Source organism: Rousettus aegyptiacus, unplaced genomic scaffold (assembly GCF_014176215.1).
Source record: "Rousettus aegyptiacus isolate mRouAeg1 unplaced genomic scaffold, mRouAeg1.p scaffold_m13_p_2, whole genome shotgun sequence".
Lineage (NCBI taxonomy): Eukaryota > Metazoa > Chordata > Mammalia > Chiroptera > Pteropodidae > Rousettus > Rousettus aegyptiacus.
The window spans coordinates 97,374,600-97,446,688 of record NW_023416295.1 but is presented as its reverse complement, the minus strand read 5'-3'; the positions used below and the strand labels follow the sequence as shown (position 1 = coordinate 97,446,688).

Genomic DNA, 72,089 nt, shown 5'->3' with positions numbered 1-72,089 from the left:
TGTTCACTGCAGGAGAGGATGTGGACTTAGTTTGACAATGCACCTTGAATTTCATAAAGTTAATTTCAGATCCCTGGTTCCTTTATTGTGAGCCTTTTCATACTCTTTACGTAGGGTTACCAGATTTAGCAAATAGTAATAAAGGATCTCCAGTTAAAATTGAATTTCAGATAAACAACAAATAATCTTATAGTTTAAGTATGCCTCTATGCAATTTTTATACTAGAAAATTAATCATTCTTTATCTGAAATTCTAGCCTAACTGTGCATCTTGTATTTGGCCTGGCAATTCAGTCCTAACGCCTCTCCATACCCTCGGGAAAGCCCTTGCCTTCTTATACTTCCCTCATCATATCAGTCATTTGTAACTACTACGAATGTAAGCAGCATAAATATAAGTGAAAAGAAAAGAAAATTTCTACTTAGAAGATTTAATTTGAACCTTGGTTCCACCTCCAGCTGGTCAAAAATCAATTGGTCTCTCTGAGCTTCATTTACCTCATTGGAAATGAAGATGGTAAGGCCAACTGCACAGTGAGGGTTCAAGAATCAAATGATGTATGTGAATATTCTTCACGCATCTTATTTACTTCTTTGCTCTATGGAATGACAGATTCTGCTCACTCACACTTCACCTCCTTTTATAAGAGTTATCTGCCAAAGTGATTGGTAAAAGAACGTATGGGCATGGAGTAAGTGAAGGCTTTTCTAGAGCCTCAGAAGTCATCATCACTCACCATCAGGCAGCCCCTACTTCTGTGTGCATTGTCCATAGCTGTCTCAGAAGTATTGGCAAGGAGAGGTCTCAGAGGAGAGCCAAGTGCACAACTGAAATGCTCCTGCCCCCCTCCCCGTGCTCAGAATATTAGGGCCCAAAAGCTCTGCTTGTCCATCAGACAGGACTGAGAAGTCCCCCTAACTTTTTCCTCTGCTACACTGACCACGTCCTAAGCACTCTGAACCCCCAGCCTGCCAGCTCATCCAAGGCCCTGGTGGCAGGAGGTGCAGTAGGAGTCTTGCCTTGTCACCTTAATACCGAGTTGCTTTCTGAAGGTAGCTTTAGGGTGGGGCTCTTGACATCTCTGCTGAGCTCTGACCCATGGAAAGTAATTTGTTCCAAGCAAAAGACCCATGGGAAGGGCTGGAGCTCTGGAAGGGATGCTCAGCTACAGAGGGTGGGGACATCTCTGCGTGAGGAATGGGTTTCTCACTGGAGCCTGCGCTTGAGTACTTCCCAAGAGAATGGACCCATGGCGGCCGCCTGTGGCTCTCCTGGAACTCGCATTCTTGGAACGTAGTCATCATGTTGCAGAAAAGTCCGGGTTACATGAAGAGGCCACTGCAGATACTCTGGCCAACCCCTGGGGTCGACCACCAGGAACGTGAGTGAGGACACCTTTGGGATGTCTCCAGCTCCAGCCATTTTCTGACTTCATCCACATGACAGACCCCGAGCAACAGCCAATTCACTGAGCCTGGTCAACCCCAGAACTTTAAAATGTAATAATAAAATGATTGTGTCTTTTTTAAGCTATTAAGTTTGGGGGTAATGTGTTTGTAGCAGTAGTTACTGGAACAAGCGAGCATCTATAAATAGCCAGTCATATTAGATCTTATGCCCAACCTAAAATCCTTGCCCTTCTCTATATCTTTCTTCTAAACCCTCTTGCATATTCTCTTCTTGCTAATGATAGCACCTCCCACTCACCTGATGAAGCCAGTCATCTGTGAATTCTCTTTCTTTCCTTAACAATAAGAGCTGAGCTGGATAAAGCACCCACTGTGTGAGAGGATTTATGCATATATAGCCTCACTTAATTCTCACAGCATCTCTCCAAGGCGGGCACTCTGATCATTTCCCGTTTGACAGATGATGGTCCTGAGGGACAGAGATGTTGAGGAACTTGCCTAGGGTCAGACAAGAAAGGGGCAGAACCAGGATGCAAACTCGGAATGTTTGACTCTAAGCTGTGACCCTTCCTTACTGTGCACTACTGGTCACCAAACTTATAAATTCACAGTGCCATTGCTATGCTTCATCACACCTCACTGTGGGTGTTCAGAATGCCGGCAATCATTGTCTAACTTGTCTCTCAGCCTTTTCCCTGCCCCTCTGCAGTGCATCTTCATGTTGCCCCTGGGGTGAGATTTTTTTGGCCCACATCTCCTATGGAATAAGATCTAAACTCCCTGGCACAATTAAACTCCCTTTGCAAGCACTTCATGGTCTAACTCTTGGAAACTTTCAACAGCCACCCCCATGCACCACTCACAGTGTCACACGGAACTCACCGTCCCCCAACATTCTGCTACTTCTGAGTTTACCTTTTGCATGAGCTGCTCCGCCTCCTGGAATGCCCTTTCCCGCCCCATGCAATCTTCATGACCAGCTCAAATGTCACCCCCAGTGGAAGTCTCCAGTCTAGCTCCCTTCATTCTCTGCACACATTTCTCACACTACATCATCACTGCCTGAGTGCTTACCAGCTTCCCCCACTTGCCGGTTGCTCCTTGAGGGCAGAGATGAATGTTATTCGTCTTTGTACCCCAACCCCAACCCCACCTGCTGGCACATGATAGGTGTTCACTGAAATATTTGCATTAAAAGAATAAATGAGTGCATGGATATACCCGGGAGTTTATGGAATGGGCTGGGAAAGTAGTTAGCAAGTAAGAGGCATTGATGAGTGCATAGGGTGAGCCTGTTTTGTTTGTTCTAAGAAGAGTAAAACAATCATTGAATGAGGTGAATGAATGGCATGTGTCACTAAGCAAGCTCTGGGTTCTGGACCATGGGAAGGCGGGCCCCAGAGATTTCTAGTCCAGCCAGCAAGAAGACCAGCACTTCGAGCTCCCTTCGGCCTCCGGCCGTGATGGCAGTCAGGACAGGGACGCTTCCCCACGCGTCCTCATTTCCTCCCCTGCTCTTACAGAGCTTATGAGTAATTGGAAAGGAAGCTGATAGAGAAAGCCCTGCAACAGCTGATGAAATGCTAGTAAATGTTTGCCTATAGCTGGCTGGCTCACAGGATACACATCAGGCCAAATGCGTGATTCCTGTCACCTTTGGTCCCATGTTGTGGTTTATCGTAAGCATTTCTCTTTCAGCCAACAGTTCTAGGAATCAGGCAGAACACTGCTTGGACTGGAGGAACCTACGGGTGCCAACAAGTCCATATCTCTCCTCGAGACTGAGCATACCCAAAGTATTCGCTCACTTCTTAGATGTCTTCAGAACATGACCATAGCTGCCTGTGGTGCTTATTATGGAACTCTTTTAAGTAAGAAATAGTTTACCAACGAGCACCATTCTTTCTATTCAGCTCAGTCACTGCCAGGTCATTTTCTGATTCTGTGCTACTCTGTGCCTAAGCACCATCTGGCTCCATGAGAGGACACCGGAAGAGTGCAATATACAATCCTTGCCTCAAGGAAAGGCAGGAGTGTGGGGCCGAGGGCACAGCCTCCAAGACAGACCACTCGGGCCAAATTCTGGCTTTACCACTTCCTAGCTACATTGTCTCGGGCAACTGACTCCACCTCTCTCAAACACAGTCATACTGTCTATAAAGTGAATGTGATCATTACTATCTTCCTTAGAGGGTTGGTCTCTGAATTAAACTAGTAAGTACACATAAAGTGCTTAACACAATGCCTGAGACAGAATAAAAGAGTCAAGGCATGTCAGCTATTGTTACAACCCTTTGGGGAATTCACATGTGCACATACAAGCCATTACTAAAATAAGCAGCATAATGATGTCTTTTTATATATATTCTACACTATAACATATGTTTACAGTTTATCTCATTCTATAAAGTAAAAGACTGAGAAATGACAAAAGACAATTATTTGCTATAGAATGAAAATTATGGAGCTGAGAGTAACCTTAGAATCTATTTAATAAGATCTATCATTTTGCAGAGAAGAAAAATGAGATTTAAGTAATTTTTGCATACCACACATCTCACTAACAGCAAGTTTGGACTAGATTCCCCATATAATGTCCATTCCCCTACCTCATTAGCGTACATACACAACAACGGCAAAGCTGAAAAGATGGAGAAATGCCATTGGAAGGAATCTGTCTGCTTGCTCTTTTCTTGGTGAGGGTAGGAACACAGGGTGAGGTGCTCTCTGAGTTGAAATAAGGTAAGTCAGGCCAGAAACCTAGCAAAATCCTCAAGTCAAAAGACCTGTTCTACCCTCAGAGCGGAGCCATTTTTCCACCAACCTTCATCGTACAGAGGGAAAAGGCTTGTACTCTGTTAGGAGGCTCAAATTCCTGTCCTGGCCCTGTCACTTAATGGCCATGTGACTCTGGACAATTTGTTTCACTTCTGTGGGCCTCAGTTTCTACATTTGTCTATTCAGATTTACTGAGATTTCATTTGTGATAGAAACCACAACTTCCAGAAAACGAAGACTGCATTTAACCATTTCTTTGATTTTGTAGGATAGGAAAGTACATTTTGAAGCCACCTAAAAACGATTGGTAAGGAGAACTCCTAATCACTTCTGGTTTGGGCGCTACCCTATTCAAATTGATTTTTGCTCAAATTAACGCCTAAAAAATGGTGACATTGAATGCTTGGAGAGCTCTCATCTGGGCATAAGTGTTCAACCAACATGTCTAACGAATCAACAGTGAGGGAAAACTTGGTGTTTAATTCTGTCTCTGGAATCGAATACTTAGAATATTTAGCAAACTATTCACTCTTTCATTAATCACAAAGATGATGATGATGATGATGATGATGATGATGATGATGATTATATTACAACCCTCAGGTGATATAATATACAACTTGGGCAGAGACTGAATAATCCCAGCTAGCTCTCTCATTTTGCTGATGACAAAAATGGGGGCCGGAAAAGTTAAATAATTTGAGGTCACTTCTAACTCTAACTACGTGGTCACAGCACTGCTTTTCAAACCTCATAAGAACTACATCTGGTTGCCATATGTGAGCCTCTGAGGCAGTGGTTGGCACTGCCCCCAATATTTCCTATAATTATATTATAATGAGCATAGTCTTCCTCTTTGAACTCAAGGGAGTGCTGGCTCTGTCCTCCCCCTCACTACTTTCCCCTCCATTCAGCCTCAAGGCAAATGACACCCTTAATTTTCTCAAGTGGAAGGGAGGAAAGAATTAGCACCAGCCATAATTTTATAAATACAAATAAGTCAAAGATCTCAACACGTTCTATCTCGATCAATACATCAAATTCTGTCCCAAGTACCATATTTTGCAGCTAAGTGTGGTCTACCTTAGATTAGTTCAACATTTGAGGCTTTCTTAAGAATTAGTCATTCTTCTCTGATGTCTATGTTCAATTGCCCTTCTTAAGATGAGCAGGATGACCAAATCTCTCAGGAAATAGTCACATGGATAGCATATACACAGAAGACAACTTATTGAATAATCAGAACTAAACCTGACATCCAGTGTTAACCAAACACCAACAAAAGGACTCTTTCTTACCCTCAGGCCTCACTAAATTGAATAAATGGGTTCTCTTCGTTGGTCTCTTGTATACAGCCTCCATCAAATTTATTTCTGTGGAAAATTTCACATTGGTGGATGTGTGCTCCAAAGAGTATCTGCTAAGATTTTCCTCAAGCACTCCCAAAGTTTCATACACATGATTTCTGAAGTTTCCACTTCTCTAGATGATCCATATCAGCCTCTCTTTATTCACAAGAAAATGAGAAATTCATAACTTGTTAAGCTCCACACTGAGCCATTCAAGGCCTCTGGATATTGCCTCTCTTTCTTTCTTTCCTAATGACTCGGGCCCTTCCCGAGTTCTAAAGATTCTTGGAATTCAAACCACACTCTGGAGTACACTGCTGTCCAGTAGGTGTGGGAAGAGAAATAGAAGGTTGGGGCCATGGAAGGGGAGGGTAGGCAGCAGGACCCCTGGCCTCTGCACTTTTGCACGGTTTTGTTTCCCAGGGCAATTGCATCCGTGTCTGGACAAAAACATTTTCTGAGAAATGAACGTGATTGCTGTCCTCTTTCCTGGACCAACTTTGGCAGATGTTAGCTGAAAACAAGTCTTTTCTATTCTTTACTGGAATGGTATTCTTGTTGCTGTTTCTGGAATTAGTATGTTTTTTATGCCTTGCCCCTCCTTACCATAAAGAAAGGAGAGTCTCACCCACCGGTTTGCATCCCTTTGTTTGATCCATTCATTCGGTAAACATTCATTAAGTGCCCTCTGTGTGCTCAGACCACTATTAGTACTACAGAATTAGAATTATTAGAAATACGCCCCATTCTCTACCAGTGATCAGTCTCACCAGGAAGACAACACAAGTGGGGGAGATAATAGGACCATTTCCAGAAGACAACTATAGTGCAGATTAATGTCACCATTATAGTAACTTTCTTCATGTAAACTGTATTCAATACAATTTTTGTACAAAATTTGTATTATAGGTATACTAAGTAAACTTTCTCTTGTAAAATTTATGAGAAAGGACATGTACCCAATACTAGAGAACAGTGGTATCAAGTCTCGAAGACCCTTTCTGCCTTTAAAATGAATTATGCTTTGAGATTAGCCCAGGTCTTGCTCTAAGTTTAAAAAGACAAAAAAAAAAAAAAAAAAAAAAAAAAAGTTCATACTAGGACAAAGGTAGAGACATGGTATTATCAAAATTTGCAAGATACTGAAGTGTAAATCAGGTAAATATAAACTTTATTCAGCAAATTTCAAAATATTAAAATGTAAGCTCCCTTCTCAAAACTTACAAAAGTTCTGAAAATTTTTTAAATGAATAAATGTTACCCATTTTTAACCATAAAGTGATAAAGTTATAAACCTCATTATAGCCAAAGTTAATATAACTTGATAATATGGTTAGGGTTGGAAAAATTTTACGTAAGTAAATTAAATTAATGAATTGCAATAATTGGCATGTTTAGGGTTCCTGTGAGGCTAATAGCCAAAAGAATATGTCTATGTCCTAACCTGGGTTTCATTCTTTGGTATAAAAAGTCAGACAAGTCATTTCCCCACTCCGGGCCTCACCTGAATGTGAGGGTTTGGACTAGATGATCTCCAAGTTCCTTCCTTCTCTACCATTCTGAGAAACCATTATTTAGAGCTGCTGGAGGAAACAGGATATAGGGCTAAATGCCCATGGGTCAGATGCAATAGCATAGTTCTGGCACTCTAAAAAGAAATTTATGATAAATTGTAAGAAATGTATTTTCTGTATGCTTGTTCATAATTACTTTTACATATACAGTAGTCTCTCCTTATCAGAGGGGGTTACTTAGGTTCCAAGGCCCCAGTGGATACCTGAAAGCATAGATAGTACTGATCCCTATATATACTATGTTTTTTTCTATACATACATACCTATGATAAAGTTTAATTTATAAATTAGGCACAATAAGAGATTAACAGCAATAACTAATAATAAAATAGGACAACTATAGTAACTGCACTATAATAAAAATGTTGTGAATGTGGTCTCTCTCTCTTTGTCTCTCAGAATAGCTTCCTGTACTGTTCTTACCCTTCTTAGGGCAATATGAGATGATACAAGGCCTACGGTATAATGAGGTGAAGGGAGGTGAATGACTGACATAGGCATTGTGATGTAGCCTTAGGCTACTATAGGGGCTACTTGAACACAAGCACCGAGATACCATGGCAGTCGATCTGATAACCTAGATGGTTATTAAGTGACTAGCAGGTGCAGAGCATACACAGTATGGAGACTCTGGACAAAGGGATAATTCACGTCCCAGGCTGGACAGAGCTGGACAGTGTGAGAGTTCATCATGCTTCTCAGAATGGCACATAATTTAAAATTTATGAATTGTTTCTTTCTGGAATTTTTCATTCAGTGTTTTCAGACCATAGTTGACTGCAGGTACCTGAACTCATGAAAAGTGACACTGCAGGGAAGGGGGGACTACTGTAGAAGCACTGGTTAGAGGTTAGAGAGTTACGAGCAGGTATGGAGAGGTTAGAGGGCCTCAGGTTAATCAGAGGTTTTTTGGAGATGAATCCTCCCTGGGTTTTGAAGGGTAGGCCAGCTGATGGAAATAGAGACCAGCAACAGGTGCCCACAGTTATGAAGAACGCTGGCCGTAGTCATGAATGCCAGCATCTCCCTGGACTAGCCAGCACACACAGCAACTTATATGATGTGATTCAAGGAGGGTCCGAAATTACTCTGGACTTCCTCCAACCAAAAACATCCCTCCCGCCTACTTGCCTGAAAACTGCCCCACCTGTGGACTTTCTGTTATGAGATAAAAAATTTCATATTTGTTTAAGAAAATCAGAATCAATGTTTTATGTTATCATACATTAAATTTCATTTACTTCAGAAAGGGCGATATCATTTCCAGGCTCTGTGGGATCAGAAGACTTTGTTTCTGCCCCCATTGTTCCCAGAGTCTTTGGTAGGCCCTCTGCACCATTGGCACTAAGATGAGTAAATACAGACAAAGATGCTAGCAGCTGGCAGCGTGGTGGAGTAAATCAACCAGGTTCTGAAGGCAGAAATAATCCCATGAGTTCATTAAATTGTCAGTTTCCTCAGCTGCAAAGCAGGAATCATGATTTCAATTTTGTAGGGTTATTGTGAGTATTCGATGTGATAATGTGTGTAAAATATCTGGTACATTAATTAATTAACGTATTATTGTTGTCATATGTTGGGAAGTATTCACATTTTCAAAGAGATCTGCTGGAGATAGAGCCTTGGCATGAAAAAAAATGAATCTTTGATACCATCGGAGAAGGTGCAAAGCTTCAGCAACTACAGGTTCAGAGATGTGAGGACTTCCTTATGGATTTAAAAAAAAAAAAACATGGCTCTACTTGGCCAAGACCAGGATTTCTCTGGCAATTTGGTTCTCTTAAAATTTAGTAAACCTCCATCAGTTTACTTCTGGTCAGTTCCATGGGATATTAACATGGGTCAAAGACTTTTTCTGGATATAATCCCTGAGTCACCTGATGGCTTTTGTGCTCTCCCATTCCCCTGGACGTAGTTTACAGACCTCTGTCCAGAGGCAATCCATGTAATATTCTCAGGCAGGAGATCCTCACCACAAAGCTGGTTTTGCCCACATGCTGTCCAAAGTGTCAGGTGGAGAAGCTTAAAGGAAATGGTTTGAGAGAGTACTAGCCAGTAAGGCTTTTCTGGGCTTTGGTATCTCCTTAATATAAGATTCCTGCTTGCTTCTCTGCTTTTGTATGAGAATAAGCTTCTCTCTTTCTTAGAGGACTTTACTAAAGGCCACAAAGGTAGCCGAAACACACCTATACATCAATATCCTTAATTTTCCATCCTTTCCACTGATACTAAGCCCTCAATGAGCTTCCACTTGCTGTACTTTCCCAAGGTTACACTGAAAATTGCTGGATCACTTAATTGACAGCCACAAGCAGCATCTTCACTTGGCAGCCCTGAGCAGCAGAACTCGATCCTCACTGCCTGCTGCCACACCTCCTCAGCTCACCCATTCCTCATTTGAGGGTGCCTCCACTTCCTCACACCCAATTCTATGGTTAATATGCCTTCTTGGGCTCCATGTTTATCTCCCACAGTGAGTGCAGATTCTAAGACACACACTTGGCCTCACAAGACACCAGCTTAGCCGGCCTGCCATCCTTGGCTCAGCCTTCCCTCATGTGCTAGTTTCATCTTCAGGCTGGCAGGAAACCGGCCATGGCATTTCCTAATGGCACATGCAGACATGAACACATCTTTCCTATGTTTTTCTTTGAGAGCAGGAATTTTCCCGGAGCCTGCTGGCAGTTTCTCCTAATACCTCATGGGTCAAAAGGTTATGTGCCTACCCCTGGACCAGTCATTGTCACTGTAGGGGCAATAGCATCACCATGTCAGTTTTTGAACTGTGGTTTGGGGCTCCTGGAGTCCCTGATATCCTTTCAAAAGGTCCATGAGGCCAAAGCTATTTCATAACCACATCGCCTTTTTCTCTCTCAATCACTCACAATGGAATTCTACAGAGACTACATGCCATGTGAAATCACAGCAGACCGAATGCAGAAGCCGATATGAGAATCCAGCTAGCTTCTACTGAGCCAGACATTAAAAAGAGATTTTCAAAAATGTAAGATAATGCCACTCAACATACTAAGTTTTTTTAGTTTGGGAAAACATAGTCATTTTCATTAAAATATGCAATTTAGGTTAACATATACTGGCCTTATTATTATCTTTAATTCAAAGTAGTTTAAAAATTCCTCAGTTTTATGTCAAATACGATAAATACAAATAGATATAACTCACATAAAAAGGGAGCTCTTTGGGTTTCTCAATAATTTTTAAGAGTGTGAAGAACTCCAAAAACCAAAAAGCTTGAGAACCACTGCTTAAGTTAATCAGCTTCTACTGCCCAGTTTGGGATGCAGTCAGCATCCTCTAAAACCCTAGGGTTATACAGAGGAGGGTGCTATCTGGACAAATCAGGATTCTGTTAGAAAGGAGTAAAGGGGAAATAATTACTAGACAAGTAACCAGCAATGTCTACTATAGTACACAATGTTTTTTGAACTAAACCAGGAAGTGCAGTGACTTGCCCAAGGTCACACACAAGTCCTGGTGGAGTCAGAACTTATAACCAAGACTTCTGACTGCTAGTCAGAATTAGTCAAACCTCTGCCTGCCATGTTTTCTGCTAGACCACATTGCTTTCTTGCAAAAAGGCTGAAAGTGGTTCAGAAATGCTGCTGAGGTTGGAGTAAGTTGAGCATGCTCATAAAATGCTGGTTAGAGTATAAATGGTACAGTCCTTCCAGAAAGCCATTTGGCAATTTGCATCAGGAGTTTTTAAAATGTTTATACCCTTTAACCCAGTAATTCCACTTCTAGGAATCTACACAGAGGAAATAGTCAGAAATGTGAATAGAATCCATGTACAAGGATATTTGTCAAAATGTTATCTTTGATAATAGAAACAACCTAAATGTTCAACAACACGGGAATTGTCGAGCAAATTCTGAGAAAGCTGCTAGCTGTTTGCAGTGGTTTTCTCTTGAGGTGAGACTATAGGGAATATTCATAAGCATCAGTATTTTTTTTTAGAAGAGCTTGTGATACTTTGGTGATCAAAAAATAATAATATAAAAAATAATTATGACTGTATATGTGCTGCCGAAGTGAGCACAAAAAATAATTATGACTGAAAATTTTTAATGGCATGGGAAAATATAATAAGCTGGTGAGTAAAAAAAAAAGCTTGGTACAATACTTAATATATAATATGATATCATTTATATATGTGTGGGAAATTTACAAGAAAGAAGCATTCTAAAATGTTTAACATTTGTCATCTCTGGGGTATAAGATTATTGACAATTGTGCTCTCTATTCTTTTCTGAATTTTTCAAGGCTCTAGAATGAGCATTTTCTTCTTTTGTAATCATGGGAGAAATTAAGGTTATTATACAAATACAGTTGGCCCTTGCTTGAACAATGTGCGGGTTAGGGATGCCAACTGCCAGCAAAGTTGAAAATCCACATGTAATTTAAATCATCCCTCCCATACATGGATTTCCAACCACCAACTGACCATCAAAAAATGCAGGTTTGAACTGCACGGGTCAATTGACAAAAATTTATGTATTAGTTGACCTGCATAGTTTACACCCTTGTTGCTCAAAGGTCAACTGTAGATTAGTGCAGAAAGAGGAGAAAAGCCAAACTTCACTGCTTGTCAGACAGGGAGAGGAAAGGAGCGGCCCGTGGCCCAGCTGATGGCTGGCACTGTTGGTTGCCTTGGTAATGGAACCCAGTTTTGCTTGGGTTAGCAATGTGCGAAGCTCCAGGCAAAATGCTCCTTTGCTCAAGCTTTCCATAGCCAGAGGTGGCCATGTGAAACACTTCCAGCCAATGAGACATGAGCAGAATTCTCCCCGGGGCTGTGGGAAGCTATGCCTTCTCTGTTTCCCTTTTATTTCTGCCTTGAAAATGTATATGATGGCTGATGCTAGAGCAGCCATCATTCAACCACAGGGTGAAGGCTGAAGAATCACGATTATGTCAGCCCTGATGCTGAGCTACTGAACCATCACCAGCAAACAGCTTACTATGTGAGAAAAATATTCCTCTTTGTGTTTGAGCTGTTGCGGTTGAGTTTTCTGTTAACTATGGCCAGATGCATTTCTGATACATCGACATGCAGGAATGTCCAAAGGGTTAAGTGAGACCATGTACTTGAAAGTGTTTTGTAAACTTTAAAATACGATCACATCCCAGAGATAATGACAACCATTAAAAACAACTAATGAAAAACAGAAAACATTTCTCAAGAGAGTTGTGTGCACTCTGCTGGTAGAACCTAAACATCTTGCTAACCATGACTGTAGACAAGACATATCCTTGGGGCTGCACATTTTCCATCTAAAAAATGGACTAGGTAACATGAAGGCCCCATTAGCCCTCAGGTGTTGGGTTTTAGTGGTGGCTGCCAAATCCCCATACAGGCAACCAAGGGTGCAACAGGGACAAGGGGAACTGCTGTCCTCCATGGGGACAATGAGCACAAGCTCTAGGTCTTCCAGGACAGTCCCAACCTCAGATATCCTGCACTACTATCATGCATTTCGGACAACGTGTCTTGATTTTAGGTTTCGAATGTTGTCGTGAACATAGGACATCTCTATAGCAAGATATGATCATATGTATAACTAAAATATTATGTGTACCTATGGGTCTATTAAAAATGCTCTCATTAAAGTCAGACAAAAACACTCCCTTGCTTTGGATTCTCCTTAGCATTCTGAGATAAACTGACATTTTCAAACAGGTTTCTTAAACACTAACGAAGAAGAAGCTCAGGCTTTCGGTTCTACCAGTACTCACTGGCTCCAGGCCTCAGGACTCCTGGGGCTTCTTCTATTCTACATCCTGTCTGAGACAGTCACATGAGAGCTTCAAAAGCTGGAATGACTCCATAGTCAGCTTCCTGGGTCCCTACCTCATAGCTCCTGGTTGTCTCCATGGGAATGATGTCATCTTACAGTACACTTTTAGGGGATCCCATCTAAACATCCCGCCATCACCAGGACAATTTCAAGGACAACTGTAACGATCTACATAAGCAAAATTAGCTTCCTGCTCCTTGTTTCCACATTATGTAAAAATGACCAAAGAACATCTTTTAAACCAAATTTAGAGGAATGTTTTAGGATGGCCTGACTTACTAATATAGGACTTGGGACTTTTCCTGTTGTCCTTGAATTGTGACTAACATGCAAACTGGAAAATGAGAGGCACCAAGAATCCTCATGCTTGACAGAAAGCTGCTGGTGATTTGGGAACAAACTCTCTCAGCCCTCACCACAAGGCAAGCGAAACAAACAGTCTTACCTCCAGCATCACTATCCCTTCACCTCTTCTCTTGTCAATGTGGCATAAAAGACAACTGAGGAAGAAGGCAATGCTGGCCACAAGCCCTTCAGGGAAGGTAAGGTACACAAAGATGGTTCAGAGGAGCTTCATCTGCTCCTGAGGCTTCATGGAAGGAGCTCATGGGTCAGTGAGGTGCAGGAAGCATGGGGCAGCTGTTGGGCTGAGAGATGGGATGTTTTCCCCAGAGAAAATGCTGTTGGATGGACCAAAAAGAGACCCAATTTCTCCTCAGAGGGTAGGTGCTCGTGGACAAAGTTGAAGTTGACCACCACTCCAAGAACCAAAAGCACTCCATGAAGATCATCAAGTAAGACACCAAGTTCCCTGGCAACAGACAAACCCAGAGCAAACCAGAGGAAGGTCAGGGATACCCAGCTACTATCTATATGTGACAGAGCACTCAAGGAGACCTCTGCTTCCAGGAGCTAAGGGGGCAGAGAGTGAGGAAAAGACCCCGAGCTGCAAGCCTACGATTCTGGTGGAGCAAGAGCAGTGTTAGTGATTGGCTGATATTAAAGTTTTATACTGTATTTCCTTGTCCGTTTTTACTGTCTCCATAGGGTTTTCTCCCCACTATTGCCACTAAGTCCCTCCTTTTGGCAAACCAACCGTCATCCCACAGAAACCTTCTCTTGGACCCCCTGAGGGGGGGCTTAGATAGGTTGATGTTTCTCAAAGAAACATTACTAAGTCTTCAGGTGAAACAGAAAAGAAGTAATGACAGAAGTAAGAAAATAAAAAGGGCATAAAGGAAGTGACTCTTTCAAAAGAAAAGTATCCAGATTCACGAATCTTAGGGAAAGCAGTGAATAGTTTGACTTGTCCTGAACCCCCTGTTCCTGAGGTAATTTTTGTCCTCTGTTGCCCATGTCCTGAGGTAACTGGCTCTACCTCACTCCTTCTTTTCCAGCTTCCTGGCCTGCTCTCAACGCTTTAAGGAGCTCTCTGTTTCTCAGGACCCAGTGGCCCTTTACCCTCTCAGATGGCCCATACCCTTCAAAGGAAAGGCCTTCAGCTCCCACTTTCACTTCACTGAATAGCAGCTGATCCCAAGGAAGTGGAGATTGACACCACAGAGAGCCAATGAACAATTGATTCCAGCTGCTCAGTCCACCTATCCAGACGGGTCTAGAGTGAGGCAATAGAGCCTTCCTTTTTGGGCAGAGGATTGTGTTCCAATGTAAGCTTCTATGGAACAGAGTGCAGGGCCAAAACGGCCCTTCAAAAATCGCTCTAGAAGGTACCATATTGGAGATCAACATGTAGTCTCTCATCAAGTCCACCTCTGCCAGTTCTTCTTCCAGAACAGTTTTTGGGAGGGTTGAGTATCAGATGAAGTTTGCTTGTGTTTAGGGATCATGTTATTTAAAATAAGTGTATTCTGTAATAGCAGAAGGTGAACAAAAACTGATGGAGTTCTCAGCAAATTTTTATTTTCTATCTTTTATAGACTCTGGAGCACTTATTCATGGTAGACAAAAGCAAATAATTCTGTTCTGCTAAGCTGAATGCCTGCTGCTGAGGTACACATCTGGGGCCCTAATGATGTAGTAACCAAAACATAAACACAAATAATTACAGAAAGGACTTTATTTAACAGAACCTTTCAGAAGAAAAATACTAGATAAACTCAAGTTGTTAATAGTTATTTGCTTAATTACTTCAGGCATCTGCTCATGCATTGATGGCCAGATCTCCTTGGTTCATTGCCAAGGCTGTCACTGACCTGGTTATTGCTGGGAAAGGTCCAAGTACAGTGCAAAATTCAGACAAACCTATGTTTGAATTTCTGCTCTGTACTTACTAGCCATGTTTGACCTTGAGCTACTCAGGTTTCTCTCTGAGCCTCAGTTTTCTCATCTGAAACATGAATATAATAATTAAAAGGATTAAATGAGGCAATGAGATTAAGCATAAAAAAAACTCTTGCACATGAATTAAAAAAAATGGTGTAGATGATAGAGGCTCTGTCAAAGTTATAACAGAAACAAGGAGCAAGCAGTAAGGAAAAATCACCTAGGATCTAGATGAATAAGCCATATGACTAGGGAGAAATCTAAGAGACCACCCTGCAACGGCAGAAGGTAGGACGGGGTGAGGACGTGGGGCTGCCCAGTCTGGAGCAGCTGAGATCAGGCTGCAGCAGCAGCAGCAGTAGGAGATGCCTCTTAAAGGGGCCGCGAATGTGAGCGGATTTTCCCGGTGACCGACCTGCTCACTCTGAGCACGAGTGCCAATTTGGCTGTGCGCAAGGGCACCAGAGACTTACAGGGAGACATTAACGGAGTGAGGACCAAAGTGAGACTTGCTCTGTACAGAAATGCCAGCGGTATCCATTGTTCCCTGTTGAGCCCTCCCCCATGCCAATGCACAGGACACGGCACTGCCATAGCCATGACATCATCGAACTGGATAACAGAGATTGCTCCACCCAGAGAATTCCCTGAAATCCTGCCTCCCCCAACTCACAGACTCACCTGAGCCACATCCAGGTGTAGCCTCAGCAAGTGAAGTTCTTCTTTCTGAGCAGTGCCTAGACTCACACTGGAGGCAGCTGGCCTCAGTTTCTGGTGTGGCCTTTTGAGGCAACTATAAGCATAGCATCTGTGGATTGCTTGAGGAATCTTAACAGGTGGCCTCAGAGGGGTAGAGGCTTCAGCTAAATTTGACCTGCAACTAAACCCCTCTCAGGGCTGTGCCACTGGACACCTACTTCACAAATCCACACTAATGAGACCGGGAGACTTAGGAGCTTTGCTTAGTACACGGAAACAGACACAGAAAGGCAGCCAAAATGGGAAGACAAAGAAGCAGAAACCACATGAGAGAACAGAACAGAGATCCAGATATAATGGAGTCAAGTAATCTAACACATGCAGAGTTCGAAACACTAGTTATAAAGATGCTCAATGAACTTTTGGGAACTATAGAGAACTCCAACAAAGAGATAAAAAACATGAAAATGGAAATGGAAATTATAAAAGGGACCAGTCTGAAATGGAGAACACATTATCTGAGATGAGAAGTATATTAAATGGAATAAACAAAGGAATAAATAAAGTGAAAAAAGAAAAGGTTAAAATGCTCTATCTAGAGGATGGGAAAGCCAAGGATGCACAATCAGAATGGCAAGAGATGAGATGCCAAGACTATAAAAATAATTTAAGGAGCATCCGGGACACGATTAAGGGTCCAAATATTCATCTGATCGGCATAACTGAAGAAAATCAAGATGTTGAACAGCTGTTTGAAGAAATAATGATGGAAAACTTCCCTGACCTGGTGAAGGATATGGACATACAACCCAAGAAAGCTCAGAGAATCTCAAAAATCAAGGATCCAAAGAGGCTCACACCAAGACACATCGTAATTACAATACCAAAAGTTAAATACAAAGAAAGAATATTAAAGGCAGCAAGAGGAAAACAGATAGTTACTTATAAGGGAACACCCATAAGACTGGCAGCTGATTTCTCAAAAGAAACTATGCAGGACAGAAGGGCTTGGCACAAAATATTTGACAGGGTGAAGACCCAGGATCTACAAGCAAGAATACTTTATCCAACAAAGCTATCATTTAGAGTTGAAGTACAGATAAAGAGCTTCCCAGACAAAAATAAACTAAAGGAATTTATCACCACCAAGCCAGTATTACAGGAAATGTTGGAGAGACTTAAGGAGAAAAAAAAAATGTATCAAAAACAGGAATAAAGAATGGTAACAACTACATTCCTATCAATAAGTACTTCAGATGGAAAAGAATTAATTGCTCCAACTAAAAGATAGAGTGGGTGAATGGAAAGGAAAACAAAACACCTACATGTTGCCTCTAAGAGACTCACTTCAGATTAAAAACACACACATACTAAAAGGAGGGGGATCCAAAAGATATTGCTTTGATGGACCTAGAAGGTATTTAAGTCAGACGGAGAAAGATAAACACTGTGTGATTTCATTTACATGTGGAATCTAAGGAATAAAAATAACAAAGTAATCAAAAATAGACTCACAAATATAGTGGACAATTTGGTGACAGAGAGAGGGGTGGGGGTTTGCGGGATTGGGAGAATGCGGTGAAAGGTTAAAAAAGTACAATTTAGTAGCTGATGGATGGTTACAGGATGGGAGCGTGGTATAGGGAATACAATTAGCATTAATATGTTGGCTAGGTGGAGGGTCAGGGGAGGGAGGGAGCAATTGAGGTGATCATTTTACGAGCTATATAGATATCTAACCAATGTACTGTATACTTGAAATTAATTAAAATTAAATTAAATTTTTAAAAAATCTGTAATTCCATGGTCAGAGGGCTAGTATTTATGATACTTCATTGTTCCAGATAGGCACCCCATTTCATCAGGGTTTTGGGCTACCCCTGTTTTGGGTGCCTGTACCATGTGCATAACCAGCCTTTGCTAGGATAAGTGATATGCACCTGCACTTTGTCCATACCAGTCAGCTGCTAACTGCTTCTTTATTAGGGAGTCCCAGCTCTCTGCACCTTTCTATAGTTGGGACCAAAAAACCCACTGGGGTCCTAGTTTGTTACGAACATTGCCATAGGCCCAGCCATATCCTTCAACTGTTACACACACGTCCAATTCAAAGAATTTACCTGGCTCTATTACCTGTAAGGCATGGGCTTGCTGCACCGCCTGCTGAGTGGTGGTAAAGGCCTTCTCTACAGTTTCATCCCAATCCCAAGCAGCTCCCTTTTTGATCAGGCTATACAATGGCCATGTCAGCTGTGCTAGGTGGGGCACGCTCTCCAGTACCCCAAAAGGCCCACATAATTCTGCAATTCTTTAACTGTAGTGGGTCATGGATACGCTTGTATTTTATCAATTATAGCATCAGGGATGACTTTCGTCTTACCCGACCAGACAACACCCAAGACTCTGACAGATAAGCCAGGTCCCTGAACCCTGGTTGCATTTACCACCACATGTTTTCAGGAGCACGGGAGAAACATACACTTTATACAGATGTGGGGGCAAAAGTCCTATTCTAAGAGGCAAAGTCACAGCTTTTGTCTTAATATATTGTCTCCTTAATAACCATCTACATAGGTGGATGGTCCAGGGAATCCTGGTCTTTCAGTGGAAGGTTTCTGCCCACGCTTGAACTGCTTGCTGTTCATGTTTCAACTGTGGCAGCAGTTCTAATAACAGTGCATTAGGCTGGTGGTCTATCTTGTCTGGATCGACTCCTTCAGCTAGCAAATCAGTCCATATTTGCGTTTGGGTCCTGCAAACAGGACCCTGCCCAAGGCCTTTTCCTTCTCACCCCTCTGGAGTCTGAGCGTTACCATATGGACACTTCTGTGCACTGCCCCTGCACACACACACACACACACACGGTTCTAAGGTAAGGGGTACGACGCTCAGGCAGTTGGACGAAAACACAGGGAGCCATAGGTAACTGCAGCACAGCTCTTTATTCCAGCAAGGGCACAGCCCTCCTCACATGGTTGTGGCGCCTTTTATACACAGGTTGAACAACAGTGCACAATGTCAGTAATAGAAGCTTGCGCATGCGTCCCCAGCACCCCGCCCCATGGCGCCTCCCCTCTACATCCCCCAGATTAGCCATTGCTGTACTCACTTCATGTATACGTTTCTCCACATAGGGAGACAGGATAGCAACCAATAAGGTAAAAACTTTAGAGGGGGCAGTCCCTAATACTAGGTTCCACATGCCAATCATAAACCGTTCATCATCTAGTCCCTGTGTATTCAAATTAAACATAGCTTGTCACGCACCCAGTTCATGAATGATCTGCATTAATTCAGCCTATATTTGCCATTTATTCACATGCTCTAAGAGTTCTCTGGCATTCCAAACTGTCTGCACAGCAGCAGGAAGCCATTCCTTCGGGATGTGCTTCCCCTGGCCTTGAGCCGAGTGGCAGCTCCAAGGTAAAACTTCTTCGGAGATCAGCTTCCAGTTGTTGCACCCTTGCATCCAAGGCATCTGCCTTTTGCCAAAGCTTCTGTACCCACACAGGCTCTGTGAGAGCTTTATCCATATTCTGCTTCAAAGCCATTAAAAGCACCCACCCCGCTCTGCTGGCCTCAGCTCAAGCTTTCTCTGGCAGCTGCACCTCCAAGCATTCTCAATACTTATCAAGAGCCATCAATTGCCTCCCATGGCTCAGGTAGAGTCTCAGTCATCAATACAACCACCACAGGATACCACATACTCTGTGGGGAACACAGGTCCTTCCTGTCCTTCCCGTCCTCCGACGGGGCAGATGGCTCCCTTATCTGGGAATCCCGCCTATGACTACACCAAGTGTGTTACTGAGATTCGTGGTTCTGAGGTAAGGGGTACGAGGCTCAGGCAGTTAGACGAAAACACAGGGAGCCATAGGTAACTGTGCCACAGCTCTTTATTCCAGCAAGGGCACAGCCCTCCTCACATCGTTGTGGGGCCTTTTATATACAGGTTGAACAACAGTGCACAATGTCAGTAATAGAAGCCTGCGCATGCGTCCCCAGCACCTGGTTCCATAAGGGGAGAAGTGCTAAGTTTCTTCCACGCAGAAGTTAGCTACGGGTGTGGGAGGGAGCCTGACTATGGCCATCTTTCTTTCTCTGCACAACCTGTATGAAAACTACTCCCATTTCTCTATCACCAGGCCTGATCTTTCTTCCAAGAGCTACACACGTCCAAATGCTCCACAGGCACAACAAAACTGAACCCATCATCTCTCCAACTAAACCTATTTTTTTCTGGTGTCCTCCAGCCTCGCGATAGTGTCATGGGCCCCTGGAAGCACCCATCGTGGAAGCTTGGAATCATCCTTGACAACTCCACTCTGACCTCCCTGTACAATCTATCATTTATTCCTATGAGTTCTTCTTTCTAAATATTTCTCATAATGCTATTTTTTCTAGCCCCAAATGCCCCTGCCTTAATTCAGCCTACTACCTTCTCTCACCTAGAATATTTAAAATGTTTTTCTAACTGGTCTTCCTATATGTAGTCCTGTTCCTCCCCAAATTCATTCACTGCACTGCTACCAGAGTGATTACAAGTTTAATCATATGATTCCCTGCTCAGAATTTCCAGGGTATCCCCAAAGGCTGAGGTTATTACCTAAATTCCCTAATATGCCATTCAAGTTCATCTGTAATCCTACTCTGCCCATCTTTCCCCCCTAATTTTCCAATACTTTACCCTTCCTTTTATACTGTGGTTATTTGAAATTCTTACAGGTTTCCAAAAGAGCCATGTTCTTTCATCACTCTATATTTCCACTTGTGATCACCACTTTTAAAATAATCTACCCTACAGGGATTAAGAAGTACAAATGGGTAGTTATAAAATAGTCATGGAGATATAAAGTATACCATAAGAAATGTTAATATTATTGTATAGGATGAAGTTAGTTTATGTAGTGTTTAAAGTAGAATCCCAGATTTTGTGGAATGGAAATAGTCCATGTGGGAGGACAGCACATTCTTGTCCTTAAGGTCAAATGGTCATCTTCAGTGAGTGAAGATTACTTTTATCTGAAATCACAGATAAAATATTTTTAGCTTTTACAGGTACTCCTGAAATTGTAACAAGAACTAATTTTTCACTGAGGCATGTATCTACCTCATCTTACAGTCTGCAATAAGTAACTTTTTGGCATTCCTTCATCAATCAGGGCCTTTATCCTAAATGTTTCAAATCTCTCCACTTCTCCCTCAGTGCCTGGACCAAAAGCATGTGCTACAGAAACTTCCTGAAACATTTCCATTTGCCCAGATCCACAGGACTGTGAAATATCTGAAATCTGCTGCTGTTTATGTCTAACAAAATCTTCTTCATTGATTGATGAAACGTGCTTTGACTTTTCAACTTGTGAGATATCTGGGCTGGTTTCATGTTTACTGCAGTTTTGTTTGAAATACTGTTGCCATGGGGTTATCACTTTGATCTCTAATCACTATGCTGTATGACTGAAACAAATATATTATTGTCTGTCAACTATAATTGAAAAAAATCATTAAATTGTACACTGTAAATATGAGCAACTAATTGTCTGTTATATTTGAATAAAGCTTTAAAAAAATGCAGGAAAAAAAAAACCTGCCCTATATCACACTTTACTCATGTGGCTAACTCTTACTTCTTCAAAACTCTGCTTAGCTGTCAACCCTTCTGTGAAGCCCAATTTGACTTCCTCCAGCCAGTTAGAGGCTCTTCCTGCTGGTTCCCAGAGCCCTTTGAACACAGAGTCTTCATGGCACAAATCACACTCAGAGTAGTCTTCTCTCCAGCAGGTGCCTTTCCTCACTATGCTATAAGCTTCTTGAAGGCAAGAATAATGTCTTTTCATTCATTTATCTTTGAATCTAGTACAATGTCTGGTATATACTAGATCCTTAATGTATATTTATTGAATAGGATAAATACTCAGTGTATCTCACCTTGAGAGATCATTATGGGAGTAGGAATGGAAATATAATGTACACACACTTTCAGAGGCTGGTGGGTGCTTTGAGGAAACATAAAGAATGGAAAGGAGTCCTGGGTACCTACTATGGGTCAAGTATCTGTATATGAGGAAGATAGTATATCCCCATTTTACATACATGCTCAGGGATTCCAAGTAACTTGTTCAAAATGACAGCCAGTAGAGAGCAAGGAAAGATTGGAAACTCCAGGTCTACTAGACAGGAAGTCAGAGCTCCCAGGCCATGAGATCCATCGGGAGAACCTTAGTTATACCACCTCGCCTTCAGGATTCTCCAGCTACAACACAAAGAAGAATGAAGAACTGGATATATAACTCATTAGCTGTGAGACTTTGAGTCAGTAAATAACTTTTTTAGCTTTCAATTTCTCACTTATAAAATAAGGGCAATAACCTGACTCACCCCTCACAGAGCTGAGACCTGAGGTGAAATTCAAGTGAGATAATGTGACCTTGTTTTGAAAGATGTCTTGAGATAAAATCATGGTGAATGGATGGATTCCTCAAAAATACGAGAACACTCCCAAAGGAAAAGACTATTGCAGGGAACGTTGGAGGGTTGGGTTGAATGGAGACCTTGGGTTTGGGTGAGGCTGATGGGGATGGTTTTCTTTATGAAGTGAGGTTCGCTCAGTTCCGAAGGAAGCGAGTTCCATGCTTTGAGGGAGGGGAGAGAAGGGAAAAGGAAGGAAGAGACTGTGGCATAGCTAAAGCTAACCTTAGCACTGAAAACATGGAAAGGGAACTAAACAGAACAGATCTGTCTTCCTAGAGTAAGAACTCTGAAATAATTGGAGGTAAAGAATAATCTGCCTAGAACTGTGCCATCACAGTTTCTGAGGCAGTGTCAGACCCATTGCCTATTTGTTCCTGCAATCATGGGAAAAGATTGAGCAGAAGCCATTATCTCTACTAGGCAGTTAGGGGACTGGAGGATGCTGTGAATGAATGCCCAAGCTCACTTGCTCAGGTCACGACACCAGCCATGGGGTGCAGCTGGGATTTGAACCCAGGTTTTTTGTTTTGTTTTTGCTTTCATTCCAAGTCCCGTATTTCTTCATCACATCAAGCTAAGGGAAAAATTCATTTCTTCATTCCGTAAAAACTTATTAAACACCTAAAATGTGCCAGGCAACAATAACCCTAAAAGTCACTTACAAGGAGTTCTGATAGGTGAGAGTCATGTTGGAACTACCTGAAGCTGTGGTAGGAGGCTGGGGTTTGAAAGAGACAGTAACAACAACAATAAACACGTACCAGGTGCCAAGTGACGCTACATGACCACTTTACATGAGATGAAGTATTACGTGTGTCATATTGTTAGATCCTGTCAACAGTCTAAGGAGGCAGGTGTGGACAACAAAGGGGCCGCACATCAAACCTGACAAGCTCAGGAGAGACCAGCATGGCTGGCCCTACCAACTCAGAGACTGAATGTAACCACATTGGATGGTCTGAACAGAAAAATTCCTAACTAAGAGTGGGTCATAGTGGGTAGTCACGTCTTAGGCCTGTAGCTTCCTTGACAAAGGTCAACCTTTACCTTATGTAAGCCCATCTGTTGCCTTTTTGTATCTAAGATAACATACCTTTGAAATGTCAGCATTATCTTTTTTTTCCCACAGGGCACAGCCACCTGCACCAGAGCAAGAGATAACAGGAGCCCTCATTGTCTTCTCTTCCTCAAAAACCATCACGGTGTACTGTCAATATTAATCAACTATCTCTTATCCACCAAAGTAAGAGAACTATGTCTCTCCATTTTACTTTTTATTCAGAGCTTTTCCTGCTTCATTTTCTCCCACTCCCTTAATCTGCCACTAGTGAATTTCATATAACCCTCTTTACTTCTCCTTTGATTCAAATGTATAAAATAAGCTGTGAAACTGTCATTCTCTGAAGCATTTTCTCAATCCATTGGGATTTTGCTTCCCGGCAACTGTCATCAATTTGGCTCAAATAAACTCATAGAAATTCTCTACAGATTTGGACATGTCTTACATCAATTATTTTCTTCTTTTTTACAGATGAGGAAACTAAGGGTCAAAGAGGTGAGGTAACTTGACAAAGATGGCATAGCTGGTATGGGTCATAACTTAGTTTCTGAACCAGTCTGTCTACCCCAGGGCCTGAATTTAACTACTGAACCATGTGAACTCTGAGCTATGCTAAAGAAAAATGATTTGGGAAAGGGCTACACTGGTTTAGAGTACAGGGAACTGCTGGAGGTATGAAGAGGCTGAGTTTTCACCTCTCCCCTTAGAGAACCCAGCTCCTCCCAATCATGTGGCAGGAGCATCCTGTCTGCCCCCCCCACCCCCACATCTCAGTAACCATGACCTCCAGCAGGCTGGGGGGATGCCTGCCTCCGGAAGCCCCAACATCCTGCACTCTGCTGAACCCACAACGTGTCAGGCCGCCCATTCCAGCTGCAGCACTCAGCCCGCCTGACCTGACAGGCTGGCTGAATTACTGGCCCCTCAGCTAGAAATAGCCCTCCGAGAAGTATGTGGTGGCTACGTGTCCACAGGGAGGAGAGGAGGCCAGGGAGCCAAGGAGTCCCAGGATCCTGAGATAACATGGTCCGGATGTACAGAGCCCCAAACATGGTGGGCTGGCCTGGGTCACAGGCTCCAAGGAGGTGAGTGGGAACCAGGATGTCTGCTCCCTGACGTGGGCTGCGTGACAAGCCCCAGGCATCCTGAGAGGGTGGGCTGGGTTCCTACGGGCAGCCTTGGAGCACCAATCAAATCAGGCAAATTATGTGTGTCCAAAGTGTCTATTGTTCCTTCCCTGGGCAGAATCCAACTTTGGAAGCATCACTGCCTTCCCTCTGGCTTTGGTCAAAGGCATAGAGTGGGATAATAGGGGAAGCAGCATAGCAAAGCCCTGCAGGCAGAGTAACCAAGGGCTCTAGAAATTGCTCCTTCTTCCCATCACCTGGAAAAGAGCAAACACCTTCTAGTTGAATCCCTTTCTTTAACACAGAACAGAAATGAGATCTATACAAGTGAGGATAAGATTGGTGGAGGTGGCTTCCAGGACTCCTGCCTCAAGGATTTGCTCTTCCACTACACAGTATGAGTTGGTAAGGGTAAGGTCCAGGAGAAAGACAAAATAATTGTGCAAGGAATGAAGCCAGCACCTTCACTGTAGGTACTAAGAGGAATTAACATCCCTGAGGTAGGGGAAAAGCCTCACCTTTTTACCCCTGGGCTCATGCTAGGACAAGGGAGGCAAAGAAGGATCTATTTGCAAAGAACTCGTCCAACACCCAAATGTCATTTCCACATTCAAAGTGGCACAGATGAGGCATGAGCTAACTCTGCAAAGCAGATGAAAAGAATCACCCAGCAGCTAGTCACAAGATAGGCTCAGAATATAGGTGGCCTGATTCCCTTTCAATGAATTTATTCCAGTGAATAGATGTAATTATGCTGTTGTAGAAGGGACTCTTGCTAATGGACAGAAGCCTGATTCTGATATTAAATTCTGCCACTAACATGGCTGTGTGACCTTGGCTAAGTCACCTCTGGGCCTCAGTTTTCCTCAGTGTAAAAACAGGCAATAATGAAGATGTCCAAGCTTCCTAACATTCAACTATGAGGGTCTATGCTTCTATGACTCACACAGAGAGGAAAGAAAGGGATGAAGAGACCCCTTGAGTGCCCTGGTTAGAGGAGTTAATGGGGAAGAAGGGGAAGAAAAAGAAGAGGAAAGGGAAGCAACTCAGAATTCACAAGTCTCCCAAGCTCAGAAACTCCAGGTGGGGTTCCAATTCAGAAAAACACAAATAGGAGACAGGGTGAGGGGGTGCTGGGTGGAGAAAGCTGGGGAACTCAGTCACCCCAGCAAGGGCCGTGAAGTGCCCAGGCTATGAGGTTTGGCCAACCAAAGGGATACTTATAGGAATAACAGTTTGAAGGAAGTCCCTCAAAAAGTAGACCATTTCTGTGAGGAACAAGTGAGATAATCATTATGAAAGCATTTTGAACAAGTTAAAAAGCCCTATCTCTATGAAGTTAAAAAAAAAAAATTCTTGGTGGGTCGAGAGTATTGACAAGAAACAAAGGAGAGTTGAGGCGGCCTCTGGAAGTGTGACTGTGTATAGAGTTTGGAAAAGGGGCTACAGATTGATAAACTTTACACTGAGAATCCTTAATTCAAAAGCTCAAGTGTGACCTAACTCTGGCTTTGTTCTGAGTGAAACAAGCATAACCCTGTTCTTATCACCCAAAGTGACCTTTTGTGAAATCATTCATAGGGGCCTGGCCTCCCCCAGCGTGGGACACACGTTGCCTTATCTCCCACAAGCCGCAGAGGTGGAGGCCAAGAGAGGGTTTCCAGTAAGAAGGATGTTAGCGGAGAAGAGGAGGGGTGCAGAGTGAAGAGGGAAGGAAAGAGGACTGAGGCTGCAGCCACAATCAATCAGCTGGACCTCTCCTATGTCCTCTGCCCTCCAGCTCCTCTATGACCTTCAGTTTACTAGGGTTCCCCAGCGAAGGCACCTGCAGTGCTCTAACCCCTTTGTCCTGCAAAATAGGCTTCTGGTTATGGCACTGAAGGCAAGATAGGTGTGGCATGGATCCCATAATGTTACAGAAGTCATTCATATTTCATTTTGGAATGCATAATGACGGTTCTATTTATGTATTTAGATTTACTTTTGATTATATATGTTGGACTGAGATTGATATTATAGTGACCTATAATATTAAATTATAAAATATATAAAATCATACATATGATATTAAATATCAGATTAAAGATATTTCCCTTACTTGAGTTTAACCCTAATCCAGTGTGGACATTATGAGCAAGTCAGGGAAGGAGAAACAAACCAACCAGAAGAGAATTTAAATACTTCCAGTCACCATCCACAGGTGGGTAACTTCCAGGTAGATGATCAAGTGTAGCAGGTGACAAAGCAAAAAATTTGGGGGAGGGATTGGAAGAAAAGACAGTGTTCCACCCCTAGAACCATTCTATGAACATCGTTAAAGAAGACTGTCTTATATATAAGCATTTAAATGTCCTAAATCTTCTATTTAACCTGGGAAGACAACACCCAGTCTCTTAGAGACACATCCTAGGTAAAGGCCTGGCTTTCCTAGAGAAAAACTAAAGACTAGTATGCCTCATTGCTACATGCATTTTCTTATCAAGCCCCTAGCTCTCTAGCTTTTGTTCTAATATGGTGCGGGGTTTGTGCATCTAGCAAAGTACTTAGCAGGCCTAGAGTCAAACTGCCCAGATTCCAATCTAACTTCTTCCACATATTAGCTGTACATTTTGGGGCATGTTACTTAAACTATGTGCATCAGTTTCCTCATCTCTACAAAGGAAATAACAGCATATCTTCAAAGAGTTGTTATGAAAAGTTACTACAAGTAAAGCCCTTACTAAGCACTCGATAAGCATTAGGAACATTAATAACATGCCAGCATGTTGTTATTGGAGAAGCAGAAGACCTTGTCCTAGCTCTTCCATTTATTGGATTGGCCTCTTTGGACATATGAACCCCAGGATCTCCATCTCTTCATGTATGAATTTAAAATACTGATAATGCCTGGTGTGCCTAGCTCACAAAGTTGCAGTGAGATTCAAATGAGCTAACACATGTGAAAATGCTTTATAAACTAAAAAAACTTGCACAATTGTAAGATAACAAAAGGGCACCTCTTTTTACCTGCATCTATATGATTGCACATCCCATTACGTTTTGTATGATGGTTACTTATTTTTATCCACCCTTTCTATTGGCCTGTGAGTTCCTTGAAGCAAGATGATCTCATCTTGCTCTTTCTTCTATTAATCATGATATCTAGCCTGATTCTACACATTGTATATACTTGGAAAATGAGAAATTAGAAGAGTAGCAGCCTGCTTGTGTTTATTTTTCCAATATGCATTCCAGTAGTTTTCTCCCTGCTGGACTGTCTGTGCCAGGACTATCCCCTCCCACATCAGGAGTAGTTTCCTAAAAGCCACAATTGTGAGTAGCATCTGTGAGAAAGAGTCCAGTCCCAGGAGCCAGGCACCCAGTAGACACTAACTGTGGGGACCTCTGGCCTGCTTCTGCGCTCTTGGGACTTTCCTGGGCTCTGACCTCCGTGTTCAGCCAGCAGTCTTCCAATCTTCAGGAGATATCTGAATTAGTCTTCATACTATCGGAGAGATCATAATACCAGTTTAATTGCCCTGGACAATCCAGACCAGGGAAGATGAGAAATCAAACTTTGGCATTTTTAGAGTAGCAGTGACCTCAAGGCTTTGTTTCTTTCTTCCCATTTGAACTCTTCCCAAAATGGCAACGTTGGTTTTTGCAACTCTGCTCCTAGCTCCCATATCTTCAGAAGGAGGTGGGTTTCAGAGGGTGCCATTTACCTGATGGTTCCCTGTATTATTTATGTATTCTTCACAACACCCTCCTAGTACTGTGCACAGAAAAAGCGCTGGACACATACTTTTTGACTGAAATTAAAAGGACCGAGAATAAACTCAATGGGAGGTGAATTGCACAGAAGTCTGTTGACTGCATGGCTGAAGCTGGATGTTTTTTCGGAACCACTGACTGCCTTCACATTTCCTGCTGGAAGTGGGACAGGTCAACAGAGAACCCAGAGTTGTAGATAACTTTTGCCCACACATCATTCACTTTTTGAAGCGTTGGCTTGAAATTGAGGGTGTGTGTGTGTGTGTGTGTGTGTGTGTGCGCGCGCACGCGCATGCACATGTGCATGTGTGTGTGTGTCTGGAGTCAACATGCCTTCCGTGAGCCTCCGTGAGGTCTGTGCATTTTCTTCAGATGGGCTGATTACAACACAGAGGATGTGGACAGTGGAGGTTTTCCTGTTTGATGTCACACTGCTACCCTTTAAAAGGCTGAGGGAAAAAAGGAGGGAATCCAGCCTGGGACCCACATGCCAGATTCCCACCAGGAAGAAGAGGAGAAAAAGGCTAGAGAGGCCACCAGAGTTGGGGAGGCAGTGTCAGATTTCAAATTCTGTGCCAGCCATTCAGAGAGCAGTGATGCCAAGGGCCGGCCTAGGGCTTCTGGTCTGCATCTTGTGCAGTGCAGTCAGAGCCTATCCCGATGCCTCCCCACTGCTTAACTCCAACTTGGGGGGCCTGATCCACCTCTACACAGCCACAGCCAGGAATGGCTACCACCTGCAGATCCACAAGGACGGCCATGTGGATGGCACACCCCATCAGACCATCTATAGTGAGTAGGGGCTTTATTTTGGCTGGGGAGAAGTGGGGCTCTTCTGTCCATGACATCTAAAAAGGACTTGGGGAGAACCTGGGATAGGAGGGCTAACCCAGCCTCATAGCTTCTTGACCCAGAATCTACTTATTGTGTGTACCTGTGAGTGGGTGTGTGCTTGTGTGTGTGTGTGTGTGTGTGTGTGTGTGTGTTTAAACCTTGAGAGAAGATTCTGTCACCTCTCTAATTGGCGTTTACTCATTTCTCCCACAATGAATAATTTCTGTCTTAACGAAAATCCCTCTTCCCACAATAGCAGCCACTTTCTCTTTGTCCTGTCCAAAGAATCAAAAAATGTACAGAAAGAAAGGCAAGGAGGCTGAGAGGAAAAAGCCAGGTAGGTCAATAGACACCAAGTTTTAGCTCATGAACCTTGGATTGGATTAATGGTTGTGAAGAAGATTCCAAGGTTTGGAATAGATAAACTCAGGGGCTCTTTTCAACTCTGAGCTTCTTGTATTCTGGCTTCATAAAAATTCTCAGGAAAAATGTATTAAAGACAGACTATCCAAGTATGTCGTCTTGATGAGTCTGACCAAGTGCACAAACCATTGATGAGTCTGACCAAGTGCACAAACTCATCTATCCATGCATACATGCATCTAACCATCCATCCATCCAAAGGTTTACCAGGGTATTCAGAGGTACCCATTTGGTATGAATTGTTGATTCTTCTCTATGGACCTGAAAGTCCCACTCAGTAGCAAACTGAGCTAGTTGGGAAACTCTTTTGCAACATAAAACAACTGAAATGTTTTATGATTAGGTTTGTGGAAAGTTGGCTCACCAGTCCCCAACAGTTAATTGATTACCTTAATGATTCAAATGAGAGATCTTTGGTGTGCACCTATATAAGAGATAATGGGGTAGCTGGGGCGATGAATACTGAAGTAGAAAAGGTCTTCTATTTTATGAGAATATGTAAAAATTACTCTAAAGATACATAAAAATGCAAATTGAATCAATACAGATCAAATTAAAGGAATGAAAGGGTAATCGCAGTCTATTCAGTTAAAGAAAACTCCTTATAGAAATAACGATCTGCCCTTTATTGTTGTAGTAAATTATTCAGTGATTTTGCTGTGGCCTTGCTGCATGCAAGACATTAATTCTGCTAATAATCAAATGTCTTCAAACCTGGTAGCAAGATACATGCACATGCAAACCCAACAGGTCAAACCTCTTCAGGTGTTCAATGGATGATGACAGGATATGAGGAAGGAGAAGAGGTCTCTTCAAATATCAACGATTCCAGAACTTAAAGGGATATAGCAGGATTCAGGAGCCGACATCTTAGAAGCCATTTTTAAGTCTAACGGCAAATATATGAAATAAATCTGGATATACTCGACGTATCCAAAATGCTGCTCTAAGGGCTAGTTAATAGAACCTACAATGTGTTTGATACCATGCAAAACTCTGACTGCGAAGGAAGGCATAGCCCTTTAAGCTCCTTGTCCCGTCTCCAAGCTCATTACCAGACTTTTAGAAAGTACAATTTTGCACTTCTGATGGAGGGTCACCCTTACCTCTACTGCAAAATAAGTGATTTAAAATGCACAATAGAGGATTATAGTAAATTATTTTGATCCCCATAGATGGAAAGGGCTTCACATACCTAGAGAATGCTTATAAAACTCTCCCAGAATCATGGAATCCCTTCACTGAAAGAACACCCCCCACACACCAAAGACATGTCCTCCTAAACACGACATAGAGTAGATGGGTGTGAGCCAGCTATGGTGGGCTGAATGCTCCAGTGTGGGGGGCTCAGGCTGCTGAGTAGGCAGGCTGGATTCTAGAACTTTCCACAAATATCCACTGGCATCGGGCCCAGAAGAGGCACTGAGTACTGGTGAGAAAGAATTAAAATGACTGAGAAGAAGAAAAATGAATTGAACTGATTTCAGATATTTTTTATTTAAAGAAAGGTGATTTTATTTATCAGATATAGACACTAAATAAACATTTTGTCTGGAAATTAACACAAACCTGGGAAAGGGAACTCAGGTTAGGGTGATGGGAAGGAGACACCTTTCCTAGTTTATATAACCTTCGTGCTATTCAAACTAGTTATCATGTGTATGATAACTAATTATATACTAAAATTTAAAAAATGCCAAAAGAGAAAGAAGAAACATTGGTGCATGTAGACAGATAGCACAACTAATTAACAGAGGATTTATAATTACTTCTTCAATGAGTGTAAAGCAATACTTTTACATTGACGGGAAAGTGTGGGGTGGGTTTTTCCCCTCCTAATTAATTATGAATTTTCCAATGAAATCTGTTTTATTTAACTGTTGAGCTTCAGTAAATTCTTGATCAATAGTTGAGTGCCCAACCCATGTTTGGGTTGTTGGTCATTGTGAAATTATCTCCCTACAAGATTCTATAACCTCCCTATAGACTCGCAGTGCTCATGTCAGGGCACCTCTCCAATGTCTGTGTGTTCTATCCTACGTGAACAAGATCAACCTCCCTTTATAGAAACAGCAGAAAAGAGATGCTTTTTACCCTCGGTTAATGTCACCTCCTAGATCCTGGTATTTTTATTTCTTTCATCTTCCCTACTGGCATTTTCGTTACTTGAAGCTGAATTATCCTCAGACTCCTTAATCCTTCAAAATCTCATCTTTCTCTTGGAGAGCTCAAAGCACTTTACATCTATTATTTCATTTGTCGTTTACTGGCTGTGAGGCCAGAATGAGTAGATAATTTTCTACTTTGATAGCAGAAGTGAAGTTAAGTGGTAATATAACAATTACCAGCATTCAGAAAGTGTTATTATGTTAGATAAAAATATTATCTCATTGCACCCTGAAGACAACCAAATGAGGTAAATGACTCTACTACTTATGAGAAAACAAAGGTTAAGAAACTTAAATAACTGGCTCAAGGTCACATAGGTAGTAAATGACCTAAAAGACACCTTAACATCAAACTTATGCTCCTTCTAGGGTCACATGCACCACCTACAGCCACTGAAAGAAATGACCATTAAGTCTCCTGGTTCCAACAGGTTATAGCTCAAGCAGCCCATGATTTTTGTTCCTTCCTTCTACTGAATTCTGCCCTTGAATCTGTGTGGATGGTGAAAATATGCCTTCTGAAGGAAATCTGTCTCTCACGTTCTCTAAACTTTCATATTAGCTCATGTTGGTTTGATTCAAGTCTAGGCATCCTCCATAGCACTTGCTCGCTGTTCCAAAAGCTATATTCTATTGGGACTGGCCCCAGAGACCGGGAGCAAGTATACCAATCACACTGCCCGCAGTGACCCCAAGCATCAGGCCAACATGATTGCCAAAATATGAGCCTGTCACAGTGCTAGGTCAGCACATTTATATAATGCCTTTCATTTGCTCAACACTTTCAAGTCATTTTTACAACCATCATCCCATTCGATTCTAATCATGACCCTATAAACTTAGCAGGGCAGCTATTATTATTCTCTTTTCACAGCTGAGGAAACTGAGGCTAGAGCAATGGCTTGTCCAGGGCTATAAAGCAAGTAAGTGGCATAATTGGGACCAGACCCCAAGTACTCCAGTTCTCAATTCCTGGCTCACTGACCTCTTCCTGACCCACTCAGGGGCATGGCGACTAGAGGTTCTCATGGCCTGCAGCATGTATTTTGGTACTTAATTTTGTCTTCTAGTGCCTGTAATGATTTCTGTTGGAGGGAAGCTATAGAGTCATAGGAAGTGAATGTCAGAGTCACTGACCTGAGTTTAAATCCTGCCTTGGTTTCTGTATCACTTGAATTGGAATACTGAAACTACCAATATTGATAATATGAACAACGCAGCAGCTGTCTTGAGAATTTAAAATATGTAAAGTACTTAGAGTACAATCACTCGAAAGCAGTTACTCAGTGTAATTTTTCCCTAATTAGACTGAAAATTCATTAGGACAGAAACTATTTCTTTTAAGTTTCATATGGTTCTCTCAAGGATTACCACAAAATTAGCCATATATTTAAGACACATAGGCAGACCTCATTACAAGGTAATTTAAATATCCTCTACACTTCCCATACCCCTCCCTACTTCCAGAAGCTTCCCTTAGGCTAACCCTCAGCCAAACTTGGAAACAAATTAACGTCTCTCTTTGGCCTCTTCCTTTCTCTTCTTTCTGGGCTTGCCCCCACCCTCGTTCCTTCTGTCCCACACCATTCTGACTTCAGTCTATATCAGGATTTATACTCAGCTCATGTCTAAGTATTGTCTGCAGCACTTCTCAGGGAAGGCAACTGGCTGTAAGTCACCCCACAAGGTTCCACCACTTACTGAGCACATGACATTTCTAGAAGAGGCATTCAAACCCCTACCTGGGGTCCTTCCTTGGGGCCATGAGGACAAATGAGATGCAGAGGGAAAGTCTATGTTAAGCGAATGGAAGTGGCAAGGACTTACAAAAATGATTTTCGACAGAAAGTTTCAGGTAATTAAACAGCATTTGGGGCAGAAGCCTTGCTGAATTGTACCCTTGTCATAAAATATAAGACTTTAGGCTTTATTGAACTAGTCATTGGTACTTGTTAAAATTGCAGGTTTCCATTGGGGTATATGAGAGGGGTCACACTTAAAGCTGTTATCAATTATTTAAGGTGTGGGTAGTATGAATGGGTTTTAGGTCTTTGTTGTAAACTAGTTTTTGAGAAGGACATTGAAAGACCATGAGGGACTGTCCCTAGAGGGGACACCATCTAGTGAAAAAAGACAAAAAACAGCAATAAGGACCCAAGAAGAAATTCCATCCATCCCTGTTATCTATTAAGGAGCTGCTTCTAAGTAGCTCCTTCTAGGAGAGGCACTAGATATGCAAACTTAGTTAAAGCAAGGTGAATAAAACACATGTTATAATACAGGTGTAGGCTTTGTTCTGGGGGAGCTGAGAAGAAAGGACAATTAGTAATTAGGGAGATTAGGAAAGTTTTCATAGAAATAGTGACATCTGAGCCTTGCCTTAAAGGATTAGTGACTTCAATAATCAGAGACGGGAGGGGATGATCAATTCTAATACATGATGGGTGTTGATTGATGAGTCAGTGGGTATTACACAGCTACCTGGGTGGAGAATCAGGCTCTATATACAAGCTGGATCCTCAAGACATCTCAGTACAGATTTTAAAATCGCAAAGGCAAAAGACTTGGGAGAACATGACTACCACCACAAACATGAAGAGGTATTTAGCCAGGCAAGGGGAAAACAAAGACAACCCAGGCAGACAGAGGAATATGTGTATGGCATGGGTGAAAGAAAACTGAGAGCTCAGACTGCTTCATGCAGCAAGAAGATGAGGGAGGAAGAAATTGTGGGGTAGAAGAATGGGGGGTTCCCGAGAGAGAAAATCAGAAGAATTGAGACTGAACAAGTAAGTACAAGGGGAGAATTATATGAAATCATCACCACCATTAAAATCAATCAAGGGAGTATTCATGAAGGTGGGTTTTCAGGACATGCTCAAAGGTGGGAATTGGGTGTGCAGCAAGGATTTGACATGAATAATTTTCTCCACAGGCGCTCTGATGATAAGATCAGAGGACAGTGGCTTTGTGGTGATAACAGGTGTGATGAGTAGAAGATACCTCTGCATGGACTTCAAAGGCAACATTTTTGGATCAGTAAGTTTTTTTTGTGCTGGTCACCATTTACAAATAATTATCTAATTTCTTTGACAGAATATAGACAGTTATAGCCTGAAGATTCCATGTACAGTATGCCTTGATGATTTGTGTTCACTGAGTACTTTTTTCAGTCTAAGTACTAAAGTGCTCAGGTTTATACAACTTGGTTTGAACCTAGGCAGTCTGGTTTTAGAGCACAGACTTTTAGTCTCTAGTCTGAACTGCCTGTTAGTACACATTTTTGTGTCTAGCATAGCAGCTCACATATAACCGGCATGTCCTTTAATCATGTAAATACATGTTACGAATTGCATTAGAAAGGGTTAGAAACTATCAGCATCTTCTTGATTCTGTTACCTTTTTGACTTTGGGCGAGTCCCCTCACTTCTCTAATGTTCAGTTTCCTCACCTGGAAACAGCGCAGCGGGCTGGACTGTGTACCCTCTGGGTCCCTCCCCTCCCCCCACCCCCACCCCCCCCGCCACACACACATTAGAGATCTCAAATTAATTATCTCTCTCTGCCCCAATTGTGATGGCTGGTCCTTCAGATTGCAAGCAAAGAACTTTCAAAACTACAGGTTGCAGGCACATTCCAAAGGATTTTGAGATAGTACAATAATAGGACTGCCTATCTCAAGAGCCTCTTACCATGGGAGAGACCTTAGAAATTTCATAAGAGCAATAACTTTCTGTTTTGCTTGCTGCGGTGTCTCAGCATCTATAATGGTACCTGGCCCAGAGCAGACAAATATCTGTTGAAGAAATAGAGACAATAAACAAACAAACAAATCTGTGGACCTTATATAGGCATATAGATAGTCCTCGTCTGTAAAATATCACTTTGTGGAGTTTGAAGATTAAATTAAATAATATGTAAAGGTCCTGGCAGGCACTCAATAAAAACCCTGTACTAGTTGGTGGCAGAGAAAGGGCTCAAACCTAGGTCTTCTATTGGCAACGTTCATCTCCCTAATTCCCAAACTACATTCTCTCTCCGATGTGAATATCCTCACTTATGTGTGACCCTGAAAACTCCATCCCATCTCCTTTCTCCAGGCAAGGAGGCAGGCCCAAGCCACCATTCAGCCAAAGGGGGGTTCAAAATGGTAGAGAGTAGGAAGGACGAGATTGCATTCAAGATAGCCCTCTCTCCAGAAACCAAACACAAGAAGTGCTGCCGGCTCTGAACACGTCTAGCCCGAGCAAGCCCTGTGCCAAGCCAGCCGGCGTCCAGGTAGGGAGCTGTGAAGTCCCAGTGGCTGTCACTCCCTGGAAGTGGAAAGCAGTGTTCAGTGCTTGGACAATTTGGAAAGTACTAGTCAAAATCACAGTCACCCTAGCAGGGCACGGTGAGGTTAAATACAGCGACCTAGTAGTGTTACCGTTACCAGGAGGCTCAGAACCCAGGACAGGGGGCTCGGGGCCACACTGCCCGCCCTCACCCAGCCCTCACCTGCATCGCTTTGCCCTTTCAGCATCACTTCAGCCCCGAGAGCTGCAGGTTCCGCCAACGAACGCTGGAGAACGGCTACGACGTGTATCACTCGCCCCAGCACTTCTTCTTCGTCAGCCTGGGCCGAGCTAAGAGGGCCTTCCTACCGGGCACGAACCCCCCACCTTACTCCCAGTTCCTGTCGCGAAGGAATGAGATCCCCCTGTTCCAGTTCAACACCCCGCGGCCACGGCGGCACACGCGCAGCGTGGAGGACTACAAAGATTACGATTTGGACCCCGACCCGCTGAAAGTTCTGAGGCCCAGTCCCCGGTGGGTCCCTGCCTTGCCCTCCTGCTCCCAGGAGCTCCCGAGTGCCGAAGACAATAGCGTGGTGGCCAAAGACCCGAGTGCTGAGGACAACAGCGTGGCGGCCAGCGACCCGTTAGGGGTGCTCAGGCCCAGCAGGGTAAACATATACCGTGAGAGAATGGGCAAGGGGAGGTGCCGTCCCCACCCTGAGTTCGTCTAGGGACTCCAGAAAGGAATACTTTTCAACCGCCTTTCAGAAAAGTAAACAATCTTTAAAGGGTCCAGCGCCTGCCAAGGAAGGGAAGGTGGTTTGACCTGTGGAATTAGCTGCTTCTCTCCCTTTCCTTTCCCGGGAAAGCCCTCGAGAATCTAACTTGGAGGCCTGAGAAGTGGGAGTTTCACTGCCTTCTTCATTAAGAAGCCCCCATAGGTAAACAAGAGATTTCCCCCTTTACCAAGGAGGAGAGAAGGAATTTTTCCTCCTTCCCTCATTCCTTCTATATGCCTCTTTTCTTAAGCAGTTTAGCACCAAAACAGAGCAATGGCTTGGTGTGCTCACCACTTTGAGGATGAAGGGAAGAGCCAATGCCAGCAGCTTCTCCACTGCTCCTTGCGTTTATGCTCTCTTGGCCCTGTTGGCATTTGAGTGTGCCACCCTGACCCAGGGCAGTGACAACTGGATAACCAAGGCATTAGAGTGTGGGACTTGGGAAAAGACCACATTGTCAGCTATTCATCATGATCTCTTTATCACCCTGCAGCAGTGGCTAGCGGCTTAGGCTGTTTGGCTGACAGGTCTGGGTCTTATTCCACTTGGAAATTCTGGAAGCATTAAATGAACATAGCTTTTCAGCCCAGGACCCCTAATTTTACCTTGAAGAAACCAAACCTCACTTGCCAAACAGCTGAGGAGCACCAAACAGGTGGAGCTGTTGCTCAGTCCTCACCCTAGCCTTACTCTATGACGTGTGGTCTTTCTACAATGGGAGCCCATTTTCCTACCTCTATTTAAATGGCTACCCAAAGAGCAGAATATTAACAAGCAAAGTATTTAAACAGCTTCTTCCCAGTCACCTTTTTTCCCCACTGCTATCATGTACACCTTAGAAACTGACTCATTCTTTTGACTTAGGAGAGAAACATTGAACAACTGTTTTCACCTGATGGTTTTAAGCCGAACTGAAAGGACTAGTTCCTATTTTGAAACACTAAAACTATAATACTATATAGCAGTGCATGGCAAATATTTTCTTTATATAGTTTTCATTTCTCATTGGAGATGATACTGTACAAAAGCTATTGGAAGCTCCCCATTACTGATAACTAGATGGAAAATTCCCAAAGGACTTGGGTAGAAAACTGATTGTACTCTTACAAGCTCAATACCATTTATCAGGGGGTTTCTCTTCGGCAGAGCCAAGAGAGCCCCATGATCTCTTACTTAGCATGTGGCAATATTTATTTATTTATTTGGAAGATTTCACCTATCACTCTGTATTTATATATATTTAAAAAACGTAACTCCACTTTTTTCTTTTCTTCCGTTTAAAAGAAAAATAAAATTCATTTCAGCTTCTGTTAGCTTTTCCTCTCTGTATTACTACATAAAAGCAGATCAGAATATGAGAATAAAAGGAATTATAAGAGGGGGCATTGGGAAAATATAAAGAAAGCAAAGTTTTAAAAGAATATTACTATTTTAAAATGTTCAGTTTTTCCATTCATTTAATACCCAGCAATTTCGATTAATTCAGACTGAATTATTGAAAACAAGGAAAATTTTTTTTATCGATATTGGATTTCTGATCATTCTACCTCTAATGTGTTCCCTTGAAAGAATTTTTGTTTACTTGAAAAATACCCACAGATACAACCACATAATCCCAGTAAACCAGATGCTCTGTACTTAACACATACACAGTATTACTACACAGTGAGATTTGATAATAGGACAAGATAATGAATATACATGTCTTCTCTTTCTGAAATTTGTGTCCTCAGAATCCCTTCTTTAATCTCTATGACCAGTACCAAATCACAGGAGGCAAAGATGTCTATTACATATTTACATCTCTGCATTCAAATTGACATTAGCTGGAGCTTACAGTTCTTTTTGACTTTAGCCATCAATGTCTCCCTTTTAACAATTAATATGAAAGAACTTAGTATAGGGTTCACTATTTTGACTGGCATTCAAATAACCTTCTCACAAAGACTACTAAGGGGATTGTCTTCTGATTATGTCTCTTTAAGAGTCTGAGTACCAAAGTCTTTCATACTGTAGAGAAGGGGAATAGATAGCCATCAGGATAGATATAGGAGTACAGATCAAATGCTATATATCTTTGATCACATAAAAGAGCCTTATCGAAGGCAGATTATTATTTTAAGAATTCTCTCCAGTTTTTTTTTTTTTTAACAGATAACTTGGACTCTGAGTATAAGGTTCATCCCTCCATATCATTTCAGTTTTATTTCTGGCCCAAAGACTTTAAAATTTGGCAGCCCATGGAATAGAGCAATACCAAAATTACCATTGAGAATAACACAGGCTTCCATTCCATTGTAGAAGGATAATTAAACATTGTAGAGATAAAAAGATATCCTGTGGATATTTTTCTTCCACAAACTTAGAAGTTTCTCTGTCCATGAAATTTCTCCCTAAAAAAAGAAAATTTTAAAGCTTTTAACACAACACAGTTAGTGGGGTAAGGATGGGAAAAAGTAAGGAAAATGTGTGTGTATATGTGTGTGTGTACACATAATATATATAATATATAAATTTAAATATATATGCATTTAAATTTTATTATAGTATATACATCTGACTGGTAGAAGCTTTACAAACCTAATCACAGATAGGATTTAAAATCCCAATCTTTATCTTGTCTATAGAATTATCAATCCTTGCTGAATAAAGATATCATCACAGCCATCACTCATATCTGTAGAGATACTTAGTGTTTATATAGAACTCTTATGCATCTTAACCAAGTTAACACTTATAACTACATAGCTTCCACTTCTAGCTGTGAAAGAAGAACTGGTACTAGACCTGCTGTCCTGCCAAAACAATTATAAAACAAAACATATGAGGCACTTGTTTTCAGGCATGGGGTAGTGCAAGACTATGACCTTGGGAGAAGGGGAACTTATAAGTTACGTCTCATGACCATCCTACCTTTCTGCCTTAGGACCCCTTGACAGGGAGAGGGAACCCAGGCAGAGTGGCAACCTCGCTGAGCTGAGAAAACAGCTGGACTTTGTGGGGTAGGGTAGCTGAGAAAGGGGAGCTATGCGAAGGGGAGATTTCAGAAGTCTGCATGAACATTCACTGCAGCCCTTTAGACAAGAACTGGACCACATGTACATAGGGAAAGATTCAGCAAGACCTAACAAAGATTGACTGCTACAGAACTGAGGGAGGTGAACAGTGAATGATACCAGAGTCCATAAAATGCTGAGAAACATTAGAAATCCAACTAAGCCAGGGTAAAGAGACTCACTAAGTGCATCAGTATTTAACCGGGACCACAGAAAGGCCCTATCTTAGTTGGAAGGACCAAGGAAATAGAAAGGAATAGACCCTAAAACTAAATTTAACACTGAAGCTAACCTGCTCTAACAGTATAAGGAAGTCTGACAAGACCACCCCCATCTGCCAGTAGTTTGTCTGCCAGGACAAAAATCAACACCCTTTAAAGGAAGATGACATAATCTAGACTCAAAAAATGGTATCATCCACACTTAATGAGAAGGAATAAGGAAAATGGCCCACCACAGCAAGAGAAAATGCAGTTACTAGAAACCAACTATGAAGACCAGATGCTGGAATTAGCAGACAATAACTTTAAAGCAGCTATTATAACTAAATTTAGGGATCTTAATGGAAAGTTTTATCATAATGAACAAACATATTAGGAATCTCAAGAGAGAAAGCAAATGATAGAACCAAATAGAAATCTAGAACTGAAAAATACAGTATCTGAAATAAAAAATTTATTAAATGGACTTTATAGCAGTTGCAGATGAAAGAAGAAATGTAACCATTTAATATAAAGAAAGTTAATATATCTAATCTGAAGAGAAAAAACAAGTTTGAAAAGCAATGTCCAAGGTCTGGTTAAGATGGTGGAGTGAGTAAATGCCGTGCTTGCCTCCTCCCATGACCATATTGAGATTACAACTAAATTATAGAACGATCAGCCTGAAGAACCATCTGAAGACTAGCTGAACAGAAAACCTATAACTAAAGATATAAAGAAGAAACCACATGGAGACTAGTAGGAAGGGTGGAGATGTAAACAGGCTGGTCTCACATCCATGCAAAAATCCAGAGGGATGTCTCAGCTGCGGAGGACCCCCCCTGAATAGCAATGGATCCCAGCCCCACACCAGGCTCCCCATCCCAGAGCATCAGGGCCTGGAAAAGGAGCCCCCACAACACCTGGCTGTGAAAATCGGCAGGGATTCCACCTGGATCGGAGGGATGCAGGAGACCCAGGCATTTCTCTTAAAGGGCCCAAGCACAGATTCTCTCATGACCAGGCACTCACCCTGGGCTCTGGTGGAGGGACGGCAGCTTGGGAGGTGTCAGAAACGTATAGGGAGAGACTGAGTTGAATGGCTTCAGGACAACAGCTGGAGGGACAGCTTCCAGTGTCCCTGTGTTGAACCCTCCCCATCATGACCAAATCTGTACCTGTATTGGCCTGGTAAACTCCACTTGCTCCACCCTGGTGACTCCCTGCGACCCCACCCTACCCAACTTAAACACCACTAGAGGCTTTTTCAGCAGTCAGTGGCCACAGGCAGCTGGGATTGGCTGGTTCTGTGGACTTATTTATACAACTATCAGGGGTCCATGGACCCCATGCAGGGAGCAGCTGGCTTCAGTGTGCTCTGAGTCTTTTGAGTGGCTCCAGGATCAGAACTGATACCAAATCTGAATCTGCACTAACCTGGTAAACATGATTTGTCTCACCTAGTGACTCCCTGAGACCCCCACCCCTTCCAACTCATGCACCACTGGAGGCCTTTTTAGTAGTTGGTGGGCGCCAGTGTTGGTGCTCACTGCTGAATTTCCTAGACAACTCTTGGGGGTCTGTGGGTACCAGTAGGGTAGTGGCTGGCCTCGGTGTGCTCTGAGCCTTTTGAGAGGCCTCAGGCTCAATACTGGGGGCCAAATCTGAATCTACAATAACTTTGTGAACAAAACTCGCCCACCCTGGTAACTCCCTGAGACCCCACTCTACCCAAGTTTCTTACAGCCCAAGGCTCTTTCGGTGAATGAGTAATAAGTTCAGCTGGCAGGTACTGGTAGAACTTGGGGTGCCCCAGGACTTTTGCTGAGCTGCCCCAGGCCTTGTCCTGGTGGTAGTTGGCCTCTCCCACATGACTCCAGGTCCAGCACAGGCAGCAACCAACTGCAGATCGCTTTGTAGCTCCTGCCAGGTAGCCCCAGGCCAGTCACAGGCAGTGGTGAAACTTGGCCTGCTTGGGAACCCCTTCTAAGAAGCCTCCAAATCAACACGCCCAGAGGCGGGCTTCAGACCACAGTAGAGCACCACCCAAGTAAACCCACAAGCAGCACACTTGAAGGGTGGTCTCGGCAGACACCAGAGCCCACTGGGGCAAATCTCACTCTGTGAGGTAAGCCCCAACACAACTCATGTGCTGTGGTCATGGCCAATCCTCGCAGTCAGTCACTCTGAGAGTCAGCCCCACCCAACAATATGCCAATAGCCAAGACCCTAACTACAACAGGAAGGCACACACAACTCATCCAAGAAACACTCTAGGAACATCTGGCTCAGGAGACCAGAGAGACTGCACCGTTGGACCTCACAGGACACCTGCTACATAAGGCCACCCAGCCAAGACCGGGAGATGTAGCAGATCTACTTAATAAAAAAAAAAAACAAAACACAGAGAGTCAGCCAAAATAAGAAGACAAAGAAACATGTACCATACAAAAGAACAGGAAAAAACTTGAGAAAAAGAACTAAACAAAATAGAGGCAAGCAACCTACCAGATACAGAGGTCAAAACACTGGTGGTAAGGATGAATAAGGAATTTAGTAAGAACTTCAATAAAGAGATAGTAAGCACAAAAAAGGACACAGAAACCACACACACAAAAAACCAGTCAGAAATGAAGACTACAAAACCAAAATTAAGAATACACTAGACGGAATCAGATTAGATGAAGTAGAGATCAAATTAGTGATTTGAAAGACAAGGTAGCAGAAAACACCCAATAAGAATAACAAAAATAAAAAAGAATCCAAAAAAAAAAATGAGGATAGCTTAAGGGGACTCTGGGGCAATATCAGCTATAATAACATTTGCATCATAGGGGTAACAGAAGGAGAAGAGAGAAAGCAAGGGATCGAGAACCTATTTCAAGAAATAATGCCTGAAAACTTCCCTAACCTGGCAAAGGAAATAGACATACAAGTCCAGGGAATTCCAAACAAGATGAACTCAAATAGGCACATACCAAGACACATCATAATTAAAATGCCAAAGCTTAAAAACAAAGAGAGAATCTTAAAAGCAGTCAGAGAAAGGCAGTTACCTACAAGGGAGCTCCCATAAAATTATCAGCTGATTTCTCAATAGAAGTTTTGTAGGACAGAAGGGACTACATGAAATATTCAAAGTGATGAAAAGCAAGGACCTACAACCGAAACTACTCTACCCAGAAAGGCTGTCATTTAGAGTCAAAGGAGAAATAAAGAGCTTCCTAGATGAGAGAATACTAAAAGAGTTCATCACAACCAAACCAGTGTTACAAGAAATGTTAGAGAGATTTCTTTAAGAAGAAGGGTTGGGGAGGGGGAAGGATAACATAATTATAAATAAAATGACAACAACCATATACCTATCAATAATCATTTTAAATGTAAATGGATTAAATTTATAGACTTCTAGTAATATTTTTTCCGATATATCTTCTTGAGCAAGGAAAACAAAAGAAAAAAATAAATGGGATTAAATCAAACTAAAAAGTTTTTGTACAGCAAAGGAAACCATCAATAAAACAAAAAGATGATCTATTGAATGAGAAAAGATATTTGTCAATGATACATCTGATAAGGGTTAATATATATGTGTGTGTATGTACACGCACATACACACACACACACACAATTCATACGTCTTGACACCAAAAAAGAAAAAACAATTTAATTTAAAAATGGGCAGAAAATCTGACGAACCATTTCTCCACATAGGACATACAGATGGCCAATACACATATGAAAAGATGCTTAATGTCACTAAGCATCAGAGAAATGCAAATTAAAACCACAATCACCTCACGCCTCACACCTGTCAGAATGGCCATCATCAATAATTCAAAAAATGACAAGTGTTGACGAGGATGTGGAGGAAAGGGAATCCTTGTGCACTGTTAGTGAGATTACAAATTGGTGCAGCCACTATGAAAAACAGCATAGAGTTTCCTCAAAAAAAATAAAATAAAATAAAAATAGAACTACATTATGACCCAGAAAATCCTCTTCTAGGTATTTATTTGAGGAAATCCAAAAGACTATTTGAAAAAGATATATGCACCATGTTCACCACAGCATTATTTACAATAGCCAAGATATGGAAACAACATAAGTACCCATCAATAGACGATTGGATAAAGAAGGTGTGGTATGGTACATATATACAATGGAATACCACTCAGCCATAAAAAAAGAAAGAATGAAATCTTTTTATTTATGATAACATAGACCTGGAAGGTATTATGCTAAGTGAAATAAGTCAATCAGAGACAGACAAATACCATATGATTTCACTTCTATGTGGAAGCTAAAGAACAAAATAAACGAACAAACAAAAAAGCAGCAGACTCAGAAACAGAGAGCAAACATATGGTTACCGGACTTTGGAGTGGGGGGGAATTGGGAGGGCTGGATGGAAACCGTGAAGGGATTAAGAAGTACAAATTGGTAGTTACAAAATAGTCAAGGGATGTGAAGTACAGTATAGGGAATATAGTCAATAATATTGTAATAACTATGTATGGTACTAGATGGGTACTAGACTAATTGGGGGGATCACCTCATAAATTATGTAAATGTTTAACCACTATGCTGTACACTTGAAACTAATACAAATAATGTTGAATATCAGCTATAATTGAAAGAAATTTAACTAAAAAAAAAGAAAAACAATGACTAGAATGTCAATGATCTGTGGGACAGTATTGAACTGTCCAAAATACATACAAGTGGAGTCCCAGAAGGATAGGAGCAGAAAAGATTTAAGAATAAGAAATATTTGAAATTATAACAGCTGAAATTTTCCTCAAACTCATAAGAACTAATGTACTGATTCAAGAAGCTCAGCAAACCTAAAGCAAGATAAATACAAATAAAACTGCATTTGGGTATATATCACAGTCAAACTTCGAAAAACCAAAGATAAAATCTTGAAAACTGCTGCAGAAAAAAATGCTACATAGATAAACAACTGTAAGTATTATGGCTGATTCTCATTGTAACCATTGAACCAACTCCAACTGATCCTATCCTGTTTCTAACAAGACTTGGAACCAAAATTTAAACTTTGGATACAGCACTAACAAGTAACACTTGTGAACCTAACTGCTCCCCTCAGTGGTGTTCAGGTTCTGGTCATGTCTTGGTCTGAAAAACAGTACCTCCAAGGAAGGCAGAAAAGAAAGAATAGTAGAACAAATATCATATGGGACAAATAGAAAAATAACTGACTAAATCCAATCATGTCAATAATTACATTACATATAAATAAAACACTATATATAACTAAAGGCAGGGATGGCCAGACTAGAATGGAAAAAAAAAAAAATGCCCAACTATATGTTGCCTAAAAAAGATGCACTAGAAAAAAAAGAATGGAAGATGTTGCACTAGTTTGCTCTGGCTGCCATAACAAAATATCACAGAGTGAGTAGCTTAAATAACAGAAATTAATTTCCTCAGAGTTCTGGAGGCTACAAGTCCAAAACCAAGAGGTCAGCAAGTTTTGTTCCTTCTGCGGCCTCTTTTCTTGGCTTGCAGATGGCTGCCTTTTCACTGTGTCCTCACATAGTCTTTTTTCTGTGCACATGTCTGTATCCCTTGTATCTCTGTGTGTCCAAATTTCTTCCTCTTATAAGGACACCAGGAAAATTGGATTAGGGACCATTCTGTGGCCTCATTTTAACTTAATTGCCTCTTTAAAGGCCCTAACTCCAAAAAGTCATATTCTGAGTTACTAGGGGCTAGGTCTTCAACTGGGAGCTAGCCCTTCAATAATTTTTTTCTGGGGGAGGGGGTATACAATTCAATCCATAATAGACGTATACAATGAAAACAGTAAGCATAAAAAATATGGGCTTACTGTATTTATTAATATATAAAAGAGGCTTCAAATTAAGGAATATGACCATAGGTAAAAAGGAATGAGTATTTTGTAATGATAAAAGAGCCAACTTATAAAGAAGACATAAAAATCATAAATGTTTATGTTTCTAAAAACAGAGCAACAAATGAAGCAAGAGTGACAAAACTGAAGGGAGATATGGACAAGTACAAACCTTAGTTGGAAATGGGAACACCCCTCTCTCAGTAATTAACTAAGCAAGTAGGCAAAAAAAAAAAAAAATCAGTAAGGATGGATATAGCTGAGCAACACTAGTAATGAATTTCTTATAATTTACAATAATAGAACACTAAACTCAATGACTACAGAACATATTCTTTCCAAGTACAAATGGAATGTTGATCAATATAGATCACATGCAGGGCCAATAAACAAGTCTCAATTAACTCAAAAGTTCAAAATCTTAAAAAGAAAGATAATTGAATAAATAAATGGGGGAGAAGAGTCCAATCTCTCAGGCAAAAGAACTTCAAATAGTTAATGTAGATACTCTGATCTCAAGGAGAGTAGCAAAAACCCTCACTGTACACAGTGACTTCTTTCTGTAAGTATAGCAAGGAAAGGGGAGAAAGAGTTTACAGTGAAAAAACCTGACAAACATCACCTCGGCCAGGTGATCAAAGTCAAATAAAAATGATACTTTGCCTCTATGATATTCCTCCCCCAAAACCATAACTCCACTCTAATTATGAAAAAACAAAACAAAACTATCCAATTCCAATAGAGAGGCATCCCACAAAACTGGTAAAATTATAAAGCTTGCAGAAGAAAACAGAATATCTCTGTAACCAGGGGGTAGCAAAGATTTCTTAGATAGACTATAGAAAGCAATAATCATAAAACAAATAGTAAATTAATCTGATCAAAATTAACATCTCATGAAAATACTATTAAGAAAAACATTTTATAATAGATTGTTTTAAAACAGTTAAAGGACTTGAATCTCCAAAATATATAAAGAACTCAAACTCAAAAATAAAAAGACAAATAAAACTTTAAAACACAAAGATTTCACAAAGGGAGCTATAAAATAGCCAATAGGTATGTGAAAAAGTGCTCCACATCATCAGATTACAAGGAAATGAAAACTTAAAACCACTGTGAGATAATAGTACACATCAAACAGAATGGCTAAAATTAAAGACTGATAACATCAAAAGTTGGTGAGAATGTGGAGCACCCAAAACTCGCATACTTTATTGGTGAGCGTAAAATGGTACAACCACCCTGGAGAAAGGTCTAATGAGTTTCTTGTATATGGAGCATACACCCATACCTACCCCTCTATCTTAGCAATTGCACTCCTAGATGGTTACTCAACAGAAACGAAAACATATGTTCATAAAAAGACTTTTACGAAAATGCAGAGCAGCTTTTTTATGACACCCCAAACCAGACACAATCCATGTATTTACCAATAGAATAAACTGTGGCATATTCATAGACTGGAATTCAATGCAATAAGAAGGAAGATCTGATTAACAATGAGCACACTTGGTTTCCAGATCTTGGTTTCTGAATGGAATAGGGGCTCTTTGTGGACAAAGTTGATTTTTGGGACTAGGGCTGGGAAAAAGTAAGATGAGTCTGGACTTTATTATGTCAGAGTTAAAAGTGCTTAAAAAGTGCTTAAAGAATGATGGGAATATGTCAATAGAATACAAGAAGCATCTTGAAAGAGTTCCCACAGAACAAATTGGCAAGCATAAATTAAATAAATGAGAGCATACTAATTTTAAGTCATTGACCAAGTTTATATGATATAAAGACTGAGTTTATATGATATAAATAAAGTAGAGAAAGGAAGGTTCTTCCTTAATGTGTAATGCCAACTAATGAACATAGAAACAAAGAGTCATAAAATAACCAACAGTGGCTAAAAGAGTGGGTGAAAACTTAATGAACCGGGTAAATAGTAATTTTATGGTGGACAGACTTGATATATTATATCCCTCCTGACAAGATTCAACAAGGACACATCCTTTCTAAGGTGCTTCAGACAAAAATTTATCATCTGAATATAATAACGAAAAATATCAGAAAAAAAAAACTAGCCTTTATTTTTTTTTTTAAATAACAAGGACAAGAAAGGCAAAGAAAGCCTAAGGAATGGTTTTGGATTAAAGAAGAATGAAGAAACACATCAACTAAAGGCAACATATGGTCCTGGATGGGATGCCAGACTAGGGGGGAAAAAATAGTTATAAGGAACATCAAAGGAATAACTGACAAATTTTAAAAATTCAAAAATTTAAAAATTTCTTGAGACAGTATCAAGTGTTGACAAAAATCCTGAGTAGATAATAGATTGTATCAAAGTCAAATTCCCTGATTTCGATATTTATTCTGTGGTTATATACAAGAACATCCTTGATCTTAAAAAAAAAAAAAAAAAAAAAGGACAAAAAACTTGACATTTTGAGAGAAAAATGGCATGCCATCTCCAAATTGCTCTCCAATGTCTCAGGGAAAACATATATATGTAACACACTTACGCACGCATATACATACACATAGTGACAGGGAGGGAATGACAAGGCAAACAGGGCAAAATGCGAGCAAGTGGTGAATCCAGGTAAAGAGTATCCAGGAGTTCCTGGTATTACTCTTGCAACTTTTCTGTAGTTTTGCTATAGCAAAACCGAAAGGTTACCAAAACACACTTACACATACATAATTTTAATTATTCTCCACTTAATATAAACAACAGCTCAGGATATTAAGAGACTTTTTCAGCCACAAAACTATTAAGAGCCAGGCTTAGAACCTGAATGCAGGTCTGACACATTTCCTGTGTCACTTGTCCAGTCCCATCAGATATTAATCAACCAACAAATTACCCTGTAGACCTTAGCATAGACCACAAGCACGTCCCCATCTCTTAGTTCTCTGCCCTCCCTCTTACCATTCCTCCAACTTCCCTTGCACAGGTCAAACATGCAAAGAACCTCAGGGTATGTGTTCTCTATTCCTGTCTGGGTTGCTCTCTTCCCAGACATCAGCAGAGCTCACTCACGTCCTTTAGAACTCCGACATCACCTTAGAAAGTCCTGTTCTTCCCCTAAATAAAGCAGGCAGCATTCCTCTCTCCAGTCTCAATTCCCCTTACCTTGCTTCATTTTTCTCAGCATGGACCACACTCTGACATGTTATATGTTTATCTGTCTTCCTTGACAGAATATGGAGTTCTACAAGAATGGGGACTTGGCCTATTTTTTTATTATTGCTATATATTTGCAGTTCTTGTAATAGCCTGTCATGTGTATGCCATGCTCAAAAAGTATTTACAACTAGATAAATGAACGAATGCATGTGATTCCAATTAAATATGCAACAGAATTTTTCTGGAAATTAATCGATTGGCTCTAAAATGTATATTAAAGAATAAGAGTGCACAAATAGCTAGACAACTATAAAAATGAAAAAGAAGGGGTACTCACCCTACAACATACTCAGTTGCAAAGCTACAGTAACTAAGTATGATATTGTTATGGGACTACATAGATCAGTAAAACAGAACAAAGTTCACAGACAGACTAGCAAATATGGGTACGTGGGGATATGACAGAGTAGAATCACAAATCAACTAGGAAAGGAAAGGCTCTTAACAGTGGTGTTAGGGTAACTTTCGCCACATGAGAAAAATAAATAAAATTGAATCCTGACCTTATATCATACAAAAATAAACTTCAGATAAAGACTTAACATTCAATACTATAAGAAAAAAGATTACTATTGAAAACATGGTAGATAAGAGTTCTTAAAGACACCAAAACAAACCCCACACACCACAAAAAAAAAAAAGGATATACATTTGACTTAAAAATTAAAAAGCATTTATATGAAAAAAAACGCATGATAAACATGTAAAGGGCAAATAAACTGGAAGTTATTTGCAATGTTACTCCTGCAACTCACCAAGAAAAAAACAAAAAAACCCAAGAGAAAACCAAAGTATACTTGTGATTTACCAGTGAAGAAATCCTGTCAGCATACACATGAAAAAAACAAAACAAAACAAAAAAAACAACCCAGACCCATAAGAAATCACAGAAAAGCACATTAAAATATTTTTTTCACTCATCAAACAAAATTTCATAGGACAGTAGCAGGTGTTGACAAAGACGTATAAAATAGTAACTTTTGAATGCTGCGGTGAGCCTGAAAAATAGTACAGTCATTTTGAAGAACCATTTAGTTCACGCCAAACTGGAGGTGTCCATTTTTTACAACACAGCATAAAGAGAGATGCAAAAGGCTATTCCTTGCAGCATTGTTTTTACAGGAAAATGCTGAATATACCAAAATGTCCACTAATAGGAGAACAAAGGGTACCATAATTATTCAATAGAATACAGTGGTTATAAGTAAATGTATACAAATCAACATAGATCCCCAAGATATAACAAGTGAAAATAAAGGATACAGACAGCTTGATGATATTTACATACATTTTTAAAACACCAAAATAATACCATTCCCTTATGATATTGGGTAAAAACATAAAAGATAAATGTATACACAAACTCATTGTGGTGGATGCCTTTGTAGAGTACAAGAAAGGAACAGAATTGTGAGAACTGATGAAAAGAATTTTATTTACATCTCAACCTGTTATTTAAAATGGGGGGAGTATTGCTTCTGGATGGTGGGAATGTGGACATTTATCATTTATTCTCTTTGGTTATTTTTCGAATTTTTTCATTTGCAGTATATTTCCTCTGGTGCTCAACCACAAGCTCCTTCCAACACTGGTTGGAAAACTGGTGGTGCTAGACACACTGAGAACAGCATAAAGCCCACCTTTATACATGATTCAAATGGTGTCCAAAGTAAATGTTGACCATACATGATTTTAGCCTTAACTGACAAACTTTAGTGTTAATTCTTTCATAAATTGAGATTCACAGCATTCATCAACATGAAAACTGAAAAGCAAACTACATGTAAAACATTGCTTCATTTAGACAAGGATCTTTGACTTTGAAGGTCCAATCATAAATACACAATTAAGTTAACCAAAATCCCTGTTTTCCAGTGCCATCTGGTGGAAAATAGAGGCAACATTATCTGAACCTTCCATAAAAACCCCACAGCTGTGGTTATTAGGGCACCATTTTTTTTTTCCCCAAAGAAACGCCCACTTTTATTCTGAGGTAACTGTGAAGTATACCAGTAACTTTTTACTTTCTTTAGAGCCTTCCTCGAACTAAATTCTTCAGACGACAGGTTAGATAAGAGCTTTATCTTCCCCTACTCAGATTCCTTCTTTAATGTTTTTAAATCAAGTGATGCTTTAACTTCTTCCTCACCAGACAATCATACAATCATAATCTGTATTCATCCGTATTTTAAACCTGAGTAAACAATTCCAACAGCTGATTTCTATATTAAAATTTACTGTCATTTTGCCTTACATACTTATGATGGTAAGCATTTTTCATTTAAAGAACTTTTAAAATATAACATGTTGTCACTATAAATATGCAGTGGGAATTATAAGTAATTCCTTCTTCTGAGCACAGGATTGAGATAGTACAAAACATGCATTATCTTACCAAGAGCGAACAAAATACACTAGATTATTCAGATAATAAAGAAAAATAACAGAACAAAGAATGAAACCAAATTACCAGGTTATTAATCCTCCAACTTGCAATACTGATTTCTTTCATCCATCTACCCCAGAGATATAACTAAGCAAGGTGATAAAATTATCTTCAAAAATGCCAACTGTACTCAGAAAATAATTCTAAATGGTTTTCCATTAGTGTTTTATGTGGCTATGATTCCATTCGAGCTTTATAACCTGTTATAATAAACAGCTTTTTAACTGTTTCCAAATCAGCCCTAGCAAAGGATAGAAATAAAGTCAAAGGCACTCCCTCCCTTACAGGCTCAAAATTGTTAGATTTTCATATATATTTAATGAGTTTCAGTCACTCCATTTAAATGATCCTGTAGATTCATACAAATACACTGAATTGTTGGTTTAACTTTTTCTTCCTCAAAGTTTATGATAAAGAGACTAATCCCTGTATTGCAACTGACTGATGTAAAGTTTGATTTGCTCAGAGTTGCTGGTAAGGAACACTTAAGGTCAAACAGAAAATACTCAAACAGGACTTTCATGTAAGCGCCATGACTAACGACTAAGACATTGGCTGCTAATTCTGTTGTGCCATTGTCTAAATTAAATTTGGAGGCACAGTTTCCTCCTAAAGGGAAAATGTCTGCCAAAGAAGTTTCCAGACAGTTGCTTACAGTTCCTGGGGAAAACTGTTGTTTTTGATCTGCTTCCTTCAGGATCAGTTGACAAAGAAATTCAAAAAAATCTTTTCCACGCATCTTCACCTACAAGGAAGGAAGGAAAGAAAAGGTGAAATAAAGCGACATTAATGACTATCTTAAAACATAACTGATTAGATTTTTCTATATCAACCTTAGCACTACATAAGCAGGTGAAGCTCTATATTTCTAATCACTCAATTAATATTTCCATAGACATCAGTAAGTACCCACCATAATTCTGAAACTATGGAAACACATTGAGGACAAAAATGAGTAAGATAAAATTCCTAATTCCTGACTTCAAAGCACTCAGAATCTAGTTTGGAAAATACACAAGTAAACAGAAGCCCTTAAATAGTGTTAACGAAGGAATTACATCTGACATTCAGTTCAATTAGAATGACAAAGACAAACATATCTTTCCTTTAATAAATTAACAGAAAGTCTTTACAACGAAATTGTGAAAATGTAGAATAGGGGTAAAAATCCCTAATATTTCAATTCAAAAGCAGAATGCTCCAAAGAAAGGCAAGCATGGTGATGCCATCACTTACAGAGCCGGAGAGGCAGCGGGGCCTGAAAATTCTGAGTCTTGAATTATTGTGCCTCTCGAGTGTTTTGCCTATCATTCTCCTTGAAAGCACCACACACTTGCTTTACTGACTACCATTACTGAAGTTATTGCTTCATATTCAAAGAGTTTTCTTAATGGTTAACATCTAATAACACACATCCTTTAAATCTATTATCAGTTATGACTATCAACAGTCAACTAAAAAGATAGGATAGCTTTTTAAAAAATTGACATCATAAAGAGTTACTTCACGAACCAAACGACTTTCAAACTACTTAGCTGAAATTCAGAAACATCTAATTTACATAAAGGTCAGAATGCAGCTACTGTGATGTTAGGAAATTCATCAGTGTCAAAAGGCTACAGACCTGGTCTAAAGTCTCTGCTCCAGGCGGTGAGAAAATACCGTATTCTTCTCCAGCTGCTTTGGCCATTGCCCTTAGCTCACTCTGTCTCCTGCCTTCTACAAGCCCGTATTTCTAAAATGGTCCAATAAACAAAAAGTGCCTCCAATGAATTTTCAATACAACAATTAAGTACAAGTTTATGACAAATTTAGAACAATCACTCCAGGAAGAAGCATGGTTTTTTTCTACTTAATTATATCTTCTCTGAACTGATAATTCCCCACAATGATAATGGGTTAACTTGCATAGTAAAATATGCAAGGAGACAAATAATTATTTATGGTTTACAATGATGACACCAGAAGATTCTAACACCACCATTGGATAGATTCCAATAGTAAAATATTATTTTTAAAAAGGGTATATGCACATTTTGCCAGGTGCTCTTATAATCCTCAAGTCCAAAAGTTCTTACATCATCAACTATATCTGGACCAACCTCTATTAGAAAGAAGAACATTAATAATCACCACTTTTCACTTTTTTAAGAACAAAAACATCCACTGGTTAAATATTCCAAACACTACACTAAAGCATGTCAGGAAATGGTGCCACAGCAGTGAAGGAGAGCAGGGCGTCCCGTGGCTCGCCACCCCTGCTGAGATCACAGGGTCGGGGGATACTAACCCAGGAACAGTAGTGGAACAGTGCCATCACTGAGGGAAATACTGAGCACAGACATGTACAGCACAGACACCTAATCTGGACTTGGGGAATCACAGAAGGCCAAAGCCTGGCGGTGAGTGGAAGTGGGCCAGGTTTAGGGAGCAAGTAATCCAGATACGGAGTCAGAAGTTCAGTAAGGAAAGAGTACGGAGTGTTTGGGAACCTCCAAGAAGGTCCTTGAGAGGCATGTGATTAGCAGCCCAGAGCGTGGACACCAGAGTCAGACAGCTTCGATTTTTAATCTGAGCTCTGCCACGAACGATCTCTGTGACCCTGGGCATGGACTTAACTACTGTGTGCCTTTGTTTCTGCACCTGTAAAATGGGGGCTAAAACTGAGGTTTTTAAACCTTCATAACATCAGTTGTTGTGAAGATGAATAAGCCTGCAGTGCTTGGAACAGTGCCAGAATGCGGTGCACATCGAATAAATGCTCACCTCATATTATCACTAAGACTGGGCACCAGGGCCAAGGGAAGACACAGGTGGTGGCAACAGATCAGATCCCACAGCATGTGAGGAACAGCTGTGGCACCATTGGATAATCTTTGAAAATAAAAGAGAAGTAGTGAACTGCTTTATACAGAGATATTGCAACCAAATTCTCCAAAGATTACTCTGGCTTGCAGTGTAGAAATTGGATTAGAAAAGGGGGTACAGTGAAAACAGGAGAATCACTGTTCCAGTGATCTAGGTGACAGATGACACTGAACTTCAATAGGATGGCAACAGTGAGTTTGCAGAGAAATGAAGAAAGATTCAAGAACTATTTAGAGGTAGAATTGACAAGATGATAATTCGATGTACAGTGTCAGAGACAATGAAGCCAAGAATCAATGGTTCAGGCAACCGGGTAAAGCAGGAGTTGGGTAGAGAAAATTCTCACTCCCTTGAGCTGAAAGTAGATGTAAGGCATTCAAACAGATATTAACGGTCAGTGGTTTCATGTGTGTGTGTGTGTGTGTGCGCAGCTCAGGTAAGAAATCTCTTAAAACACCTCTTTGGAAATCAGCAGCCCATTAACCGAAATCATAAGGGAGGATGAAACTACTCAGAGAGAACGCAGCGGGAGAAAAGATGAGATGGCCCAGCCTGATGATAACACTCCTGCCATGCGATGATAGGCCCTGTTCAGTGTTTCACTGAACTCAGAATGTTTTCGTTTTGAGCATTGGTTCACCGGCACAGAACGAGCCTTTCCAAGCAGTATTTACACTGGAGCTCTAGTATATATGTTGAACTATAACAGAGAACACATCCACGTTAAGAAAAGAAATTCTTTAAAGATGCCCTAGCCATTCTGTTACATTTCTGTCCAGGTATAGAAGAAATCACAGGGCTGACAGGGACATCAACCAGCTATATAGGTCAGTGTTACAGAGCATAAAAAGAATGCTGCTCTAGGAGGAGACTTAGAGTCAAATCTCAGATATGAAATTGTTGTATGGGTTTAGCTAAATCTCAGTTTCAGAAAGATTTATCTCTGGTATATAAAATGGGTATTTATGCTTAAAATCAGGGAGTAAGATTGGGAGGCTGAGGGAGAGAACTTTTCACGTTTAAACTGTGCTGTACCGTGTTAAATTCTTATGCGTATACCTTGCTTTTACAATTTAAGTTGTAAATCACATGATTTTAATAATTAAATAAGATACTATCTATGAAAGTATGTAACAGTGACTGTTAAATCATAAATTATTAACAGATGTTAGCTGTTTCCATATCCCTAGCAGGAAGGCATTTAATTTTTAGCCATGTGATAAACTGATGTGGTTATTGATAATTTACAGTAAAGAATATATAAGTTACTTACTCTCTCTCGAAGTCTTGAATCATATTTTACTGTCATATCTTTGCAAAATTTGCTCTTCTCCAAAATCGCATGCACAGTCTAAAAATCAAAGGACATCTGTTTCTCATAAAAATATTATTCTGGCCAAATCATCAAAATAATACATGCCTTCTTAGTGAATAAAAAAGAACTAGAAATAATTTTCCTTTGCAAAAGTTGCCTCTCTTTGTACTGCTCATCCTTTGTCTCTTCATGCCAGATTTTCATTTTTCATTATAAACTATCTTCTAGTTCAGAGGTCAGCCTACAGCCCAAATCCAGAACATTACTTGTTTTTGTAAATAAAGTTTTACTAGAACACAGCCACTTATGTATTGTTTATGGCTGCTTTCACAGGACGAGAGCAGCTGAATAGCTGTGCCAGAGATCATAAGGCCCACAAAACTTAAAATATTTATTATCTGGCCCTTTACAGAAAAGCTTCTAGTTCATCAACTTTCCACTTGGGTGTGTCTAAATTGCTATTAAACGCATCCATTAAGACTTAATATCAGTTATATGTTCAGTTCTAGAATTCGTATTTGATTCTTGCTTATAGTTTCCAGTAATCCGCTGACATTCTCAATGGCTTTTATCTATGCGTTAAATGGTTATTTCAAAGCCTACATCTAATAACTCCTGTTACTAGATAATTCCCATGTCTGTTTCTGCTGCCTTTCATTTTTGCTCATTTTCACATTTCCTTCTCGTAATGCACCTAGTTATTTTTGATCTACAAGAGATACCGTATTTGTAAAACTGTGGAAGTTATTTAAGTCTAAAACCTGCTTTATATTTTGACGCTCTCCCCACAAGTGAGGCATTATCATCATTATTGTTTTCTTTGTCAATAATCGTACATATATACCTAAACCTTTAACAGTTCTTTGCTTACTGTTCTTTTCTGAATCTCGGACCTGCTTTCAGGAATTATTTTCCTTCTTCAATTACCCTTTGAGTGCTCTTTGCAGTCTGTTTGTATGAAATGTCTTCATTTCACCTACACTTAGAAAATGTTTTGCTAGGTATAAAACTCTAGGTTAATCCTATTATCTCTCAACACCTTAAAGAAATTATTACTGACACTGACAAATTTGCTTATAGCCTAATACTGGCCTTTAGTAAATGATGTTTTTCTTTCTTATTCTTTGGAGTTTTGCAATTTTGTTTCTAAATGTAGATGTGTTTCTTTTTATTTATACTGATGAATTTGTTATACTTCCTGGATCTGATCATTTATCCTCCAACAATTCTGGAGAATTATCAACAGTGACCTCTTTGAATACTGCCTCTTTCCCATTCTCTCTGATACCTCCTTTTGACAGACATTAGACCTCACTATGTTCATGTCTTTTAAACTCTATTTTTAATCTATTTATCACACTCTGCTATATTTCAGTTACTATCTTATATTTATCTATAAGCTAATGATTATTTCAGCTGTATTAATCTATAATTTAGTACCATGGCCCTAGGCAATCACTGATCTGCTTTATGTAGATTAGTCTTTTCCAGAGTCTCATCTAAATGGAATCATACCACAGGTACTTTTGTGTCTGGCTCTTTTGCTCAGCATAATGCCTTTAAGACTCCTGTATGTTGTTGCTGAGTTGTATTCCATTGTATAAATATATAAATAGTTCATTTATCCATTCACCTACTGATGAGCACATGGCTTGTTTCTACTCTTTGCCCATTAGCTGCTATTAAACAGTTGTGTACAAGTCTTTGTCTGGACATGTATTCTTCTCTCTCTTGGATACATTCCTGAGACTGAAATTGCTAGATCATATAGTTAGTGTATGTTAACCTGTCAAACTGTTTTCCAAAGTAGTTGTTCCATTTTACATTCTCATTAGCAATGTATGAGTTCTAGTTGTTCCGTATCCTTTTATCATCTTTAGTCATTTGAATGTTTGTATAATGGCATCTTATTGTGGTTTTAATTTATATTTGTTATGATTATGCTAAGCATATTTTATTTGTTTATGGCCTTCTATGTATCTTCTTTTATGAAGTGCCTGGTCAAATTCAAATCTTTCACCTATTTCTACTTCTTACTTTATTTTTTAAAAATGTCTACAGCACCTGGTCTTCCTAGGTGGTCTCCCATCCAAGTACTAATCAGGCCCAACCCTGCTTAGCTTTTGAGATCAGACAAGACTGGGTACATTCAGGGTGGCATGGCTGTAGACCTTTCACCCATTTTTAAAGTGAAGTATTTGTCTAATTACTGAAAGAATTCTAGTGCTTTGTCTCAAGAAAACTTTCTAAAGATTTTTAACCTGTGTTTTCTTATAGAAGTTTTATAGATTTACTTTTTAGATTTGTTCTATAATCAATTTCAAGTTAATTTTTGTGCCTTTTGTGAGGTAAGACTCAAATTTTATGTTTATCCATATGGATAGCCCATTGTTTCAGCACCCTTTATTGAAAAGACTACCCTTTCAACCACTAAATTACCCTGGCACCTTTGTCAAAATCCAACTAAACAACCCCCCACCCCCACCAAAAAAAAAAAAAAAAAACCTCAAAAACAATAGACCATATAAGTGTTGGTTTATTTTAGGTCCCACAACTTTTGCTTTAAAGAAAAAGTCTATTTCACCTTAATTTTTCAAAGTATTTTCACTGGATAAATGTCTGGAATTTTTTAAGTCATTATTTCTTCATAATATATATATTTTCTTATCTTCATACTCATTCCTCACCCCCACTTCTCTTTTGAAACTTTACATGTACATTAAATTTAATCGTCTTATACTTCACTGAGACTGATTTTCCTTTTTTTAGTCTTTTTTTTCTTTCTATATCTTCCTGTTCACTGACCTCTTCTTCTAGTGTCCAATCTACTGTTAATCCCACCCTGTGAAATTTTCATTTCAGAATATTATATTTTTTATCTCTGGAAGATGAATTTGGTTCTCTTTTAATATCTTCTATTTCTCTCCTCATTATGTTCCTCTAAAGATAGTTTAGCCTCATGATTAAGGTGTAATCCTTGTGACATCTCTACCATATGCTCTATGTATTCAATGAAATCTCTCTACTTTGGCTGATGGGAACTCAAATTGATTCCTACACCATGTGAACTCTAGGAATTGTTCAGCTTACAACTCCTCAGCAATTACTCTCTCCCCTGAAGTTGTGTTTTGCTTGGCCTCGTGCGGTTTCACCCTATACATGCACAGATTAATAGTCTATCAAAGATTTAAGGAGATCCCTATACATATTTCTGGAGTTCTCTCTCTGTGCAGCTCTCTCTCCCAGTACTCTGCCCACAATTTAGATATTTAACCATCCCAAATTCCAAGCTTTGTCTCCTGAATTCACTGAGACCACTGGGTTCTATTTGGCTTCTCCTGCCAGAGTCTGGACACTGCTTCAGCTGGAAATCCCAGAGAACAAGGGCTCACCTCTCACTTCATTTGGGGATCATACATCCACACTACCTGAAGTCCAATGTCTGAAAAGAGTTGCTTCGCAAATTTTGTCATGTTTTCTAGCTGTTTACAGGAGACTAAATTCCAACCTTGTTATTCCCTTATAGTTGTCACAAAAGTCTCCTTCCATTGAGCTTTTAGAAGCTGCTTTGGTTATTTTTAAAATCTCTGATGTTGTTTTTATAGCAATCTGTTCCCTAAAGATATTTCAAACATGTTTTATTTCTTTATAGTAACATTGCTTGCCTGTTTTAATTGTGTCTAGCAATTCCAGTATCTGATGTCTGTGTGGGTTAAATTCTCCTGTCTATTGCTTCTGCTTGACTCTCTCATGACACCTTATCTTTTTTTTAGACATTTTGCTAGACATTTTCCCCAAAGCTACTCTAATTTAATAATTATGAAACCAAAATAAAGTTAAATTTAAAAAAAGAAGTTCTGTCGACAGGAAGAGTGGTTTGCGAGTGATTTCTGTGTGTGATTTCATTTCCTACAGAATTTGGGAGCAGATTTTTCAAAGTTACAACTATGGAGACTTTTAGTTCACCAGCCTCAACCTTGACTCTAAATTACTTACCTGCTTTGTCCTTAGGAGATCACTGGAGAAAATATGAGTAAACTTCACATTATTAAAAAATATACCAGCAGCAGCTGCTTGTTTAAATCCAGTTTCTGAAAGAGACTCATCTATTCCTTGCCCTGTAGTATTAGGAGAAAGAATACCATTCAAATATATATACACACACACACACATACACACATACATACATACAAAAATGCAAATTAAGTCACATGTAAGAGAATATAAATAGCATTTATCTATATTTTATTGAAATATTTCCTTGGGTACTTTTCCATATACTTTGTCAGAGAACAGTAAAATTAGCTATACTCTAAAGGCTCAGGTATTCAAATGTTTCCCAAAATAATGTTTGCATAATGGGAATTAGATAATAATGAGAATTTAACTGTCTCAAGCTTTCCCCTCTTTTGCATTTGCCCATCCCTTCATTAACTATGGTTTAGTAATGCTGGCTCTGATCTTTTCCTCAATTTAGGTGTTATGTTTGGGGGGTAAGATCATTATCTAAGGAAGTTCTTCCTTCTTTATCTCCATGGTCCAAATGTTCTATACTGTATTATTTTCTCTCCCTTCTTTCCTTCTTCACTTAAAAAAAAAAATTTAGAACTTCTATTTCTTGGAGAAAAGCTGATTAGAATACTTTGAAGGCTCTTCCTACTACAAAAGAACTGTGTGTGTGCATGTGTGTGTGTGTGTGTGTGCGCGCGCACAGGGAGATGCATTCCTGGGCTCAAAGGATATAAAGAAAATCTCCAAGAGAAAAGTAAAGCAACCAAAAACCCTCAAGAAGAATCCTGAATATTAAAATGAGAAAATGGGTTGCTGGGGTGGGGGAAGCATGCTGCTGCATGAGACAGCAAGGTGGGAGAACTGAAGAACCAAACCCAACATTCCTACAACGCAGGAATTCTGTAAGAAAGCTCATGTAGTCTCAGGTCAGTGGGAAAATCAAATGCAAATCCTTGTCACAGCAAATCATTCTCAATAAAGGCTAACAAAAGTTTTCTACTAATTTAGAGCAAATAATAGCTCAGTCAAAGACTTAACACACAAGAAATCATTCCATCATGAATGAAAGGCACAGAAACAATAAGCAACAGATTTAGAACCATTAAAACTTCAGACATTGAAATCAGCAAATACAGACTAAAATAACTTATAATTAAAACATAAAGACAGAACCACAAAAATAAGCAAATAACAAGAAGTCATCAAAAACAACCAGAGAGCTTTCAAGAGAACCAAACAGATCTTTTAGTAATGAAAAAATGAATTGCTGAGAAAGGGAAAAAATCCCTCAGTGGATCAAGGGAGATGCAACTGTAGGGATGCTTAGTAAATTCCAAGACAGGCCTGAAGTCATTACCCAAAATGCAGTGTGAATACAGATGAAACATCTCTGATATAGCACAGTAACAACAGAAAGAATAAGCATTCCTAACTTACATCTAATTGGAACTCCAGAAAGGAAAAAAATAATGGGGTGGAAGAAATATGAAGAGATTATGGTTGAGAATTTTCCAGAAATCTACAGATAAAGGAAACACAATGTACATCAAACAGGATAAAAATTGTAAAATCCTTTGTGGATATGTTAAGGGAAATTGTAGAACAAGAAAAATCAAAGAGATTTTAAAAGCAGTTATAGAGAAAGACAAATTACCTACCATGAACACCATTGGGATTTTTAACAGGAACATTAGAATAAAACAGCAAGTGCTAAGAGAACTGTCAGTCTAGCATATCTAGACTAAAAGTGATTAAATAGAATAAAAATACAATAGTCTAGACTAGAAATGATTGAAACTATCTTGACCATTAACTAATCTACACTAGGAGAACTTTCAAAGAAGATACTTCAGGAATGAAGAGCTGGGATACAAAAAAAAAAAAAGATGCTAAGAGAAACTGGTAAATATATATGTAAATCTGAACAAACACTGTCTAAATAAATAATAGCTAAGTCCTAGGTTTAAAAGGGATAGGACTGAGATACTAAACAGTAAGTTCTTTGTATTTTTCAGGAGAGGAAATATTAATCTTATACTTTATTAGGTATGAATGGTAAAAATTTAAAGGTAACCATTAGAAGAACAGAAATGGGAGGTTCTGGGAAAAAATGGCCTAGATGGTAGAGGCTTTGTTCATCCCTCTTGTGACCGAATCAAAGTTGTGACAGGAACATGGAGCACAGCAAGGAAAGTTGCCTGGGATCTAGATGAACAGAAGCACTACAACTAGAGAGTGAAATAATTAATCACCCTGCAATGGTAGAAAGTAGGAGGGGGCGAAGACACAAGGCTGCCTGGTCCCTAGCAGCTGAGTGGGACAGAGGCTATGGCAGTGGCAGCTTCAGACGCCTCTTAAAGGGGGCTTGTCTGCAAGCAGACTTTTGCAGTGATGGACTTGATCACTCTGAGCACCAGTGCTCGGTAGGCTGCACAGGGGGCACCAGGGACTTACAGGGGAACACAGAGTTGTCGGAGTGAGGGCCAGAGGTGAGGCTCTCTCTTGAGCAGAAGTGCCAGTGGTATCCATTGTTCCTCTATTGAGTCCTCCTGCTCACACGTCCCCTCTCCCCTATTGTGTGCAGATGCAACACTGCCAATAGCTGAGATGTCACCAAACTGGATGAGAGGTCACTCTGCCCAGAGGATTCCCTGAAACTCTGCCTCCCCCAACTCGTGGCCCCACCCAAGCAACATCCAGTTGTCCTCTGTGAGTCTAGTGCTCCTTGCTGAGCCAACTCCAAGACTCACACTGGTGACAGCTGGCCTCAGCTTCTGGCATGACCTCTTGAGGCAAGTATAAACGCTTGCTGAATCCTAAGAGGTGGCCCTGGAAGGGCACAGGCTGAAGCTAAACTTGGCCTGTAGCTGAACCCCTCTCAGGACTGTGCCACTGGACACCTACCACACAAAGCTGCACTAATAAGACCAGGAAACTTAGGAGCTTTGCTTAGTACATAAAACAGACACCGAAAGGCAGCCAAAATGGGAAGCAGAAACCATATGAGAGAACAGAACAGAACAGAGATCCAGGAATAATGAAGTCAAGTCATCTAACAGATGCAGAGTTCAAAACACTGGTTATAAAAATGCTCAATGGCCTTAGGGGAAATGTGGATGAATTCAGTGAGAACTTTAACAAAGATATAAATTATAAAAGGGAACCAGTCAAAAATGAAAAACACATTATCTGAGATGAAGAATATATTAGAGGGAATAAACAGAATGGATAAAGAAGAGGACTGAACTTCCAATATAGAGAATGGGGAAGCCACAGACAGTCAGAACAGCAAGAAAAAAGAAGTCAAGGCTATAATAATAATTTAAGGGACCTATAGGACACAATTAAATGTAAAAATATCCATGTCATAGGGGTACCAAAGGGAAAATGAGAAGTTGAAGAGCTATTTGAAGAAATAATGATGGAAAACTTCCCTAACCTGGTGAAGGAAATAAACATACAACCTCCAGAAGCTCAGAGAGTCCCAGAAAGGATGAGCCCAAAGCGGCCCACACCAAGACACGTTATAAAATGCCAAAGGTTAAATACAAAGAGAGATTCTTAAAAGCAGCAAGAGAACAGCAGATAATTACTTACGGGAACATCCATAAGACTGACAGCTGATTTCTCAAAAGAAACAATGTAGGACAGAAGTCTTGGCACAAAATATTCAACATGATGAAACTCAGGATCTATAATCAAGAATATTCTCTAAAAGCCAGACTAGCTGGATCATAGGGAGATTAAAATATCTGAGCCCAAAGTAACACAAGGGAGGGAGAGTCTGTTCAAAATAAAGTAACTATCCCATGTGAGAAAAGGAGTTATCTCTTTTAAACCTCTTTGTTACTATTAAAATGAAAATATTGTAGCAGAAAAATATAATTAACACCAGCCAATAAATTTTATGTTTACAAACATAAAGTAATCTTAAGTCCCAGCAGTTATCTTTTAAGATGGTTTAATCAGCTGCCTGGGCCACTTTGAAGCTACCCACAACGTGGAGTAGCGTTCTTTAAATTCAGTTCGCTTCAGAGTCTCATCCCTCCTGGTTACCATCTGCTCTAACCATATTTCTGTGACTATAATTAATGCTTTAATTCTATAATCCCAACTCACTATACAGAGCTGCCCCATTCACCCTGCCCTATCAAATCTGATTAACTCACTGATCATGATAACACTAAAGGACAGAGCTAAAATAATGGTATACCAACCTTGAATTATTTTCTCCTTGTTCAATCTTGTTTCTCCACTAAAAGAGAGTGGGAAAAAATAAATAAATAAACCTTCATTACCAAATTAGGTTATTTTTGAGGTGAAAAAAATCAATGATGAAAGATGATGGTATTCATAAAGATAGCATGTGAATCTTGTAACATGCTTCCTAATCTAACCTAATATTTGAGTAAATTAGATAAAACTGAATGAAAACAATAAAATTTATTGTAACTATTTGCAATCATCTAATCTACTAAATTGATGAGCTAAAAACTTCAAACTGCCCAAATTAAGGGAGTTATAGGTGGAATATTTTATTTTAAAACATATGTGTGTGTGTATGTATGTATATGTGTGTGTGTGTGTGTGTGTGTGTGTGTTAAATATTCTTGTTAAAATAAATACGGTGACCAAAGCATCTTTCACAGGCAGTAGGAATGAAACGTGAAAGTCAGTCCATTCATCACTGGGCTGAACGAGCTAATGGAGGCAAAGAAGAGCACAAACCCTCAGATCCCTTGCCTTCTCCTAGGTCCTAGGTCTTCAGCTGTTCCATTTGTAGTGCTGATAACTATCTTGAAGACCACAGTGAAGAACTGAGGTTTGAGTAATACATTTTTAAGAGTTAAAAAAATTTTTTTGAAGCAACCAGAAAGGTGAAAGGACTGGAAACTTTGTCACAAAGTAACCATCAATTGAGGCTTGAGGGTGGCGGAGGCAGGGGAACATGGACAAAACTGAATGACAGGAAAAAACTATAGTAAATGCCATCATCACATACATGAAAAGCTTTCAAGGAGAACTCGATAAAACTTCCTTGAGCTCTTTCTATATGGTAAGTACAGTACTAGGCATTGGAGACACAGAGATGGTCAGTGACTGCCCTTGAGAAAGGAGTTGGCTTGTTCTTTGTGAACACTGCACGTAGAATAGAAAATGAGTGGTAAAAATAGTAAACAGATTTCTTCAAAACAAGTTATTTCCTCATTTGGAATCAAATGTCTACAGCCCACATTTATATCCTTCTATGTCAATGAGAGGTGAAAATCTTCAAAGTAAACACCATCGCCACATATCAGGCTCAGATACATTGCTTTGGTTCCACACTTAACAAGCTTGGTTTAGCTCAAGTACTTCAGTTTCCTCATCTGCCAAAGGAGAATAGTAATAGCCTATCTCACAGGACTCCTGTGATAATTGAGTGAATACAGATAAAATGTTTAGAATACTGCTTGGCTTTTAGTAGGCACTCAATCGTCCTTTCTATTTATGTCATTTTTGGAAGGAGTTTTATAGAAATCAAAGATTTAACTTAATGCATTTTTTAATCTTTTAAAAACTGTGAAATAAACACATAACAAATAACCTAACTATAAAGCCAACGCCCATATAACACTACCCAAGTTAACAGATCACTGCCAGCCTCCTAGATCCCTTTCCAATCACAATATCCTTTCATCCTCCGAGGGATTACCTGGACATTCGGATGCTCATTTGCTTGCCTTTCCTCATATCTTCCCCACCACAGGTAGAGCATGGGTTAGTTTAGTTGTTGTTGAACTTTACGATGAATTGCTTACTATGTAGTCTGCATATTGTTTCTTTTGTTCAAAATTTTAAGACACATTAATATTGTTGAATGCGGCTGTGCTCCTTATATTCTCATTACTGTGTAATACTCCACTGTAAGAAATTATCAAAATCTATTACATGGTCTATTGTTGATATTTAGAGTGTTTCCAGTTTGGGGCCATACTGCTATGAATATGTTTGTACACAGTGGATCATATTCGCTAGGGCAGTAGTTCTCAAAGTGTGGTCCCTTAACCAGCATCTCTAGCATTGCCTGGAAACTGGTGGGAGATGCAAAGTCTTGGGCCCCACCCAGACACACTGAATCATAAATTCAGAGGCTGGGACCCAGCAATCAGTGTTTTAATAAATCCCCCAAGTGATTCTGATGCATGCTTATGTTTGAGAACCATCCAAAGATTGGCTAATAACTCTTTCGGTAAACAAAGTTTTATTGGGATACAGGCACACCCATTTGTTTATATATTATTATGGCTACTTTCACACTATAATAGTGGAGCTGAGCAGTTCAGACTGTAGAGCCTACAGAGCCTAAACTACTGTCTGGGCCTTTAAATTAAAATTTGCTCACCATGCCTAGTAATATATACCTAGCATTAGAATTGCTGGCCCATGGGGTATGCAAATATTCAGCTTCATCAGATAACGCTGAAGTAGTTATACCCATTTATACCACTCTACAGTGTTCCACATCCTCACCACCACTTAGTAATATAAGGACTTTAGATTAGTGCCAGACACCTGAACTGTTCAACTCACCATAATTTTCATTTGTATTTCCCTGATTACTATGAAGGCTGATAACACCTACTACATGTGCTTAAATAAAGCTCTACTTAAAAAATAAAAATCAAAATAAAACTCACATGGGATTGAGCTACTCAGATCCAGAAAGGAACTCCATCAAACCTCAAAGTTGGAATCACAGCTCAGGTCTGCCTGGAACTTTGTCCCTTGTTTACAAAAAAATAGTTGCCAACCTCTGCCAGGAGCAATGGTTCTCAAACTGATGGGCTTATTAAAATATAGACTGCTGAACCTGGAGAACACATGCTCATCCTTCAAGACTCAACAGAGGCAGCCAGCTCTTTAGATAGACTTCCCTTCAGGTCCCATTCCCCACCTACCACCGCAGTTTAATGTCCCAGTTCTGTGTTCCTGTTTTACCCTGGCACTACTGGTGTGTCTATCCGGCTCCAGTTCTTTAAAGGCACAGCCAGAAGCTGCATCATCCTAATATGGAGAATGCAGATTTTGAAAATGAGTAATGTTATTCCTGACTCTGCAAGAATCCAAATGCTTCTGGCAAGAAGTCTTATGACCAGCCATTTATAGGCTACAAATATGAATCATTCATTTTGTAGATAATCACACCGTTCTTCACTTAAAAAGGTATTTGATTTTGTTAGCTCCAGTTTATATTCTATGGCATTTCTTTAGAAATCATACAGAAAGCTTAATTTTCCAAGCATATCCTTTTAAAGAATTCAAATTCAACAGAGAAGCACTCAGTCTGTGCCACAAGAAACAAATCATGAGAAATTAGTATACATTTGAGGTAAGTTTTCAAAATAGATATGTTTTAGCACACGTGAAAATTTAAAGCCTCACCTGATATTTGATCATGAACTATCCTAATTCCTCTACACCAATTAAGTCACTTCAAAATATAGATTTCAAGGGCTAGTAACATGAAGACTTTCTCTTGATGTTTGAGGGGGGAATAAAACAGACAACTCATAATATATTTTTATTTACATATAGATTAGTTCTAGGTGCAAAGACTAGGATCAACCCCATTCCCAGGAAACAAATATCACAGTTACATAATGGTTACGTATTATCTTTATAAAAGTTTACAGATGATCTAATATCTATTTTGTATGCTTTATTAAGACCAGAACAATGATTTGCATTCAACAAAAAATGAGTTAACTGATGTTAGAATAGAGTAAGGAAAATATCAGTCTTGCTATTAATAAGTTTTTTTTCCCACCGATTTTCGTAAACTTATTAGGGTAATAAAATCAAGCCACTTTTAAGAATCGGGGAAGGGATAAAAATTCACATAACTATTGTCTATTAAGAATCTAAATAGGGATCACCTGATTTTTCAAGGGTTAATAAAATTACATAGGTTTCAAGTGCACGATGCTGATATACATCATCTGTATATTGCAGTTATCAATAAGTTTACTAACCCATCATCTTTACACCATTCAAATTAAATTTAGTTTGTAAAAGAAATTTTAAGTTTTAAGAGCCCGTTAAAAATTGAAGTGAAATGGATGGTTTGCAGGCAACTGATTGCAAACACCTACAAATAACATTTCAAGGAAACTAGGATTTTCAATATATTGTGCAGGTGATGGAAATGTCAATCTACATACCAGAGTTTTCAACAATGCTGTGTTATAAGATCATGAGAAGTTACAGTTTAACAATATAGTAGACTTGAAGTTTGAAATCTTGGGCATTCTATTCCAAAAATAATACGCAAGGTACTTTCACTTCCAAGTATGATGAAGAAAGGTAAACACTCATATAGTAACAGCACAAAATTCATAAAGGATTTGGTTGAACTTACAGAAATTGCTTTTAAAATGTTTTCTTGCATTACTTAAAGAGGCACTGTTTAATAAAATTATCGAACTTTTATAAAATATTGATCATGCCAACATAGTGTTTCAAGATGTCTGAGTAACTTATAGAGTTATACAGAATCAGGTAACAAAACTCCAGTGCCTATTCCCAAATTATACTGAATAATAGAATCTTGCTAATTCCAATAGTCATTACATATAACTAGGGCAATTATCAATCAAGTTTGAAATCATTTTTTCCTTAAAAGATCATCAATTTTAGCTTTAAGAATTCTGAAGGAGAAAGGATAGTTCAGACACTATCCATTATTTGAACACTTTCATTCCACTTTCACTCACACACACACACACACACACACACACACAGAACAACACAAACTATTATCACTCTTTACAATTCTATTAAGAGAAATAAAAAGTAGCCGCTAAAATGGCTGGTGATATTCAAGCAATGTACAAATACCAGTCTTTAACTTAAGATGCAGAAGAGAACCCTGCTTAAGAGGATGGCCTGTAGAGTCATGCTGCTTTGATTCAAATCCTGCCTCCCCAACCTGCCATGTGACTTTAAGCAAGTTACATACCCTCTGTTTCTGTTTCCTTACCCACAAATTGAGGAGCAATCCTTACCTCACTGGATTGTTGTCAAAATTTAATTATAACAGTGCTTGGCATTTATTAAGACATTTTTAAATTGGTTTCTATAGCTATTCTATGAGGAATCAATTTAAAAATCAAGCCATTTTTAAGAATCGGGGAAGGGATAAAAATTCACATAACTATTGTCTATTAAGAATCTAAATAGGGATCACCTGATTTTTCAAGGGTTGGTTTAATCCAAATTTCCTACAACTTCTGAGCTTCAATTATATGTCAGACACTGTGCTGGCTGGGTCAAGGGAGCCAGAAAATGCCATAACGTTCAAAGAAATGGCAGTTAGGACTCTAATAACTGTTCTGTTATTGATTAAATAGGTAACAGATATTAGATAAGCAGTCATAAAAGTGATAAAGCGTTCTACAAGATGAAGAGGGGTAAGGCAGAAGAGATAGAGAGGAACTCAATTTCTAGTTTAGTCATTAAAATCCTGTGAATCCTGAAAGGACAATTTCAGGTGATTCCCAAGATTATCTTCCCATAAAATAACAACAGGACAAAAAAGATAGAATTAAAGTAGGCTTGACCAGGTTAAATAATATTAGTATTTCTTGTGAGCTCCATAAAGTCAAAAATGGCATCTTACTTATTTGTGCAACGCAGGTCGCTGGCACATAGTACCTACTCAAAATGCTGTTCTGATAAACTATGCATACTTATTTGAGGATTAACTACATTTTTTGTTAGAGCTGTCCTTATAGAAAGAGAAGTTATTTAATTTTCATACATATTTCTTCTCTACCATTGTTATAAACTTTACCTTTCTCCCATTTAATTCTCACACTAACCCAGTAAGGTAGGTACTATCATTATCCCCGTTTTATGTATCAGGAAACTGAGGTCAGAAAGGTTAAATCAGTTAACAGAAGGCCAGGTTACAAGACTCCTAGCGGGATTCTTTCCTAGGTCAATATTGCTTGAAAAATCTGTGCTCTTAACCACCCTCATTTCACTTCCCATGAACAGCTGCCAAATAAGTGCTGAGAAGAAAAAAGAGACATAAAGACATATCAGCATTTTGCTCCGTGTAATGTTATGAAAATATTTGTTAGGGTGATGTGGTCGACTGAGACACAGGCAAAGGCCGTTTTTCCTCTTCCAGTAATGTAACCTCTGGAGGGAAGAAATAAATCTCAGATACACGTCCATGGGGTAGTCCCCAAGACAAACAATGGGAAACAGCAGAGATGGAGAAAGGGGAAGGCAGCCAGAATCACAAGTAACAGGCTAGGGCGAGCTATTCTGCAAATTCTTCGGAATCAGCTGGAAATTAACACGGTGCATATAGAAGTCCGAAGACAAGGTTGTCTTTTTCAGCTTTAGCTCAGGCACCAAGTGGCTGGGAACTTGGATCATTTACTTATCCAGACCTGACTCTCCTTATCTGTAAACGAAAGTGACGATCTTTGACACCTGCCTCCCTTCCTCGCTAAGTGACGCTGGGGGAAGGAAGAGCCGAAATGAAATAACACGTACGAAAACAGCTAGAAAATAGCCCATGCCAGCCGACTCTCCGAGGGGTGGGCAAGCAGGAAAAGAAGGGATGACAGATCAACCGTACTTCACCCACTCCAAAACACGCTCATTGAAGAGGAGAGAAAGGCGCTCTGCGACAGCAATACTCACTGCCGGACAAAGGTCAAAGCGAAGCGTGTCATCTTCCTGGGGCTCGTAGGAACGGGAAGAAGCAACGGCCACAGCTCAACGAGAGCCACCGGCACTGTGCCCCGCGGCTCCTCTGCACTGCGGGATCATCTCGCTCATACCACTTCCTCCAACCCCATCCGGCCAGCCGGCTCCGCTGCCATAGGCCAAAGCGGCCGCCTACATCATCTCCGAAAGGCCAATCAGGCCCGCAGGTCGGAGGAGACCGGCGAGAGGGGAGGCCCCGCTCACGGCCGTGGCGCTTGCGCCCCTGCGCACGGGTCTGTGATTGGCGCGCGGCAGATGCGTGCGGAGTCCGGCCTGTAGTCCGCGGTGGAAGCGATTTCTGGTCATGCTTGCCTCATCTTTCAGGGAACTCAACGCTTGGAGCTATGGTTGCCCTGTTCTAAGGTTGGAATGCAGCCAGTCGTCTTACTTCCTGGCTCTACAGTGCCAGATGAATCGGGTTATATGAGGTTTAGCTGTTCATGCCTAACACGGAGGTTAAAAGGTCCGCAAAGTCTATGGACTTAAACCACCCAGTTGCAGTCCCCAGATCCGCATTTACAGGCATGCTCCTAGAGCAAATTTCAGACTCTTTTGAGCCTGCTTCTAAACTAGGCCTCATACTTGGCGTGCTGAGCCCCGTCTTCCCAAAGAATCCTGCGAAGTCAGCTTGTTGAGAGTACCCTCACCCTCGGTATCTAATGAAGTTTCTTTCCCACTGACCCTCGTTATCTAATAACCAGCTCCTCTTTAGTAAATTTACCTCATCGCATGTCTTGACCCCCGCTCCCACTGTTTTTTTTAAAAGTATCTAGTGAATAAATTCTCTTTAACAGCCTTCAAGGGACTTGAGAGAGTTACTTAGCCTCTCAAACTCTGAACAGGAAGTAAAAGAGGATAACTAGCCATGACACAGGTAATAATGTAAGCTTTATTAATAATATAAGCTTTATATTGGTAAAGCTTACCATGTGGTCTTTACATTGTCTTCCATGCATTTTTAACCTAAATTCTCTTATTTAATAATGCATTTGTTTCCCTGAATCCCCAATTATATACTAGAAGATGGGTTTAAAGAACTTAAGTGAAACATGGGCCATTTGGATTGATAAGCACACATTTCAAAAACAGTTTCACATTTAAAATTCCATTTGGCTCTCAGAACAACTCTGAGGCAGACAGAGTATACTATGCTATCTTCACTTTTAAGAGATGAGAATTCTGGCCAGGAGAAACAAAGCAATTTGTCTAAGCTCACAGCTGTTCAGTGATAACACGGGACTAATTCAGAGATTCTCAAACCTACCTGCACATTGGAATCATCTAGGATTTTTTAAATCCAGGCTACATCGCAGAAAAATGAAATCTGGACCTCCGTGGGAGGGACCCGGGCATCAATAACTTTTTAAAATCTCCAGCTGTTTCCAATGTGCAGCCAGTTTTAAGAGCTAGAAGTTTAAACCAGTGCTTCTCAAATTTTTAAGGTGTACTCAAATCACCTGGAGATATTGTTGAACTATTGATTCTGATTTAGTGGGTTTTGAATGGGGGCCAAATTCAGTATCTCTAACAAGCTCCTAGGGAAAAGGGAGCATTTTCAGG

General features: G+C 40.1%; 2 protein-coding genes and 1 pseudogene across 3 annotated transcripts; 1 reads left to right on the top strand and 2 right to left on the bottom strand.

Moving 5' to 3' along the window:
* The first annotated feature begins 28,568 nt into the window (after positions 1-28,568).
* Positions 28,569-38,069, top strand: FGF23 (fibroblast growth factor 23). Its single transcript, XM_016150139.2, has 3 exons — positions 28,569-29,115; positions 34,684-34,787; positions 36,268-38,069. The coding sequence occupies exons 1-3, from the start codon at positions 28,653-28,655 to the stop codon at positions 36,754-36,756; spliced, it is 1,056 nt and encodes a 351-aa protein (XP_016005625.1). The 5' UTR covers positions 28,569-28,652; the 3' UTR covers positions 36,757-38,069.
* Positions 38,070-38,977: 908 nt separating this feature from the next.
* TIGAR (TP53 induced glycolysis regulatory phosphatase) lies at positions 38,978-70,624 on the bottom strand. Of its 2 annotated transcripts, XM_016150141.2 has the most exons (7): positions 70,464-70,624; positions 63,980-64,017; positions 59,748-59,869; positions 55,710-55,787; positions 53,193-53,303; positions 52,224-52,313; positions 38,978-39,197 (listed from the first exon to the last, which is right to left on the bottom strand). In XM_016150141.2, exons 1-7 carry the CDS (start codon positions 70,493-70,495, stop codon positions 39,114-39,116), a joined length of 555 nt encoding a protein of 184 aa, XP_016005627.1. In that variant the 5' UTR covers positions 70,496-70,624; the 3' UTR covers positions 38,978-39,113. The 2 variants fall into 2 exon arrangements, with proteins under 2 accessions (XP_016005627.1, XP_016005626.1); XM_016150140.2 differs by lacking the exon at positions 38,978-39,197 and having other exon boundaries at positions 50,018-52,313.
* LOC118614361 lies at positions 57,804-57,922 on the bottom strand (annotated as a pseudogene).
* Positions 70,625-72,089: the final 1,465 nt, after the last annotated feature.

Coding starts and splice junctions, on each gene's coding strand:
- FGF23 (XM_016150139.2), top strand. CDS start 28,653: ATGCCTTCCGTGAGCCTCCGTGAGGTCTGTGCATTTTCTTCAGATGGG. Junction 29,116..34,683: donor ACCCCATCAGACCATCTATA/GTGAGTAGGGGC, acceptor TTTTCTCCACAG/GCGCTCTGATGATAAGATCA. Junction 34,788..36,267: donor AAGGCAACATTTTTGGATCA/GTAAGTTTTTTT, acceptor TTGCCCTTTCAG/CATCACTTCAGCCCCGAGAG.
- TIGAR (XM_016150140.2), bottom strand. CDS start 70,495: ATGACACGCTTCGCTTTGACCTTTGTCCGGCA. Junction 59,870..63,979: donor CAAGGAGAAAATAATTCAAG/GTTGGTATACCA, acceptor CTAATACTACAG/GGCAAGGAATAGATGAGTCT. Junction 55,788..59,747: donor ATCTCCTAAGGACAAAGCAG/GTAAGTAATTTA, acceptor TTTGATTTTTAG/ACTGTGCATGCGATTTTGGA.